General features: G+C 42.8%; 1 protein-coding gene and 1 long non-coding RNA gene across 3 annotated transcripts in view; both read right to left on the bottom strand.

The window, feature by feature from the left end:
- The window catches only part of SLC40A1 (solute carrier family 40 member 1), a 20243-nt gene extending 3589 nt beyond the window's left edge, over positions 1-16654 (bottom strand). Inside the window, exons 1-7 of one of the 2 annotated variants that reach the window (XM_072742551.1) lie at positions 16308-16654; positions 15994-16061; positions 10842-11001; positions 8599-8714; positions 8357-8483; positions 903-1148; positions 1-140 (exon numbers count right to left, since the gene is read on the bottom strand). The exon at positions 1-140 is cut by the window's left edge and continues 517 nt beyond it. In XM_072742551.1, the coding sequence (XP_072598652.1) occupies positions 1-140; positions 903-1148; positions 8357-8483; positions 8599-8714; positions 10842-11001; positions 15994-16061; positions 16308-16350 (900 nt within the window). In that variant the 5' untranslated portion in view covers positions 16351-16654. Of the gene's footprint in view, positions 141-902; positions 1149-8356; positions 8484-8598; positions 8715-10841; positions 11002-15868; positions 16062-16307 lie in introns of both variants that reach the window. The other variant, XM_072742553.1, reaches the window with a different exon arrangement.
- A 20614-nt stretch (positions 16655-37268) lies between these two features.
- Positions 37269-62297, bottom strand: LOC140595968 (uncharacterized). The gene is made up of 2 exons (XR_011997986.1): positions 61947-62297; positions 37269-37431 (listed from the first exon to the last, which is right to left on the bottom strand). It is a non-coding gene; the product is annotated as an uncharacterized lncRNA (long non-coding RNA).
- Positions 62298-70819: the final 8522 nt, after the last annotated feature.

Here is a 70819-nt window from a genome sequence, read left to right as displayed (position 1 = left end):
GACCCAGCCATCTCGGAAGGTGCGGAAGGGCTCGGCCATCTGGGAGGTGCAGCTTGGCTCTTGCTCATGTTCAAGCTCATGGACATTAGGGTCTTTCTCACCCATTAGATGAGTTCCCTCCAAGGGTTTTGGCTCAGTTTCTGTTAATAAAAGACATCATTATATGTGTCAATATAGTATGTATTTGCTTTGACTAATCTAAGAATTTCAGCCATGGAACAATCTCCGAGTAGCATTTATATTAAATAAACAACATACTACCGATACCCGTCTCTCTCATGTGGTCTGTCTCCCTTTCCCCACCGCCCCCGTTAGAAATTATATTCCCGCCTTAAAAAAAAAAAAAAGGAATTATACACCCACCAAAGTCAGTAACAGGAAAACCCGTCAAATAAAAATATAAAAATTGGAAAAACACAGCATCTTCTTTTCTGGGGCCCTGTTAAGATTACATTTACCCAGAAGCCCAACTTCCTCTCTTCTTGGGAAATGCCCACCTGCATGCCCGCACTCCCTTCTACTGTTCTACAAATAGCCATGTAACTCCTCTCTTCACAGACTCTTACGAATTCTCTTATTCTCTCTTTTTCCCCATTGTTCTTTCCATTCCTATGGCTCAATTTTTCCCAGCCATCCCTCAATTAACTTCCCCTCCATGTCTACTACTCACATTAAGGAAAAGGACCAGCGGTTCCACTTCAACCCCCTGAGATTCAAACCAGAATTGTCCTCAGGCCATCCAACCCCAGCGTTGTGACTCATCTACCAAAGCGATATATCTAACCTCATGCAGGCCTTCAGCAGTAATAAACCTGACATAAATTCGACATAGTTTTGGTCTTCACCAACGCCTAAGGTCTAAACATCAGAATAAAAGGAATTGATCATTGTGTTGAGATTACCTTTATGTAAATTCAGCTGTTTCAATTCAGCTTCCTCTACTTTAAGAGCAGCTTTAACAGCTAGAGCAGGTGTTTTCTGGTAAACCTTCCAGAGCAGAAAGTACTCCACACACATGGACACCAAATTCCACCCCGAAATGAAACCACAGCCAATGACTGCAGAGCCAAATGTCATAATCTGGCCAACAGCCATGGGGGCCAAGATGTTGGTTAACTGGTCAATTCTTCGTATTGTAGCATTCATATCTACAGAGGGAGGTAAAAGAGGTAGAAAAGTGTGCAAAACTATCAAAGAGAGACTGCCAACTTACATAATACAAACTCATAATCCAAGAGCTTAGATTCCTAAAATGCAAATTTCCATAAACATTCCATACCATTTTATTTGGAAATAATTTATTGTTTGGAACAAGTCACATTAAATTTGCCTCAAAAATCATGATTCCCTTGAGGTTGCATAAATCAGTCAAACATCAGCTTTTTTTTTTTTTTTTTTAGAAAACATCAGCTTTTTAAATGAAGTGACTCTACATTCATTTTTCAACATTTATTAAATGCCTATTATGAGTTAGGCACCAAATCTGTCACTATAAAGAAAATGAATATCCTGCCCTGTCCTCATGGAATTTACCTTTGCATGGGAAAAAAAGAGTTAATCAACAAACATATATACAGATATATACACACACAGCATGTCGGATGTTAATTCAACATTAGGGCGAACAATAAAGCACAAAAGGGCATAGACAGTGCTCAAGGGAAAAGAGAAATTTCAGTTTTAAATATGGCAGGGTCAGGAAAGGGCTCACTGAAGAAAAGAGCATCACAGCAGAGACATGAAGCAGTAGGAGGAAAAAGAACCTGTCATGTGGATATTGGTGAAATGAGGATTCCAGACCAAGGGGGGTGCAAAAGTCCTGGGGCAGGAGGAGCTGCCTAGAGTGTAAGAGAACAACACGGAGGCTGGCAGGGCTGAAGCAGAGTGAGGAAGAGATGAGATCAGAGAGGGAGGGCGGACTGGCCCAGTCACACAGGGTCTCGTGAACATTGTATGGATGTCGACTTGGACAATGATGAGTCAGCAGCGAGCCTTTGGAAGCTAATGAACAGCGAGGTGGTGCGGTCTGACACACTGTTAATGGTTCATTTTGGCTTCTGAGGTGTAGCATGAGGGTGAGGGATGTGCAGACGAGCAGAGGCAAGACGACAGGTAGAAAACGATGTGGCATAAACCAGGACAGTAATAATGGAGATGGAGAAATACATGCTGGATACACTTCAAAGGTAAAATCAGGAAGTCGTGCAAAGTGATTAGATATTGGGTGTGAGAGAAAGGGAAAAATTAGGGAGGACTGTAAAGTTTGTTGCTTTTTTCCTGAGCAACAGTTAGAAGAATAGAGTCGCCACTTCCTGGGAAAGGAAAGACTTCAAAGGATCTGGTCTGGGGCAAAAGAGTGAGTACTTAGTTTAGAGATGCTGATTTTCATAGGCCTACTGACCATCAAGAGGCCACATCAACTGGGCAGTTAAATACGTCTGGACTTGAGGAAAAGAAGTAGGTGCCAGGTTTGGTAGTCATCAGCTGGTCGAGTTTAGTTTTTGGGTGGTCTTTTTTTTTTTTAAGATTTTATGTGTTTATTTATTTGAGAGAGAGAGAGCATGTGTGAGTGAGGGGAGGAGCAGAGGGAGAGGGACAAGCAGACTCCACTCTGAACACGGAGCCAGACTCAGGGCTTGATCTCATGACCCTGAGATCATGACCTGAACAGAAACCAGGAGTCAGATGCTTCACTGACTGAGCCACCCAGGCACCCCAGCTGGTTGAATTTTAAAGCAGTGAAACTGGATGAGGTCAACCAAGGGACTGACTGTGGAGCCAGAAGGGACAAGATCTGAGGATCCAGTTTTAGGCATGTCAATGCCTAGAGGTCAGGGAAAATGAGGAGGAGCTAGTAAAAGAGGAGAAAAACCAGGAGACTGTGGTATTCTAGAAGCCCTGGGGCAACTGATTCCAAGAGGAGGGGGTAATCAACTGGCAAGTGCCACTTGGTCAAGTTGATAGGTCAAGGAAGATGAGCCCTGACAAGAAGCTCTAGATTGGTCATGTGGAAGGTTGGGGAACTTCAAAAAAGAGTAGTTCTGCTAGGGCAGTAGGGCAAATGCCTGACTGAGGTTGGTTTAAGAGGCTGGTGCCAGCTCCAGGAGATAGAGATGCCACTTATATGCTATTTTAAGTGAGTAGCATGCCCTGGATTCACAACGTGCACGTTGCCTCCTGGCGTCATAGAAAGTAAAGCCCTGACCACGGAGAGGAGTTGAGAAGAGTGAGCCTAGACATTTTTTTTCTTAAGTTTTGCTGAAAAGGAGAACAGAGAAGCGGGGGGCGGAGGTGTAGAGAGAGGTGAAAATGTTGAAAAGCAAAACTACTGCACGTCTACATGCAGCAGAGAATGACAAGAAGGGATGGAGCCTGAGCCTGGCGCACAAGCAGACGAGTTCCTGGAGAGGAGCGGAGCAGGGATGCAAGCAGACCACCCACACGGCACACGGGACTCCTCATTCCTCCTATTTTCTCAGTAAAACACAAAGCAAGGTCATCACTGGAAGCGAGGCTGGGAAAGGAGGTGTGGATGAGCTGTGCAAGGAGAAAGGAGGTGAGACCTCGTCCTCCCACAGACGGTAGGACGATCACCTGGCAGTATGAAGGGCCAACCTGAGCCCCACGTCACCAACGCTAAGTGAGGAGAGTGAGCAAAAATGGTTTCAGCGGGCTCTCATGAAAGAAAAGTGGCAGGAGGAACAGAGACCAAGTGCATAGGCCAGACGCTGGCGGTGGTCCCGTGCGACCGGAAGGCCCAGCCTGGCGCTGCAGCTGGGTGGGGAAGGGAGAGCAGAGGGGTGACAGGCAGGGACAAGGGAGCACCAGCAATGATGTGTGGGTGCTGGCCAGGTGGCAGGTGGCGGGCTGATGGGGGCAGGAGGAGTGAGCTGGGAAGGCAGCGGTGGCCTGGAGAGACGGGTGCCCACTGGAGTGCACAACGGGGTCAGAGTGGAGGACAAGACCAAGGTGCCTTCTTGTTGCCCCTCGGAGTAGAGGGGAGGACTGAGCGGTCCCAGTCCCGCCGGCACCTGGGGGAGGTGGTACGGGACACATGGCCCCCCCCACAGGCCACTGCCGGCTCCTCCTCTCGGTGCTCGCGGCCCCAGCAGCCTCCAGCCAGTTACAGCGGAGGGCACCAGTGGGACAGTGACATGCTGCACCCCTGCCAGGCGGCACCCACCCACCGCAGGCCACCAGGGCCTCCAGCCCCCGGCTTACTGCCCCCCGGCTTCCTGCCCCTCTGGCCTCCTGCCCCCAGCCTCCAGTCCCTGGCCTCCAGCCCCCTGGCCTCCTGTCCCCCGACCTCAGCCCCTGGCCTCAAGCCCCCCGGCCTCCAGCCCCTCTGGCCTCCTGCCCCCAGCCTCAGCCCCCCGGCCTCCAGTCCCCAGCCTCCAGTCCCCGGCCTCCAGTCCCCCGACCTCCTGCCCCCCAGCCTCAGCCCCCCGGACACACACACACGTTGTGGCAGCTGCTAGGTCAGCACCGCCGAAAGGACTTGCTGTTCTGTCGCTGCCCGGGTGCTGGGCGACCTGAAGTTCCGGCCCGGAGGCGGCGACGCCCGGGTATAGGGAGGCAGCCTAGGCAGCTCGATGGTCGTGCGACGGCTTGTGACAAAGGCCGAGCCGTCCTACCCGGAAGAGGGAGGCAAGCATGTCCTCTGCACACGTGAACACATCCTCGTGACAAGCTTCTTGTTGTTGCAATGCAAACACACGCGTGTGCTCACGGCTCTGGTGCAACTGTTCTCAGTACAGTCGCGGCGCAGGACTCACATTAAACAGCTACTTGCTACTATTTTATCTTTAAAAAAAATCTTATCTGGCAGAGAGCGAGCGGGAGCAGGGGCGGGCAGGGGGGAAGCGGCCCCGCGCAACAGGGCCCTGGCCTGGCTCCCTCCCAGGACCCAAGGCTGCTGCGCCCTGAGCCCGCCAGGCCCCGCCACCTGCGACTATGGAGGGTCCCTCGACCTCATCGGCTGCTGACCCGCTGGGCAAGGGGCGCCCGCCGAGCGCATCCGTCTGCCTTAAATACAGGGTGATTTTTAGTGCAGAGAGTTCCAATGACAAACGCAACTCGCATACGCGACCACGCCAACTGGCAGATGTTAGGACGGAGGGTCCAGAACCTCAGAAGCCAGGACCAACCATGGCTGACCAAGAAACAGGGAGGGAAATAAAACAGAGTCACAAGTCTGGGAAAAGGAAGGAGCTTCAAACGGGTTTGACAGGCTACGGGTCATGGCCCAAGACAACGTCTCGATAGAACACTAAAGCAAGGACCCAGGCAAATCAGTTAACAGATTAACAGTATTTATGTAGGAAAACAATTCCTTTTCTGGAACCGTCCAAACTAGATGTTAACAGCTGATAGTCTAGTCTGATGCCACCGAAATTCTAAAATTTTTTCACATTCCAGGGTAACGGTCTCCTGCTCTTTTTTTTTTTTTCTTTTTTTAAACCCTCGGTGATACAACTTCCAATTTTAAGACCTACTCTGAAATCAAGAAACACTGGGGCAAGAGAATGGGAGCGCCGCGCATCCAGCCCACAACCTCTCCTGCTTGTGCACACCGCCCTTGCCCACTGCGGACGTGCGCACACGAGGCCGCACACGTGCAGCAGCCCTGCCTCGTCCCCTGCACGGGTTCCTAAGAGTTTTCACTGGTGACTCAAAACTTAGCCTGCAAAACGCCTACAACATCCACGATCCTGGCTGCAGCAGGTGCCTCTGTGTCCAGAGACTCACGCCTACAGGTACTTGGGGTGGCAGGTGGAGTCCCTGCATCCGTCCTTTCTTTCTCTATCTTTCCTCTCTCCACCTCCTTCACGTCCATCCTGCAACTTTCTTTGCCTTACAGCAGAAGCAGCACCAAAAATCCATGGTTAGATCCTTGCTGACCTTCTTCTGACGTAGAAAAGTTTCTATCCTACTTCGAAGCACAGCCCTTAATTGATTTTTTTTTAACAGATGTGGATGTTAAACCTTGAGGAAAGACGACGCGGAGGTTTTCCTTCACTAGGCTGCTCGCTTGCACTACTGGCTGGAAGCAAAAAGGCACCAAGGACTAACAGCTCATAACGGACCAAAGTCTGACGGGCAGCTCACTTCCTTTCTCAAACTTGAGAAACTCAAGAAGGTTAGCAAATGGACTGGTTGGCCTAGTCTCTCCCACTCTGCAATTATTCCTGGTAATAAGGGACAGCAGAGAAAGGCCCCATTTTTGTTTCTGTTCTGGGACATCAAAAGGCCCACGAAGTTACATGGAATCTTTGGTGTTTTGTTTTTTTTTTTTTAATGTAGATATTTAGAATAAATTAAGGATTCTGGGTAACTTTCACTTTCCTCAGGACTTCCCCCTCCAGACTTCAGAGTCAAAATGAGTTAAGAAATTCAGATTAATAAAAAAAATAAAAATTAAAAATTAAAAAAATTTAAAAAAGAAATTCAGATTAAGAGAAAAGAAAACCACTTTAAAAGCCAACTCCCGCCCCCCAAATATATTCTAGCAGATATGTACGTGATCTACTTCCAAAACATATCTTTTAATACCCTTTGAATTTTAAACCATGGACATGTATTACATACTTAAAATAGTATGGTAAAGAGAAAAAGGAAATAACAGGGAAAAAACAAACAAAATAGGACAAAGCCTTATCTTACAGTTTACTGTGACAAACAGACATGAAATTATTTCCTATCAGTAAGTGATTACAGGAAGGGGAAAAAATCAGTGAGAATCACTGCTTCACCTGTAAAAAGCATGTCCTGGAGCAGCCCTCACACGTGCTAACTCCTCCTACTCAAACGCCTTCCCCTGAGTCACTGTGGTTTCGCCCAGATCGTGACTCTGCTGCAACAAGGTGGTGACTTAAGCAAATTCCTCTTTCTCCCTCTGCACCTTCCATAGATTTCATTTCCTTTCTGTCACCACTTCCTTTCCTTTTTCAGCCACGTGGCCCCAAGTCGCTTGCTCTCCCAGCACCTACTCCTGCCCTCTGTCCTGGGATGAGCCGTTTAAATCGTTGGCAACGGCTTCCTCGTCGGGCAGGACGGCTGGGCAACAGGCCTGTGATAGCCCTTAGCTCAACGGGCTGCTTCGGCCGAGCTGATCAGGGGACAGTGTGCCCTCCTCCTTCAGCCTGTGTCCTTACCAGTCCCTGTGTGTCTGTGTCAGGGGGCGGAGGGAGGGTGGAGGGCAGGAGTTCTTCTGAGCCCGAGTGGTATCGAAGCAGTAGGACATGTTGCCGTGTAAGCTTTCTTCTGTCTTTCCCTGGCCGCTTGTATATGTTTCCGGTGGGCAACTAGATTTTTTTTTCTTTCTTTTTATTTTTTTTTTGTATTATTTTTATTGGAGTTCAATTTGCCAACATATGGATAGTATAACACCCAGTGCTCATCCCGTCAAGTGCCCCTCAGGGGCAACTAAGACTGTAAACTTCTTTTTTATTTATTCATGAGAGATGCACACAGAGAGAGAAGCAGAGACCCAGGCAGAGGGAGAAGCAGGCTCCACGCAGGGAGCCCGACGCAGGACTCGATCCCGGGACCTGGGGTCATGCCCTGAGCCAAAGGCAGATGCTAAACTACTCAGCCACCCGGGCTGCCCAGATTGTAAGCTTCTTAAAAATCATATTCTGGCCTTAATTTCTTTCGTATTTGTAACTGCAATTATGTTACATTGTATGTAATGTAATAAAAGTTCTAGATTGTAACTTTGAAGTTGCAGAAATTAACTACTAGAGTCTCTTTTAGGACTAATGCACTTTCACTCGCTTGGGAGAATAATAAAATCCATAGTATGACTCATATAATCCCATGCCAGATTTTCACTGTTCTAAATCTTAAGTAAACATTTAGAGAATGTTAGCAGAATTTAAAAGAAAGAGCTCAAAAGAAATGTTTTTCCACTTGCCAGGTTTGTATAGAATAAAAGAGAAGTTTACTGTCCTATAAATCAACTTTATAACAGTGAGATAAATCATCGCACTGAGACAATGTGATGATAAGACAAAGACGATGTCTTCAACCTATTGTTCTTCAACAGTCCCAGAACAGGTGCAGGACTGGCTCAGCTGGTTACGGAGCTGACTCTTGATTTTGGTTCAGGTCATGATCTCAGGGTCCTGGGACAGAGCCCCACGTCAGGCTCCACACTTGGAGTGGGGTCAGCTTGAGATTCCCTCTCCCGCTCCTTCTGCTCTTTCCCTCCTCCATCTAATTAATTAATTAATTAATTAATTAATTAAATATTTAAAAAAAAACACCCAGAAGAAAAAGCTCAAGCCTCATTTACTACCTCTGACTTAAAGTGAATCCTAATAACCCATTTAGTTAAAAGGCAACACCCGATTACCTGCTAATTTGCTCCTGTCTCCTCCAGCAACAACAACAATCCAGTCTCTCTGGATCGTGATGGCAGTGGCAGTACTGGCCAAATTTGCGACATCAGCAATAGTGATGATCAGGATATAACAGAAAGTCTGAGGGATTACAGGAAAAAAGTGGAGTTGAAGTGTCAGTTTCACCACACGTACCTACTTCACTGCACGTACAATGTCCTACTTTCTGCCATTAGGAATTCCACTGAGAACTTACAAGGACCCATCCATGGTACATGGTCAGAAGCTCATTTTTATGTAAGAAAACCATCATCAGGATGATTCCACACAGGATGACCGAAACATTCTGTACCACCAGCGAAGTCTGAGCCACTGTACAGAGGGAGAAATAAAGTATTCACTAAATCAAAATACCTCAATGGGCCCATCTTTGTCCACACATTCCTGTTCTACTACTACATTAATGTCTATGCAAATTATTATAAGGAAAAAAAAAACATTCCTGAAGTGAATCCTGAATGAACTATTTCTAGTAGGACCCACCATATTGAACCAGACCAATAAAATTTGCAGGAAGGATGAAGTAGTGGAAGCCATTCATAATGACCACATTTTGATTTAGTTGATTCTCTTCCAAGTTTGCTGTCATAAACAACTACATTACATAGACAAGATCCGTCTTTTAGCTCTTTATTGCTTAAGCTAAAATAAGAATATGTAGGAAGTTATCGATTGGGTTAAGGAAGAGGTCATGGGCTCCATAACCTCCTCTAGGGTGGGCTGAATCAGACAAGATCAGACGGTGTGCAGAAGTAGGGACGACACACAAAGATTCACCAAGAATAAAGAGCAGCAGTGCGTCCCTCTGGGCATTCTAATGTGAAAGGCCACTGCTAGGAAATTCCATGTAGACGAAGTACTGGAGTAAGGCTGGTCAGTAGACCACATAACACACCCCGTCTTACTTGGAATCTCTTCTGTGCCATCACCAGGGGAGGTAATCTGGACAAGACACATAATGTCCCTTATGCCTGTGTCTATAAACTGAGGATGACAAGCCATTCCTGCATTCTTTACTTTATAAGGTCATTATGGTGCTCAAATAAAATACTCATGAAAGTACTTCGGAGAATAGAGTCGTGTATGTAACGTATAATTAGGGCTCTTGTCTTCAAGGGCAGCAAAGCTCATGCTGGGTTGGAAGGTCATAGAAGAGCCTGAAACAACCTGCTTTCTGAAATTAGTGTGGAATAAAATCCCAACATAGAACTCATTCTTTCATTGCACAAGATTTAAATATCAACTGCACGAGGTTCTTGGCTTTCAGGAGCCCATGGACCAGAGGAAGGAAAGATATGCGAACAGGTCATTGTAAGAGGGTCAGTGCGGTGGCAGAGGTACTGACAAAGCCTCCTGGGAGCACAGAGGAAGAAATGATGAACTCGGCCTAGAAACGGGAGAGGTTTTCATGGAAGGTGACATCTGAGTGGATTCCATGGGATGAACCGGAGACCACTATCCTACCACACACTTTCTCATCCAACTCAACATTCTTTCCCAACCTAGATTTCCAGTGTGCAAACACCATGAGTCACGAGGTCTCTGTGTATAATATTCTTCCGTTCCTATAAATAATGATGTAAACACTAGGAATGTTTTTCTCGTAGACTTCATCCTATACGTGTTTTGGTCTATCCATTGTCACGAGAGACAAAGGCCATCTTGACCATTTCACTAATAGCATTGAGTCCTGGAATTTGATGATCCAAATTGCTCTCCATCCAGGGGCAGTTTTCTGCACTGTAGGAGACTGATACCTCAATCTTTCTCCAACATCTAAGACAGACGTGGCCAGGTCTTGGCATTACCAACTATGAAATTCAGGAAAATTCTGCCCTGATTTTACTATTTACATTGCCCTTATACTCTGTATAACTGAATTGTTCAATCACTTTCTCTCTTTCCTACACAAAACAGCACTAATGTGCTAGAATAAATGTCATTTCTTCCTTTTCCCTAAAAAATTTGTAATTCAGCTCTCCATGACCCAGACTCAGATACTCTCCCTTAAATATACAGTTTTTTATTTCCTCGCACATGCCTTTATATGAAACACTGTAACCCAGAGGACAGATGTTAAAACTGCCCCAGCAACATCATACCAACAGATTTCAGTGCAAATCATGGTTAGAAAAAACACCAGAGTTAAGCAAACTTTTAATGTTTAACATTCCTCCCAGAAAAGAACTATGGTGTTAATTATTAACATCTGGAATCCATGAACTGCCAAAGAGCCAAAAAAAAAAAAAATCTATAAGCTTAATATCTTGGCATTCCAATTTTGTGCAGAGGCCCCAGGACCCTCCAGGCAGAAGTGCTGCCATTGAGCATCCCGTCACTCAGGAGTGGCAGGCAGATGCAATGGGTCAGTCACACTGGTTTCTCTTTAGCTCAGGCATGGGTCCCACGAATATAGAGCCTTAGTTTACCTCTACTCACCTTTAAGTCTGGCGTTCTTATCCACCCAATCACCGATGATGGCTCCAAGGACAAGAACAGATCCTGCCACCACCAGCCCATAGACTGCAGTCAGGAGGAGGCTATTTCCATAGAGCTCTACCAGGAACACGGACACGGCAAAGTGCCACATCCGATCTCCCTTGAAGAAGAAAAGAGAAAATGTTTTGATGAAATCATTTTTTACTTTCTAGTCAGTTCTACTCAGGAAGTTGCTTCCTTATCAAAAAGGTACTTTCCAGCTATGCCATGAGATTTTCAAAGTCAACAACTTCGCTATGAATTGAGCATGGGTCAGGTGTTAAAACCATCCATCATGGCCCAACAGAAAATGCTCTGGCCCATTTACTAAGTAAACCCAAAAAACATGATATTAATGAAACACACGTACTGCTTATCACTCTAGAAAAAAAAATGTAGTTGCCACACCAAAGAAGGCTTTTGGAGACAAAATGTGTTCCCTTTCATGTCAGGTTTCTACCCGGGTCTGGAACTGACCCATCCTGAATTGAGAGGCATAAAGTAGTTTTGCTACTGAACCAGAATGAAACTACAGTATAGCCTATAAACACTCATATGCCTTGAATGTCAAGAAAAAGCCAGCTTTCCAATTTGTAAACTGAGAAGAATGAACTATATGATCTGTAGGGTTTCTTTGGCCTCTAACATTCTAAAATCCATGCCCTACACTTGACGGGATGAGCACTGGGTGTTATTCTATATGTTGGCAAATTGAACACCAATAAAAAATAAATTTATTTAAATAAATAAATAAATAAATAAATATAAAATCCATGTCTTTCACAAATTTCAAAGTCAAAAAAGAGCAGGGCTCAGAAAGATGAAATTAATATGGGCAAATTCATTTATATAAATGTCAGAAATAAACCCATAAGCAGGTTTTCATTTGAACATTTTAATACAGATGGGTTTTAAAAGGGGAAAAAAAATCTAATTATTTCTTCAGACTATATAGGAAATTTTGGAATTCATTACTGTAAAATGCAAAAAAAAAAACAAACACTTTTAATGAATCAGGTAAAATAACGTGTAAGAAATTTCTAATGGGTCTTATTCTGAGATTTTTGGCTCCAACTTTGACTTCTGAGTTAACATAAAATAGGACAACAATGTTCTATTATAACCTACCCCTGGAAATCACTACAGGAAACAAAATTTCCAGGCTAAGTTACTTATGAATTTGACTCTATGTGGAAATACTGAGTCTTGGTTCTTTCCAAAGTCTCTTAACAACTGTTTGATAAATTTACTGTATCAGGAGCAAAGTATTATCCTGGTCTATCAAATAATGTAAAAAAATCAATAAAACCAAGGCAATAATCTTATGCATTTAAAATTTAAAATTAATGCACATATACAATAGCAATCATCTACAATAATCTTCCTGTAGACCAGTATTTCTCTGTGGGAGTGCTTTTACCCTCCAGAGATCACTTGGTAATGTCTGAAACTGTTTTGGGTTGTCACAACTCTGGGAGCAGGGAGTGGGGGTACTATTGGCATCTACAACTGCATATGGCAGTCCCCACAACAAATAATTATTCAGCCCAAGATGGCAACAGTACCAAGGTAAAGAAACCTTGACGTAGGAGATTAGGAACACAATTTAGAAATGCAATTCTAAGTTAACGTAACATTAGGGCCTTGGTGGATTGGGTGCATATGATCAAATAAATGTTAAAGCAAACACTGGAAGCCAGTGGAAGCACCATGTGTGAAAGACTGATTCTAACTTGACGGTCTGGAATGTGGCTCTAGAACATTCTGCAATCTCAAACCTCAGCCAAGTGCATGACCCAGATTAGATACCATGAAACCAAAAAGGAGTAGATACGTAGTGAATCCCAACTGTAAATGAGAAAATATAAAATAAGTGGCAAAACCCTAGACTGATTTATCAGTCACGTCGTTCTGGTATGTTAGATTAGTTCCACGAACGTTCAAAACTGAGGATTAACCAGCACCATACCCAAGTATTTCTGACACAGCTTGTGTTTGTTTTGATAAGAGAAAGCTTAAATCAAGCAGGAATTGTGTAAGTTTCAAATACTACTGTATTAAATGATTAAAAGTGTATGACACACAATTGGTTTGCAACCAATAAAAAAACAACTTTATATTAAGGGGAAGATGTCACAAACTGTTTTCTTGATCTTTAACAAGAGAAGCAAATCCAGGCTGAATTAAAATACAATGGCATAAGGAGAGCAAGTGGCTCCCTTAGGAATAAAGAGTAAGTAAAGTACCTCCCCTACTTTAATCTCCATTCCTCTGAAGAGCTCCCAAGGAAAAGACAAAAAACACACACATGCCCTAAACTACAAGTTGCCTCCATGAGCGAATTTCCTCTCAACGTAAAAAATAAAAAAATATTACTTTCTACAGCTTCTTTCTTTGTTTTTTAACTATCTTTTACCCACAAGCTTTTTAGATTCCTCCACAGCAGGCCATCAAAACAAGTGCTACTAAATGAAAATGTTCTTTCTGGTTTATCTTTATATGACACAACACCTCCTTGATGGAGAGGCATCAAATTGCTCTAGTTACCTCAATTCCTAAAGGGTCGGGGCTCTAAGTGGCAACAGAGTCCATGCTTAAGAAGCCCAAGAATCAGGCAAAGTCCAAGTAAATGTTGACCAAGTGTAGTTTCGAGCCCACCCATTCCTTCCTTACATCCATTTCCTGCCCTCCTATGCGCGCTCCCTGTACTTTGATGATTTGTTTACATGCCCGTGTACCCCAGTGGACTGAGGGCTGGGGGCCAACTGAGTATCTGTGAATGAAGGATCCCAGTGCTTAGGCCCGCACTGCTTAGCGAGGGGCCCTATGTACCCAGCACTACTGCAGGCATGACAAACTCAGCGGGACATAAAATCAAGGTCCATACTTTCATGTAGCTTGTACCTAGGAGGCCGAGACCAAGGGCAAGCCTAGAGCAGTGCAGGTGGCATAACTGCTGCGAGGAAATATGACGTAGCGTGCACGGAAGGTGGCATTGAGCGTGACGTAGAGACCTCTCTGAGCAGAGGCCTGAAAGGAATAAGGGCTGGGGCCGTGCGGACATCCAGATTATGAACACACAGCCTGTAGGATAATGACGCAAGAAATAAACTACTGGCCACCCCTCTCCATTGCCTTTTGCTGTTGGTTAGGTTTTTGCGACCAGATACATTTTTTTAAAGCCCAAGCTATGTTATAAGGCCCTTGACAACAAGACCCAGTTCTTGCAGTACTTTGTATCCTGACAGTACGGGGAGAGATGCACTGATCTACTGGCAGACAGACACAAAAGGCATTCAGCCCCAAGCACATAGAACCTTCTAGGCTAACACCTTTATTTTTAGGGTATAGGAAACCATGATTTGGTAGAGTTTGCGGGGGGAATGGATAGATAGGCAGAGGGTGTATGTGTATACACACACATAAGCACATAGATTTTGTTCGAACAAAATCAGTGTCGAACAGGAGACAAAACTTAAAAGGCAGAATGATCTAGTTAGTGAGCATTCCTCTTTTGCAACAAGAAGTAAAACTCCACTCAACCTTATACAGTTGTAGTTGTTGGGTTTTGTTTTGTTTTGTTTTGTTTTGATCCAATGTTCCACAAGAAGTCCCTATGCTCAACTTACGGTAAGGTAGGGGTAAATGTCTGTCACTTTTCTTGTGGGACTTCTAATTACTCTGACAAAAAAATCCTCCTGGAACAACTAGAGTTCCACCCTTTTGGCAAATCTGACCTCCCAACCAAATACCGAAAGGGCATATAAATGTTAAACAACATAATGAGTGTTTGGGAGCGAGGCACCTCATTCTCCTAGGAGAGAGGCCCAGGTCACAAGATGACAGCTTCAGATACTGTCTCCACCACTGGCTACTGGCTTTTAAAATACTTAATACTTACTAAATTAAATGGAGGAGGAAAAAAAATTATTGGTTTAGATATAATTAGGAGTAGTTTCACTAGACTTCTCCTTAGAATCATCAGCTATTGGAAACCAAACACACTCAATTTGTTTACGTGTATTTGCAGAGTCATCCTTGTCTCAGCCTCTGGGGAGATAGGAGCTGGCCTTTCTAAAAAGCCAAAGCCATCTTTGAACTGCTATTTCTTAAAGAGCTGATAACCTAGCTTAATAATTTCCCCAGGGCATGGGTACAGATTTCTTCATACAGTAGTCTGCATTCACGCCTTAAGGATGATCCCGTAGAAGTTCCCAATTTAGAAAGAAAATAACATTCACAAAATTTACCCTAAAAATTCTCCCTCCTTATATATGATTTTTTTTTAATTAAATATCATATATGAGGCACAAAAAGAATTTATCCAGATACTGCTTTTCAGCAACAATTGTTTAAAGATTCTAATCCTTAATTAAACACACACCCAGCATCCTTTTGGGATTATTCTTTTTTGGGGTGTTGATGGAGGAACCCAGGCCCATGAAACATTGGCCTTCTAGGACCACAGAGGAAGTCGGAGGGAGATTATGAATATCATGGCTAATTTTCAGTGGGTGATAGTTTTTAAGATAGCCTGAGATGCCCCACACAGATGTACCAATGGGTGACATTTTTAAAGCAGAGGATTTTTATCACTCGGATATTTGCTCTTGGGTCAATTATATTTAAGTTAATCTGAGTATACTATTTTTAGCGCAAGTCAGTCACTACTATTCTACTCTATTTTCGTAATGTAATATGATGGAGCTTATCATTTTAACAAAAGAAGAAAGTGAGAAATAGCTTAAAATGTAGAAGTAGAAGATACAGGAGACATTCATCCATTCTTAGTAGCAAATTTTACCATTTACTAAGCCTTGAAATGCAAACTACAAATTTACAGGCATTGCAAATATTCCTGTGTTTGTTCATTTTATCTTTGGAGGGTTGTTCATCTATATATAAAGTATGATAATTCAGTAGCACTTACTAACCCCTATGGGAAAATATCTTTGGTGAAAATAATTTTTTCATTAGAACAGGTGTACCTGGATGGTTTCTTCCTTTCGCTCCCTGGCCAACCTGGAGGATGGCTTCATGAAACTGGTCCGAACGAAAGGAAACAAGAAGTTATGCAAAAGTGTGTTGTAAGAGTCACTGTGCAGTCACTTACCCAAGTGGACAGAGAGTGGCCAAGGTAGAGGAGGAATTTGGCGGAGGTCAGGTAGTTTGCTAGGGACCCTGCGAGACAGCGAGAGGGGCGGTGAGTTGGGTGTGCGGGCTGCCACGCTCATTTTTCTTATCAAACACGGTTATTACGACTTCGTTTGTGGGGCGCACATGTGCATTTGTCGCAGGCGCGGGCTCTTCCCTTAGCACCGCCGGTCACTAGGTGCGGACCCCAGAGGGCACGAGGGCGCCCCTTGCACTCTAACTCTTCACTCTGTCCCCCCACGCCCCCGCCCCCGCAGCCCCCGCCCCACTCACCGCAGCATCCTCCCGGGCGGGCCTGCTCCCCGGCCTTGGGCATGACCCCGGGCGACCCCGCAGCGCCGCGGCCGCTGGCTCCGGCGAGCAGGGCGTGCAAGGCGCGCAAGGCAAGGCGTGCAGGCGCGGGCCCCGCCGAGCACTGAGGACCGCGGGGCAGGGGCGGGAGAACCGGGGCCCTCGGGGTCTCCTTTCCTAACTTAGCTAACACTGTAGCTGAAGTCGGAAAGGCAAAGCCTTATGGAGGCGCGGAGGCCGCGCTGCCGCCGCCCGCACCCGACCCCGCGCCGCCGCCCGCCGTCCGCTGCGCCCCGCGCGCTTATACGGGCCGGGGCGGGGCTCCCCGCGGACGCCCGCTCGGGCCGCCCCGCCCCGCCCCGCCCCGGCCCCGCCCCCCGCCCGCAGCCGTCAGTGAGGAGCCGGCCAGGCCCAGGGCCAGGCCCAGGGCCAGACCCAGGGTGGGGGGGAGCGGGGGCCGCGGGGGGCATGGGGGGCGGGGGGCTTTGGGCTGCGGGGGGGGACGTTGGGCCGCAGGGGTGGGGCGGAGCGCGGAGCGCGCAGGGCAGGGGCAGAGTAGGGCGGCGGGGGGGGTCATGGGGCCGCGAGGGGCGCGGGGGTCACTGGGCCGCCAGAGGGGCGGAAGCGGGGCCGCAGGGGAGTGGGGAAGAGCGGGGGCGTGGGCCGAGAGGGCTCTGGGCCGCAGGGGGTCGCTGCTGGGAGGGGGTGGCATAGGGGGTGCCGCCGGGGCCGCGGGGGGCGGACCCGCGGGGGCGTTCGGTGGGGGGAGCGCGGGGGGCCGCGGGGTCCGCTGGGCCGCGGGGGTCGCTGCGGGGTGGGGCGGGGGGCGTTGGGCCGCGGGGACCGCGCGGAGCCGCAGGGGCGGGGTGGGGGGTGGGGGCTGCGGGGCTGCCGGGGCCGCGGAGCACGGCCTCCATAGCGCCCCCGGACGTCCGAGTGCGCTCTCCCGGCCTCCCCCTGCGGCCTCCTCCCGCGGCGCCCCCCGCGGGCCCCCAGGGTCGTCGCCCCCCACCCCAGCCCAGGGTTAGGGTCGGGCATCCCGCCCGCCGGGCGCCTGGAGGCCGCCGCGCTCACCCTCCCTCCAGCCCCGCTGCAGCCCCGCCCCGCGGCCCTTCCCGCTCGTGCCCCGCCGGCCGGGACCCTCCTGGCGCAGGGACGGGGCATCCGCGGCGGGTCCCGGGGGGGGGGGGGGCGGCGAGGGCCAGCAGCGCCCGCCCGCGAGCCGCCTCCGTCGCCAGGCCCGGGGCTGGGGGTGAGGGTATCTGGGCGCCGCATCGGGAGCCTCCCGGGGCCGCGGGCGGGGCGGGCGGCCTGCAGGGCGGAGATAGGGACCCGCCGCCCACCTGCTGCCCCGACGGCCTGGCCCTTCCAGCCTCCTGTGCCCGCTTCCCTCCCGCAGGGCTTTCAAGTCCGTGGTCTTCGCTCCCCGAGAAGTCCGGGGCAGGTGACCCGGGTCGTGGGGGCCCAGTCCTGTGGGGGGTTGGGGGGGTTGGGGGGGTTGGGCGGGCACGTGTGCGGCTACGGGACCGAGGCCCTACGCTGAGCTGACCTTCGCGAGGCCTCCGGGGGCCTTAAAGCACATCCAGGTGCTGCAGAAACAACTGCTTCCAGTTGACCTGGCCTGAGAAGCACTGCGGCGGCGGCAGCTAAGTCTGTGCCTCGAGGTCACGGGGAGGCTGCGTTCTGCCGCCGCAGGGGGTCCCCAGGAGCCCAAACGGGGAGAAGAAAAAGACAAAGACAAAGGAGAGGCCACAGCGAAGTGCGCAGGGGAGAGTCTGGAGAGCAACCGAGCAGATGCAGAACCTGAAGCCACTGGGCGTCGGAGCCTTGGCCGGCGAGTCCCGAGTCCTTACCAACGGAAAGCGACAAGATCCCTTAGTTGAGGCTCATGAAATGAAAAGGAATTGAAAATGAAAATGCAATAAAAGTCCTCAAAATACATGTGCAGGATGCAAGATGCCAGGAATCTCCTGGCCGTGGCATTCGGGGTTAGAGAGCACGGCATAAATCACAAGACCCAACTCTGAGGACTTACTTGGCTAAAAATTAAAAATTCTTTCAAAAATATGCATTATTTCTAGAACTCCAAAAATGCAACTTCTCTATTAATATAATCATAACTAAGAAAGCCATGCAAATTTTAAAGCACTTTACCAAAAATAAAAAGAAACAGGATGCTGTAAGAACCATTTTCTAGTTTTTCTAGTTCGTGTTCAAAGTTCTTAAGTTTGTGAATAGGTTAGCTTTTTTTTCTGTTTTTTTTTTAATTAATTTTTATTGGTGTTCAATTTACCAACATACAGAGAAACACCCAGTGCTCATCCCATCAAGTGTCCGCCTCAGTGCCCGTCACCCATTCCCCTCCACCCCCCGCCCTCCTCCGCTTCCACCACCCCTAGTTCGTTTCCCAGAGTTAGGAGTCTTTATGTTCTGTCTCCCTTCCTGATATTTCCCAACATTTCTTTTCCCTTCCTTTATATTCCCTTTCACTGTTTTTTATATTCCCCAAATGAATGAGAACATACACTGTTTGTCCTTCTCCGATTGACTTACTTCTCTCAGCATAATCCCCTCCAGTTCCATCCACGTTGAAGCAAATGGTGGGTATTTGTCGTTTCTAATTGCTGAGTAATATTCCATTGTATACATAGACCACATCTTTATCCATTCATCTTTCGATGGACACCGAGGCTTTTTATAAATTCCAGCCAGAATACAACGTACAAACCATCTAAAATTGAGAGGTATTTACGGTTGGGGAAAAAGGGGGGTCTTCTTATGTCTAAGCTGCTTTTTCACTTACCGCAGGCGTCCTGTGTGCTCCGCTGTATCTGAGGTGCTCCCCAGGACAGGCAGAGTAAAGAACGGTCAGCAGCGCAACGCTTGGAGGAAACGGGGTTGTCAGCAGCTGTTACAGGAAGAGCTCGGGCCCAGGACGAGCTCCAGCCCAGGATGAGCTCGGGCCCAGGACGAGCTGGGGGCCCTGGGGCCTTGCAGCTTAATTTAGGGGCTACACACAAAGCCCCCATACGCTCAGACACCTTTTTTCAATGTGACAGACATATTTCAAGAACTGTTTGATGTTTCCACGACCTGTAACTGACTGAACCCTTGAGAACTTTAAGTTCAGACACCTGCTTTAAATTACAGACATCTAACTGAAAAATAAATACCTCTCAGGTTTTCATTTGGTTCGCATATTTTAAACAGATTTGATCTTGCAAAGTTTCTCGTGAATATTGACTTTCATCCCCCCACACACACACGCATACACTCTGTTATGTACAATGTCCAGTTGGAAAATTAAATGCAAATTCAGAAGATCCCAAAAGAAATACATTCCTAAGGCAAATCCATAGGGATAGAGAGCATGTTAGTTGTCAGGGGCTGGGGCTGGGAGGAGGGACGAGTGGGTAGCGACTTCTTAGTGTGTATGGGGTTTCCTTTCGGGGTGACGAAAGTGTTCTGGAACAAGAGAACGGTGCTGGTTGCACAACACTGTGAATGTTCTAAAAGTCACTGAAATGTGTACTTTAAAATGGTTAAAATGGTGAAATGTATGTTAGGTGAAGTTTATCTCAAAACGAAACAAAAAACTATTGCTATATGGGAACTTTGCCGTTTTTCAGGAATAGCTTTCATTGGTACCAATGTGGGCCAAATGTCGTCCGCGGAGATCTTGGATTTGGAAAGAGAACAGAGACCTCTTGCCTGTTATGCTCCCTGGAAGCTGGCACGTGGAACTGAGTTCACTCGTTGGTTTTCTCCACGCAAGGCCAGAAAACACATACAAATGTCATTTAATAAATGTTGCAGCCACCCAACTTTGGCCCCAGGGAGCCTCTCCAGCAACCCAACCCAAGCCTTGGGTCCCTAAAGTCAGAGGACACGGCCCCAGCACTGCTGCCCTGGTTCCTGGGCCCTTTCTAGGTCTTGCTCCCCGGGGGGCTGCATAACGGGGGCCTCCCTCGCTGGTGGTCACTTCTGTTTGCAGCCGCAGCCCGCCTGAGAGGCCTGCCCGGGGGCCAGCGGAGAGCGTCTGGGTTACAGACCTCAGGGCCGTGTGCTCGGAGCTCACCCCCTAAGCCAGCCCCACGCTGGTGTGGGAGGCACCTGCTGGGCTCCGGGCCAAGCTGTCCAGCTCCTTGTGTCCCCAGGGGCCAGTTGACCCGCCCAGTGCCCCCGCATCCAGCTCCCTCCTGACCCCAGCCTCTTGTGATGTGGTCATTGTGTCTGCTCTTCTGTTTGTTTCTAGAAACGCCCCTTGCATACTGCTGCTTTGTCCCTCTTATCTCATTAAATGCCTAATTAACATATCAGCTCTGAGCGCAGCATAGTAGGTTGTAATTGTGTCTCACAGACGTAAAATCCTGATCAGATGATAGTCCTCCTCTGCGGTCTCTGAATTTGTGCTCATGCAGACCGAGAGTGGAATGAGGCAGATCCTGATCCAGTGAAGACCGTGTGTCTTGGACAAAGCCTTCCTCGCCGATGCAATTAGAAAATAGTGATTGGAGTGATTATTTCAACATTTAGGGATAGTTCAAAATCCAGTGAAGGCCCCTCCCGAGACCGTCTGTCAGAAAGGTTTTGCTAAGCTGTTGTCTGCATCGAGCCACCTATAGAACAAAGGCACCGTATATTTGGAGCACAATCCAAGTGCCAGATGCCAAAGTGTTTAGCAGATCTTATCTCATTTCATCCTCGCAACACCTCTATGAAGTACTATTGTTATTATTCCTATTGTACATATAAAAAGACTGAGACTCACTACTTGCTAACTGCAAATTCTCTTCAAAAACGTGGATCCTGAAAATGCTAAGTAAACAACTTTTTAAAAATCTGAGTTGCAATAATAGCTTGGAAAGAAATCTTAATAGATATTTCTCATACATATGGGTTTTGTTTCCTTTGAGAGGAATGGCGGGTAAATAGTGTTCTATACTTGATTTTGCATTTGACTGGATTCCATTATTATACCTCTGGAGAATTTTGAGTTATTCATTAAGGCAACGGATAATTCTTGTTTATTTTCTGCCTATCTACTGGATCCAAATATTCATAACCTGAAAAATAGTATCACCAACTAAGGAACCTTGGTTTAGTAACTTTTTTGGTGCTTCTGTGCTTAAATTATTGTTTGAATTGAATGGCTGAGTCCATCTGTTACCTAAATGTGACAATATTTGAAACTTTGCTTCCTGAAGAACACTGCATTTGTGTGTGAGATTGATTTTCAATGCATATACAGTTGCCGAAAATATATAAAATATGATACTCGAATTGATTGGCAAAACTGTTTTCAAGGTGGCCCATCTCAAAGAATATCCTTGATATTTGAGGTTTCATCTGATTTTGGAAGTCCAGCTCAGGCTGGCGTCAGATTGTTTTCTTAGGTCTACCTCCCCCTCCCTCTGTACTGGCCGCGAGTGTGTCCTCGTCCATCGCTGCCCCTTCCTCCTGATAGACAGCCCTAACCAGTTACTGGGCCGCAGCAAGCTCAGCATCGCATTTCTTGTGGTCACAAGGTGTGTACGATCCGTGTCATCTGCTTTATGTTCCCGTCAGCATTAAGATGGTTCCGTCCTTTGAAAAAAAATAATAATGCATTCCTCGGAAGTCACATTAGAAAACATGAATGTTTTGACTAATTTAAAACTGCAAATGAACAACACATAGACTACAATTACCAGTTTACGAGGATGTAGGGTATCATTAAATGAGTTTAGTTGTTTCTCTTTAGTACCAATTACTTCAGACATGTCTAATTTGTTTTTCTTTCTATATGCAATTGATTGCCCTTTAAGGTAAAGTTAGGCTGATGCAAAATAATGACTGTGTGTCAGCTCTTCATAGGGTGGGCCTTCTAAGCTAATGTTGAACACTGATGATAAAATGGTTTAGAAAAGCATATTTGTGTCACAAGAGTCTCTTCTGTATACTAAAAGAGTCTCATTTTTTAAGTAGTTGACCAGCTCAAACAGCATTGTGATCATAGAAAGTAAAGTGTACTCATCTACCTGTTGTGAGCTTATCTTGAGCCGGTGATTCGGATATTTAGGAAAAAAATCCCTCACCAAAATTTCCAGAATTACATTAAATTGATATGTATCTTTATTTGAAGGTGCTATCTGGCCCCAGGGAAAATCTGGCATATTTTCTCTTTCAAACTATTGATATTTTTGTTTAAGTAAAAGTATATGGCAACTCTACCGATTTCCCCTGTTCACATATTTCACATATTTCAGATATTGCTCAGGTCATCAATGCCATTTGTTCCAAACTGCTTTGTAAACCATAACAGTATATGAAGCCTCCATGGTACAAATATCCCAGAAGTGCCCTAACTGTGCCTTTTAGTCAAATAAACTAGATATTATCTTCATATAGAAAAAGAGCAAAATAGGGGACCTGAGGGATTTCTGGCTGCGGCAGGCGACAACTGGTGGGTGGTGGAGGCTGCAGAAGATGGTCGGGCGGCCCAGGAGCAGCTAAGCTTGGGGGAGGCTGGGAGGCAGCAGCAGAACGACAAAGTGCGGCCTCAACCCACAGCCCACCGGTTTCTGAGACATTCCTACTGGCTGGATCTGTGGCTCTTCATCCTCTTCAACGTGGTGTTGTGCATCTTCGTGTATCTTTTACCATAAATGGTTTGCCTGATGTCTAGATTAAGAAGTTGGTTCCTGGAGTGGATTCTGAGAATGACTACAAACCTCTTGAACAAAGGAGACAGGATTGTGCAACAGAATCTCAAACTGAGGGACTTTTCTTTCATTTTACATACTCTTATTATTCCTTTTGGGGACTATATTAAATGGGTAATGATCTCACCCATTCATAGCTAAGTTCTTAAAACTAGACTCTTTGATTCATGTTTAAAAACTTTTCAAAATCTGATGGCTTTAGAGGGGCTGAATTTCTATGTAAAGGTTTAGTGTATTCATTAAGAAATATAGTAATGTTTTGCCTTTAACATTTTAAGGATTAGCCAGATTAGTATAATACAAAAATGTAAAATATTAAAGTGAAATATTTAAAAATAAATTACTCAAAAGCAAGGGAAGGATTTTGAGAAAAAGGAGTTAAGAGCTATACAGAAAATAGAGGCCCACAATGTCCTAGCTATAAGTACCAGTTTTTTAGATTAAGTGGGCCTCTGTGATGGCTGCCAGATTGTTAACAATCTCAGAGAAAGTATATAAATATAATAGCCAATATGGGAAATCTAGTGTGCATGTCCTCTTACCTTTGTTTTCTTTTCAGTTCTTGAACTCCCCTAAAATAAGACTATGTCTGAAACCTATTTATTGTGGTTGCATTAAGAATGCCTGTGGCCAAAATGTGTTTTTTTATATAATGGTTATACCTTAAATACTTCAGCAGAGTCATTTCAACAAATATTTGAGCACTTACTCTAGGCCAGGTACAGTACTGAGCAAAAAAGACAAAAATCCTTGCCTTTATGGAGCTTATATTCTTTCTCTAAATGTTAGTAAGAATTTACATTCTAGGAGTGATCAATTAGTGTTTAATCAGAAAGTTCACACTCCCAAAGCAGCTACTAAAAGCTGTCAGAAGCTATTTCTATTACATAACAGATACTCCTTTAAGTAACAGATGTTAGAAATGGGCTCTTTTTGAAATTGGTGACATTTGATACATGTGAATTGCCTAAATATTTTGAAGATATTCCCCTCCCTTAGAAACAGGGCATAGATCCGGTAAACTTTACATCCTTTCCCTCTTGGAATGACATTTACAGTGAAATGTGATTTTGGTGGATTTTAATTGCCTGTTGCCCACTACAAGGTAACACTTATGCCTATAGGGTATCGTTGCATCTGTCTGGAGTGAACCTTTTATGCAAAAATTGAAGCACCTAAAGAAACACAAAACTGAAATTTCATTGAGTATACCAAACAGTGCAAACTTTTTCTGCTGATTGCTAATAATTTTGTCCAATACATGTTTATTGTCTAAAAAAAAAAGAAAAAGAGTAAAATAACTTCCAGTTGTTTCAATATTTCCAGTTAAAATTACTTCCAATTCTCTGCCAAACATGTCTGTAAAAAGACAGTTAAGCTTACACAACTAAACCTAAAAGTCCATCCGGATATATGAACTGTTGGCTCAACCAAGAGAGGAGTATATAAGCATTTCTGAGGTGTTTATAAGGCTTACTGGTAAAAAATGTCCGACTGATATATATCCAGATTAACTCTGGATAAAATATTGTGTAAATATTATTCAAAGTATTCCTATATAACTACTGCCCCTCCAAGGGAAAGGAAATATATCTATTGGAATCCTTTTATTTTTATAATTAAAAATCAGAGGGAGATCCTTCTGATCAGAGGGAGATCCTCTCTGATCTTCTGATATTAAGCCTAGAATCTTTGAACTTAAATTTTATGCTGGCTCTGCTATTAAGAAGTTGTTAGTCTCTTACTGTAACAAGAGACAAAGAGGGACACTATATGCTCATAGAGGGGACAATCCAAACATGAAGATATAAAGATTATAAATGTTTATGCACCTAACATGGGGATACCCATATATACAAAAGAGCTAGTAATAAACATTGAAAAATAATAGATAGAAATACAATAATAGTAAGGGACTTTAATACCCTCCTTATATCAATGGAAAGACTATCCAAACAGAAAACCAACAAGAAAACAATGGCTTTGAATGACATACTAAACCAGATGGATTTACCAGATATATTCAGAACATTCCAACCTAAAACAGCATAATACACATTCTTTTAAAGTGCATACGTAACATTCTCCAGAATAGATCACATATTAGGTCACAAAACAAGTCTCAACAAATTCAAAAAGATAGAAATCATATCATGCATCTTTTCTGACCGTAACATGAAACTAGAAATCAACCACAAGAAAAAATTTGGAAAGAGCAAAAATATATGAGCTTAAATAACATGCTACTACACAATGAACGGATCAACCAAGAAATCAAGGAAGAAATTAAAAAATGCATGTTAACAAATGAAAATGAAAACACACTGGTACAAAATCTCTGGGATTCAGCAAAAGCACTTCTAAAAGGGAAGTCTGTAGCAATACAGGCATATCTCAAGAAGCAAGAAAAATCTCTAATAAAAACCTAAACTTACACCTAATTGAGCTAGAAAAAAACAAGAACAAACAAAACCCAAAGCCAGCAGCCGGAATGATATAATAAACATATATTGGAGCAGAAATAAATGGTATAGAAACTAAAAAAATAATAGATCGATGGAACCAGGAGCTGGTTCTTTGCAAAAAAATCAACAAAATTGATAACTCTTTAGGCAGACTTATGAAACAAAAGAGAGAGAGGGTTCAAATAAAATCAGAAATGAAAGAGGAGATATAACAAGCAACACCATAGAAATACATAGGATTGTCAGAGAATTTTATGAAAAATAATATGCCAACAAATTGAACAAACTAGAAGAAATGGACAAATTCCTATAAACACATAAACCACCAAAACTAAAGCAAGAAGAAATATAAAATTTGAACATTGTTCACCAGCAATGAAATTGAACCAGAATAAAAAAATCCCAGCAAATAAAATTCAAGGACCAGATGGCTTCACAGGTGTATTCTATCACTTAAAGAAGAGTTAACACCTATTTTTCTCAAATTTTTCAAAAAAACTAGAAAAGGAAGGAAAACTTCCAAATCATTCTATGAGGCCAACATTACCCTGATAACAAAACGAGACAAAGATACCACAAAAGAAAGAGAAGCGCAGGCCAATATCTCTGATCATCATAAAAGCAAAAATCCTCAACAAAATACTAACAAACTGAATCCAACAACACATTTTTAAAAAAATCATTCACCACGATAAAGTGGGTTTTAGTCTCCGGATGCAAGAGTGGTTCAGTATTCACAAATCAATCAATGTGATACATTATATAAATAAGAGAAAGGATAAAAACCATGTGATCATTTCAATAGATGCAGAAAAAGGACAACATCTATTCATGATAAAAACCCTCAAAAAGTATGTTTACAGGGAACATACATCAACATAATAAAGGCCTTATATGAAAAACCTACAGCCAACATCATCATACTCAGTGGTGACAAACTGACAACTTTTCACAGGAACAAAAAAGGATGTCCACTCTTACTGCTTTTATTCAACATAGTACTGGGAGTCTTAGCCATGGAAAATAGACAACAAAAGGAATAAAAGGCATCCAAATTGGTAAGGAAGAAGGAAAACTTTCACTCTTTGAAGGTGACATGATACTCTATACAGAAAACCCTAAAAACTCCACCAAAAAACTATTAGAATTCATACATAAGTTCCATAAAATCATAGGATACAAAATCAATGTATAGAAATCTGTTGCCTTTCTATACACTAATAATGAAGTAGCAGAAAGAGAAATTAAGAAAACCATACCATTTACAATAGCACCAAAAATCATAAAATATCTAGGAGTAGGATTAACCAGGGAAGTCAAAGACCTATACTCTGAAAATAACACAACACTGATGAAGGACATTGACGACAACACAAAGAAATGGAAAGGCATTCCATGCTCATGGACTGGAAGAACAAATATTGTTAAAATGCCTATACTTCCCAAAGCAATCTGCAGATTTAATGCAATCCCTAGCAAACTACCAACAGCATTTTTCACAGAACTAGAACAAACAATCCTAAAATTTGTATGGAACCACAAAAGACCCCAAATAGCCAAAGCAATCTTGAAAAAGAACAACAAAACTGGAGGTATCACAACTCTGGACTTTAAGTTATATTACAAAAACTTTAGTAATCAAAACAGTGTGAGACATTATATGTCTAATTAATCTTCCAGAAAGGAGGCAAGAATCTGCAATGGGGAAAAAAAACCCAGTCTCTTCAACAAGTATTGCTGGGAAACTGATAGCTACATTCAAAAGAATAAAACTGGGCCACTTTCTTTGACCATGCACAAAAGTAAACTCAAGATGGATTACGGACCTGATATGAGACCTGAAACCATAAAAATCCTGGAAGAGAGCACAGGCAGTAATTTCTTTGACATTGGCCATAGCAACGTTTTTCTAGTTATGTCTTCTGGGGCAAGGTAAACAAGACAAAAAATAAACTATTGGGACTACATCAAAATAAAAAGCTGCTGCACAGCAGAGGAAACAACCAACAAAACTAAAAGCTGACCTACTGAATGGGAGAAGGTATTTGTGATATCTGCTATAGAGTCAGTATCCGAAATACATAAAGAACCTTACAACTCAATGCCTGAAAACAAAGGAACAAAGGAAAAAAAGAAAGAGACAAACCAAAAACCAGAGTCTTAACTGTGGCAACACACTGGTGGTTACGGGCGGGAGGCGGGGGTGGTGGTGGAGGAGATAAGTGGGGACGATGGAGAGTGCACTTACCCCAAGAGTGCTGAGTAATGCACGGAACTACTGAACCCTATATTGCAGACCTGAACGTCGTGTAATACTGTACGTTAACTCCGTTGGAATTATTATTATTTTTTATAGACTTATTTTTTATTGGTGCTCAATTTGCCAACATATAGAATAACACTCAGTGTTCATCCCATCAAGTGCCCCCGTCAGTGTACGTTGGAATTAAACTTAAAAAAGGAGGTTGGTCTCCTGGACTTTTCTGGATGGCGAGCTCATGGCAGGGATCTCGAGCACCTCGTCCTTCTGGGACCACATTCAAAGACAAAAGCTAGTGGTGCAGGTCCAAGAGCTCCTCCTAGTCTCTAATCGGAGAGGAACATGCTTGCCAGGAGACCCCTTACACTTTTCCCTTATTCTTCAGTGGTCAGAACTGGGTCACATGCTCATTCTTAGGCCAAAAACTGGAACCATTTTCCCTGAGATCATGACATTTCCAATGAACATCTAAATTAGGAGTGTCTTAGTGAAGAAGGAATAGGGCGAGAGCGGCTTGGCGATCCCTGACCCTACTGTGTTATTAGAACCACCTGGCGGCTTGCGGGGCTCCTTGGTAGCCTCAGCCGTGGCCATGCACAACCCGGGGACTCTTAGGCCCCACTGCTAAGGTTGGTTACAGAACTGAGGAAATGTTGAATGAAACTCATGTATAATCCAAGGAAAAGAATCAATAATCCTTCTAAATTTTTGTCAGTACCTGTGATTTTTGTATTTCTGAAGAACTGTATTTGAATGGCCTTTTGCCTTCATAGAGGGAATAAAATCTATTCAGACAAATAGAAACAGATTGTGACCTGCACTGTTCTTTTTTGGAAAACATGTCTTTTATTGTGAGTATAAAGATATTTTGAGTTTGTGTTTGCTCTACTACTCAGCATCCACAAGAACAAAAATCAGGAATCAAAAAGTGAAAAAATTCAAAGTGATTTTGAGTGTCATAGAAGCCATAGATACTACATCTAGTATGTATATCATAGAAGCTTTCAAAAAAGTGGAAACTGGCCTTCTGAAATTTAATTTAAACTACTTGTTTATGAAAAAGAGATTGGTCTCAAAAGCTGCTTTCAGTTTAAATGAGGAAGTCCAGGGTTTCAGGAAGCAGGACTTGATGCGGTAGCTTCGCCTTCACAGGGTGCTACTGCTCTGCAAGATTCTCCAGATTATGGTTAGTGAGAATAGTGTTGCACAGTTTTCGGATATACTCTTTTCGGTGCTAGGTGCCAAACATCAACAAGCGCAAAAATTGTCCATATCATAGTAAGATGTCTCAGAGTAAGATGTCGCCTCAAAAAAAAAAAAAAAAAGCATCCATTTCCAGTAATTTTCAAATGATTGTTAAAGATTATAATTCAGATTAAAGAAGGAAAACATAAGTTGTTCATTTCTCATTATAACTCGAGCCTCCAAATGTATCTGTATTTATATTTTATAGGAGACAGACATATCAGGGTAAATCCGGCTATCGAACCAAAACACTCCTCCTATCTCTACCTTTAAAAAAAAGTAGACAATATGTTAAAATTAGAAGTCACTTACTTTTAAATGTTGTATCCTGTGAAAGGCAACTGCCAGTAATATCTTCAGTTATTCATGGATAGGTTTTCCACACTTTTCACAGTACGTGCCAGGCAAAAAACAACTTTTTTTTTAATCACTCTAATAAATAATAAGCATTTATTTAGATATGAAAGCAAAGTTTTTAAGGTATAAGATTTTCTTAGTAAGATTGGAACGATTCCACAGACTGCAGGATGGGTGGCACCCTTACAGTTTCCTACTAAGATTATATAAAATCCCAAGATTTCCAAATTTGACTCTTTTCTTTTTTCTGCTTACTCTTTTTTGGGTTTTTTGCTTTGTTTTAGAACTTATTTTCCACATTATAATTTACTGGGGGTTAGATACTTGTCAGGATGTAAGAGAATAGCATTTCTGAATTGGTGCTTTCGAAGTGAAACCTCTCTCAATCAACTTGTCAACTGAGTAATAAAATCCCTGGCTGGCAGTGGGTTGTTGGCCAGTGGGTTCATTTGTTTATTTTCATTTGGTAATTTTTTCTGTATATTTTAAGTAAGACACACGCCCAAGGGTCAGGTCCCATTGCTCATGAGCATGTAAAAATGGGATTTGAGGACTGTAATTATCAGTGGACTGAATTATGTCCGCTCAAAACTCAGAAGTTGACTCCTAAACCCAGTTCCACCGAATGTGATCTTTCTCCCCCAGGGTCCTTGCAGGTGTGATTAACCTGGAACGAGGTAAGCCCTTACTCCCCCGAGACCGGGAACGGTGAATTTGGGCACAGACACACACCCAAGAAGCATGCCATGTGAAGATAATGAAAGGGCCTGTAGGTAAGGAAGACCAAAGACTGCCGACAAAGCACCAGAGGATAGAGGCCCAAGAGACTCCCTCACGGCCTCTGCAAAGAACCAGGAACTGCGACTTTGGATGTCCAGCCCCCAGAGCTGGGGACAGTAAACTAGCTATTGTTCTAAGCCACCTACTTTGGGCCTCGATTACAGCAGCCCTGGGAGACTAATAATTGGTTACAATCAAGTTTCTTTCATCAGAAAGAAATAGCATTTGACTTCTCCCAAGCATTGGCTTTTTTTTAATTATTATTATTTTTTTCAGGATCAAACACAATCCAAGCGGTTGTGACTCTGCTGAAGCAAACCACTCATCTCATTGCTACCACTCTCCTTACAGGCAATACTTTAGAACAAAGATTCTTCGGAGACTGATTAAATTTTGGTTACCAGTTATGTCTACTTAATATCAATGTCACATGGGGCACAAACAGCAGGTTGTGACATTGATAAAAGAGCGGAGGTAAGGGAAAAGTTAGAACATTCAATGACTAAAACACATTTCCCCAGTACAGCTGGAGAGCCAAACCTTTTCACGTGCAAAAATGACATTAAAGACTGTATCTGGGCAGCCTGGGTGGCTCAGCGGTTAGCGCCTGCCTTTGGCTCAGGGCGTGACCCCAGGGACCGACCCGGGATCAAGTCCCACGTCGGGCTCCCTGCATGGAGCCTGCTGCTCCCTCTGCCTATCTCTCTGCCTCTCTCTGTGTGTATGTCTCTCATGCATAAATAAATAAAATCTTTTAAAAAAAAGACTATATCTGACATGAAAAAGCATGATTCAACTTCAGTAATCAAAAAAAAAAAGTGGTTGAACAGTAATTATGTTATGAATTTTTCTCTCCATCTTCATAAAGCCAAGAAGGGCGAATTGCACACTTTTATCTCTGCCCCTTGGGTTAAAGATATGGATAAAATAGCACAATGTGCAGTCATTTGGCCGGTGGCTAGAGGCCCCAAGTGGTGTTCTTCTGCAGTCTAGACTCCAAGCCAAGAAAGGTCTGGGGCTGCCTCAGGGTATGTGAAGGCCCTCCAGCAAGGCTCAACCTGCCGAGGGAAGAAGTGGTCTCTACTGAGGAGCGAGGAACCACGGGAGGAAGGAGAGGGAGACAAGGACAGAGGCCGAGAGAACGCTGTCAGCACCATCCAAGGAAAACAGAACCACCTGACAGGGAGCTCAAGCCACACTTACTGGAAAAATTCTTTAAAGCCATCTAACTTACTTTCTTCCATTTAATTTTCACCAAGTAATCTGGTATTTACTCATTTAACTTCACAGACCGCACGGTGCTGGACAGAGGGAGTACCGGGGAGTGTTCTTGTCCCTAGAAAGGAATGTGCCTCTCTGCTAATTGAAATAGCGGTATAAAGCAGATCCCTTGAGTTTAGCAAATATAGGCAGTTATAGCAATAAAAAAAATAGCTAACACCTACAGAGCACTTGCTGTGTGCCTGACATTCTTCAAGCACTTTGTATCTACCAATTCATTTAATTCTTACAGTAAACTCCGCAAAGGAGGGATAATTATGATGCCCATTTTTATAGACAGAGAAATTAAGGGTTAGACCTTGGGGGAAGCATTTGACTCAGTTTCTGGACCTAAGAGTTAAGAAACTAAAACCTTGACCAGCAGTAATTCCCTAATGGACCCTACCTTCTCACACCTGGCTTAAAATAGCCTCAACAATCGTTTACACTCAAGGTAGTACCGCACCATGTCAGCGACTCCGTTGAGACAGTATGAAATAGCTTGTGTACTCGGGGTGCACAGGGTATGTGCAATTTTGTGTCGACACTATTACATTGCTGGTTTAGAAGTAGTATTGTAAACAGATATGCCAGTTTTGTAAGGGGAAATTTCTTTTTTTTTTTTTTAAGATTTTTATTTATCTGAGAGAGAGGGAGAGTAAGAAAGAGAGAGATACGGCAAAAATGATCAGGGTGAGGGCAAAATGAGAAGCAGACACCCTGCTGAACAGGGAGCCAGAAGCGGGCCTCGACTCCAGGACTCTGGGATCATGAGCAAAGACAGACGTTTAACTGACCGAGCCACCCAGGTGCCACCTGAGGGTGAATTTCTTTTGCAAATACTCGATACTCAGACTGCAAGTGATGAAACCCTACCCCCAGCGTGTAGTAAGAGCCTTCACGCATTCCTCAGAACCCCTGTAATTCCCAAAAATGTATGAGTCAAACTTCAGTTTGAGGGGCCTGCTTTTCTTTAATAATTCTCCAGGTCTTTAGATGAACTGAAATAAGCACCAATAAAGCATAAGCACAGAACAAATCCCTATGGTTTACCCTTTACCTGTGACCAACAAAACTTATTTAAACTTTGTTATCCTATTCAGAATAAGATTTTTTTTGTGACGTTACGACTATGGAATTGGGCCCCAACTATTCTGTTATATTATCAATGTTAAAGAAATAAACATAACTTGAACAAATTAGAAAGCAAGCAATAAAAGAAGAGGTAAACTGAGGAAAACATGAACTGGGGTTTACCAATCTCTGTATGAAGTCTAGTTCCCTCCCACCCCCATTACCCTTAAGATGACTAGAGAAGTTGGAGAGGAGAAGAGGAGAAGTGGTGCTTATGCGGGGGGAGTATGAGAGAGGCGCTGCCTTCCACGGGTTCTCAGCAGAGCTGGGACGGGTGCATCTTTGCTGCCTCTCCACACCCGCGTACCCAGCGCCTCCTGTGTGGCAGGCACTCTCCAAGAAGCAGAAATACCTAAGTGTACAGCCAGACAAGATCCCTACCCAGGGAGGCTTACATACACTCTGACAGTCTCGGGGTTGGGCGTACTAACCCTTTATACCACAGGAGAAGTGTAGCTATGGAAGGCAGGATAAAGAATTGACACCTACTGAACACACACTTTATACAGGGCTCTGGACTCTCCCTCAGACCCCATTGCACCCCACTGACTTGTGAGCCTAACAAACAAGACTTGAAGAGCTGCTGAAAAATCCTGCTCCTCCCTGCTTTGGATCCTAAATAGACAAGACTACATTATGGACTATAATCAGTAGTCTATAAAAATAGAAATCATTGAAATACTTCAAATCTTCAAATTGGGACAATCTGGACACATAAAAGATCTTCAATAAATGTTTTTAGAATGAATGCATGGCTAATAATTTTTAAAACTGTCAAAAATCAGCTTCATTATTTAATAACTTGTCGTAGGACATGAAGTTCTTTGACACTATAAAAGTGTTTGTCTTGCCCTCTTAAGAGGAACAATATCTGAAAATTACGTAAATAAAGAAAATGCTTAGAGAATTTAAGATAGGATGAAGAGCTTTTTTAGGCAAGTACTCCAGGTTCTTCTATCCATGAGAATTCTCTACAACCAAGCAAACAACCTGAAGTCACAAGAGGTCATTCACCTAAGCAGCCCCATATTATCACAACATAGATTCCACGGATGGTTGGCTGACTCTTATCTTCAAAATGAATGATGTGGAGAACCCAAAAAATAAACAATGGGAATTGTTCTCCTTTCTGAACTCATAGGATATACACTTTGCGGAGCAGGAGTAAAGAGGAAGAATTTAGTTTGCTCAGTGAAAACAAGAGAAATGGCCCAGTGGATTTGCATTCTAAATGGATTAAGTGTGCCATTCATTGATTGGCTAATTTCACTGGAGGAAATTCAATATGGAGAAAAAGAAATATAATATAATCCTCTGTCAAATATGAAGAGTCCTTGGGCAGCCCGGGTGGCTCAGTGGTTTAGCACCACCTTCGGCCCAGGGCGTGACCCCAGGATCCCGGGATACCAGGATCGAGTCCCACGTCGGGCTCCCTGTGTGGAGCCTGCTCCTCCCTCTGCCTGTGTCTCTGCCTCTCTCTCTCTCTCTCTCTCTCTCTGTCTCTCATGAATAAATAAATAAAATCTTTAAAAAAATATGAAAAGTCCTCAAATATAATATAAATTTTTTGGCTACTTAAGGAATATGAATACATGTTAACTATTCCTATTATTGTGGGCTGCATAAGATCTTCATGATATTAATGATATTATCTTCCTGCTTACCTGCTTCCTCAGGAGTCCACTGATAGCCTAGCAAAAACTGAGGGGAAAATATTTTATTACCACTATTTAGAGTAAAAATTTTAATTAACCTTCCTAACAAACATGGAAAGGAAAAATCAATAGCAAGTCATCTTGGGTGGGAATAGAGGAAATCATCTCTACTCAAGCTGATGTTTCTTTAAACCAAGTGAAGATGCTGGTCAGTCCCCAAAATAAGATAGGGAGCAAGGAGATAAGCAAAACCTAAGACATGGAAAATGGAATTTGAGAGTGTGAGCTTCGTGGTAAAGCTTTTATCAGAATTATTGTAAATTTCTAGCACAACACACCCACATTAAAATATACGTGCAAAACTCATTCCAGAGACACATGTAACCACTCAATCATCTCTTAATTATCTCCATTAAAAGAAACAGTGGTAAAAATATTCCCAAATATTCGTGGTGTTTTTTGGACATGTACTTTCAGGTGTACACATAATGACTTGTTATTTGTATATATTGAGAAATGATCATCACAATAAGTCTAGCTAACATCAATCATCATACATGGTCACAGAATTTATCTTTCTTGTGATGAGAACCGTTAACATCTACTTTCTTAGCAACTTTCAAATATGCAATACGGTATTATTAACTACAGTCACCATGCTCTACTTTACATCCCCATGACTTACTTACTTTATAACTGGAAGTTTGTACATTTTGACTCCCTTCACCCATTTTTCCCACTGCCCACCCCCCCACCTCTGGCAACCACCAGTCTGTTCCAAATACTTTTTAACTGGGCTATGAATATACTATAGTATCAACATATAATATGAGAAGTTGATGAACCATAAGAATTACTACCTTGGGATCGTTGTTGGTAGCCATTACATTCTTTCAAGAAGTTTATGCCCAGTGTTGATGGAAACTGAAGAGTCATAATGCATCTCCAGGAATAAATTAGAGCCTGAAGGACTAAGAAAGTTGGGAAGCATCCATGTATAAGTTCTTCTTATCTAACATTTAGGAATCTGTGTCTGGTACACAAGGAACTTAAAGATGATCACTGGATTACCTATCACACAGAAAAGGGGAGAAGAGTTTTCTAAGAACCTTTGATTTTCAAAGTCAGAAATAAACATAAAATAAATTTATGAGAGGAAGACAACCTGGGGAGCATACCAGGTGGCAAGAACCAACTGGCTTAGAACCAGTTGGCCCAAGAGTAGAGGGACATTTACTGTTTCGATGAAAAGAAGAAAATAATTTTAATACAACAGTGGTAGTACATTTGATTTTTCAATAATTTAATATTTGAAAACTTCTAAAAGGGATATTTCTACACATTCACATCAAAAAAAGTCATGGTTCTATCCCACATATCCATGTACATTTGTGTTTTTAGTGTACGATACACAAATAGCCTAAGCAACTCTACTTCTAGAACATATTTCTTGTATTTATTTTATGACAAATTCCCAGGCTGGAGGTGGGGTAAAACCCAAGAGGCTACTGCCCCTTCCAGAATAACCATGTGGGCAGCTGCAGCATGAGAAGGTGAGCTACGAGCTTCTTGTAGACAGAACCAGGTACTATTCATCTGTAGACCTGGCACATATTACAGTGCTTGGTACATAGTCACTATTGGATAAATGTTAATTATTAAGTGTGCACCTCATAGGTTTATAACCAAGTAGGTAGCTACCTGGACTGGGAATAAGTCATAGATTAAAATTCAAATTATGTTGGTGACTTGTCCTGTGAACTTTTATGAGTCACTTCCCGTCTATTTGGTCATCTAGGAAGGAGGCTGCCTGTTGGAATATTTAATGTATCTAATGTGCATTGAACTCCTCCATATAAAAGTACCAAATAATTACTATTACAATTAACTAAAGAGCTCATCCTTTTTATTTCCCAAAGTACCTTTCATCCAAATACTTGAAAGCACTTCCCATGATGGCAAATTACTCCTAATGCTTTTCTAGAACCTTAAAACATTTTAAGAACTAAAAACATATCTATAGCTTTCATGTGTAATGATTATTTTTACCCAGTCCCAGGTGGCTTCTGTATTATTACTGTAATAACAGTTTCTAAAGCCTTTCTTTGGTCTCTTAACTTTTTTAGAATTCATGAAGTATTTACACTGAAAGGGCTACTACGTAAAAAGGAATACTGTAGTAGGCCCTTAGACACCCTATTAAGTCCAAGGTCAATCTGACTGTAACCCGGTCACTGTAGCCAGACTCAGATAAATCTGAAGAAATCTTTTGCGATTCTCCAGATATGCACAATCTCTGGATCATCACCAGCTCTGGAGACATAAGTCACCTCTGGGATTTAAGTAGCACAGAATCACCAGGAAACATCCACATTCCATGAAAGGAGCCTGAGTCCTCGGGAATCACTGACATTCAAGAATTTCTTAGTCTAGTGCCTAAGAAGGCAGGGTGGCTCAAGGCACCTCAAGGACTCCTTCCATTTCTGTTGCTTAAACCCAGGCGAGGCTTGGCTACTGGTATCTCAGGCATTTGAAGGGCCTCCTTCTAAGGACCATTTGCACGCTGAGGTCCAGTTCTGGTGCAAACCTACCTATCTGCACTGACAAAAAGAGGGAAAAAATGCCAGGAGAAAACAAAGAAGGCAGGAGCCAAACATAGTTTTAAGAAATGGTTGTGTCCAACAAGGCCCTTTATATAGAAGTCTATTAGTATTGTTTTCCAGGATCTGTATTTAACATAAAACAATAATAATTTTGAAACCAAAACACTTTTATTTAAGGCATCAAACATGAAGAGTTCAGTAGGAAAAGGAAAAGTTGGAAGGGACTTTTGTCGGAAAGCTGAAAAAGCTAAAAGCAGATCTTCATTTCATAACAGTTGTAAAAAAAAACCCCAGAAAATTCTATGATTGAGAAAAATAAAAATCAACCTCTTTCTCTCTCTTTCCCACTCTGATCTTATACATCAGAATTAACAAATTCCCCCCAAAGTACAAATGATTTCCAAATACAGACCTTTTGTAATTTTTATTTACAAATGAAATACATGTTTTCTTATGTTGCTCATTATTGATTAAAACGCATTTTGCTGAATCAAAATATTTTTATTTTGTTACACAGGCATTCATTCATGAAATAAACAAAGAGGATGCTTCATCCCCTCTCATGATTGCTTCTTTTTTCCCAGCTTGCCGAAGGAAGGACATGTCAAGGATGAAACTTAGCAAGAGCAGGTAGAGCCGCCATCTAGGAGTCAAAAGGGCAAGACCAAGAGAATCACCAGGATGCTGGGCCTGCTATCAAGGCGCTGCTGGCAGATACCTATCAGCCACCACCACCCCCCCCCCCCACATACTGTGTCATGTGAAAAGAAGAAAACCTCATCTTTCTAGTCCATTGTCAGATTCTCTGTCGCTTAAAGTTGAAAAGCCTTTGTAACTGACAAAGAATTAATAAAAGTATTTTTGGGGCACACAAACAATGGACGCTCAAAGAGGGAAGTGATACGAAGCAGAAAGAATTAGGAAAGGCCTTGAGGAAGACTTGACATTGGTGATGGTCATGAAAGGCTGCGATATAGGACGAGAGTACATTTTAGGTAAAAATTATGCTGTGAGAAAAACATAAAAAGTATTGTTTTTATTAAGCCATCTGGTCACGAAATCATTTTGCTTACAGTTTCACTTAAGGCTAATATTTGATTCATATATATATATATATATATATATATAATGCTACCAAATATGAATATGTTTCCAATAATACCTATGATACCATAATAATCGATTTTGCCATTTTGGGGAAGATTCCCCCCAAAAGTATAAATAATGAAGCATTTTGCAACTTTAAACTCCATTCAAAATTGTATTTTCAATGCTGTTTTGCAGAACTTATATTTATTATAGTTTATGTTTATTTTTTCTTTATTTTTTTTGAACTGGAAACAAAAACATCCTAATCCCTTTTAATCATGATATATTATTATTTACTAATAAATAAAACTATTGGTAGGCAATGATTCATTGCAACCTTCATAAACCTTATTATTATACATATTCCAAAAATAAATATAATAATGAGCTCCTTGCCTCTGCATATATATATATATATATATATATACAGGCAAGAGGCATCATAATTACAGGATTGTGCGTCTTAAGGTCAAAGCAGGAGGTCAGAGCTCTGATCCTAACCAGTCCAGGATGAAGCTGCTGATTAAAAAACAAAACTAAATAACCATAAAAACAAAACAAAACAAAATTTAAAAAACCTATTTCAATGCAGGGGAATGTATTTCGACCAATTGTTTATTAGATTTAACTATTTTTGCTCAGCATGGACCAGTTCATTAAAAGATGCTAATGAAAGCCAGATATTACTGTAAAAAACGAGAACTCTAGAAATTTAAGGGTGAGGATGATTAATTTGGTTATTTATTTAGAGTGCAAGAATATGAGATAATTGGTGTTAGAAAGATTTATTTTTATTCTCTGACACAACATCTAAATAGATAATATTGGAATTTCCCCAATTGTACATTGTCAGATTTCTGAAAGCATGCTTAATTCTGCAGTAATAATAACTATGGATGCTTTGTGCCAATGCATTAAGACCAAGAAATCTGTTATGTGTCTCAGTTTTCCCAAGCAAATTAGTCTTAAGTTATTTCAGGCTTAAATGTTACAATGAATTATATAAATAAAATAAACTGATGCATAAAGGCCTCTATGTATTTTTAATGTTCAAAGGAGAGATGACATATTAAACATTTTAACATAAATTCCCTGTGCAGAGTAGTTACAAAATGATATGTGAAATTATTATTATTTTTTAAATTTAGATGAGGTATGATTTATTGATTTTTTAAATTTATTTTTTATTGGTGTTCAATTTGCCAACATATAGAATAACACCCAGTGCTCATCCCATCAAGTGCCCCCCCTCAGTGCCCGTCACCAAGCCACCCCCACCCCCCACCCACCTCCCCTTCCACCACCCCCTAGTTCGTTTCCCAGAGTTAGGAGTCTCTCATGTTCTGTCTCACTTTCTGATATTTCCCACTCATTTGTGAAATTATTTTTAAAAAATAAAATTCTCTCTCTAAAAGGGCACTTGATGAAAAGATGTTCAATTTTACTATGTTAGCTAATGGGAATCTAAAACAAATTAAATGAGAACATAGTTATGCATTTGATTTTGCCATTTTTTAAAAAGATTTTATTTTATTTATCTTTCTTTCTTTCTTTCTTTCTTTTCTTCCTTTCTTTCTTTTTTAAACAGACTTTTTTTTTAAAAGCAATTTTAGGTTCACAGCAAAACTGAGCAGAAGATACAAAGATTCACCATTCACCATATGCCCCGGCCCCCACACATGTGTAGTCTCCTCCATTATCACTATCCCGCTCCAGAGTGGGACATGTGTTACAGCTGAAGAACCTACATTAATATATCATTATCATCCAAAGTCCACAGTTTATATTAAGGCTCATTCTTGATACTGTATAAAATATATGATTGTCATTTTAACTGTCATAAGTGTACAAGTTATTCCCCATTATAGAGGGAAATCTTTATAAATACATATTTAGAATTAATTCCTAAAGTCAAGTTAATCCTAATCAAGTTCCTCCAACTCTTGGTAGATTCACAAAACTTCATATGGGTATTGCCAGTAATCTGTTTTCCAATGCCTCAACTTTTTTGACAGCTGGCCAACTTAGTATTTGTTTGGGATTTTGTTTTGATTTCGGTTAATTTTGTTTATATTTGTTTCTAAGCAATGGAATAAAAATACTCAAATTGAAATAATATTTTACAAACTTGTTTGTTTAATTGAACTGACAAATTCAATCATGACCGTGTTATCAAATCCAATATAAAGTACTCAGACTGAAAATTAAATTAAATTAATGGAAATTCAGAAAATGGAACTACCTATATGCATTGCCTCTATAAGGCAAAGTATGCATATCCCGAGTAATTACTCTCATCAGACAAGGTGGCAGTACCATAGCACATGCTTGAGTTACCAAAACTATAGTATTCTTTTGAAAGCTTTGAATACATGGAACTTTACAGAATAATATTTATGTTACTAAACAATGTGTAAGAAGGTGTGGCTCGTGAGTGGTACGCCATAATTGTTATTTAGGTTTCTGGGCTTGTTCAGACATCTACCATCGTTTATAAGGATCAGGAGAGAAGCTAGGCTAAGATTATGGCTGCCTGCTGCCTGGCTAGGGAGACGTCAACTGGACTGATTTGGTCTTCGGGACTCCTCTACCCTCTGCTTGACCTTCCCTAAGTATATCTCTCCCTCCATATGCCCTCCAAGTACACCTCATATAACCTGCCCCTCTACCAACCAGCCTCCTATCCCTCAGCTACACCTGCTCCAGAAAATGATGGGATAGACTCACTTCCATGTATAAAGAGCTGACAACACTTCATTTTTTATCATTCCTGAGTTATTTAAATTTTAAACAACAAATAAAGAATAAAGTAGTTAATTTTCTAATGTCAGGATCTTGGGAACTTGTAAATATAGTATTTTTGCAAGATGACAGGGAGTGCGGGCGGATCTTCACAGCAAAAGGGATAGGGAAACTTAGTAATCTCAAATTATTTTCAGAATTGCTATAAATATTCATTTACACCTAAGCCAGGTGAAATATTCCCATATAAAATATGACTGCTAGGATTTGTTTATATCAAGCAGCAGAACAGCAGTCCAGTTTACAGCTTGATAACTTAAGCCATAATTATTTACAAGATTCATTGCATCCAGAGTCAGCTCCACATTACTGTAATCTATAGAAAAAAATGTGGTTGTCCACAGCATATTGATGTTGGTCTGTCGCCTTTCACACTAACCCTATTGCCTATTTCACTCCTTCAGCCTGACACAGATTATCTCTTGGCTTATGCACAAAAGAAAAGAATTCCATTGTCTCATCCCAGTATTAAATGAATGAAAATAGTAATTTATGGTAATTTGTAGGAACATGACGCCAAAAAAAGGGCAGCAGAGTAGGAGGATGATTGCCATGAGAGTATTACAGTTCCCAATAGGACAGGGTGATTTGCTAAATCCTTCCAGTACTCCATGAACTGCGTGAAGAACAACCTCCAAAGTAACATGAGCTAAAATTCCAGTTCCTGTCTCTGGGACAATGGACACAGAAGTGATGTAAGATGTAGCCTCCAGGGTGGACCATGTAGGGCGGACCATGGCTGTGCTTTTAGTGAGAGATGATCTTATCTCAGGGCTACTCAAGGCCCATGTTTTCAATCCAGAGCACTACAGGATACTGGAATTTTAGGTTGTATTGTTTTCACATGGCTTGCTTGCTTTCTTTTTCTTTCTTTCTTTCTTCTTTCTCTTTTTCTTTCCTTCTCCCATTTTTTCTTTCTTCCTTCCTTTCTTTCTTGAAAATATTTTCTATTTTCTTGCTTTTTATCACCTCAACCCAGTGGCTCTCCAGTGACCATTACTGTGACTGTGTTTCTCAGGAGAAGGAGGCCCCGTAAACAGGGAGGGACAAGGGTTTCCTAAAGATCCAAAAGACTTATAGGAGAGAGGAGAGTTGCTATGACGGGGCAGGAAATTTTGTTTGGTTTTGGTTTTTAAAATATTTATTTATTTACTTATTTTGAGAGAGAGAACACAGTGAGAAGGGCAGAGAGAGAGGGAGAGAGAGGACCTCAAGCAGACTCCCTGCTGAGTGCGGAGACTGATCTCACAATCCTGAGATCACAACCTGAGCCTAAACCCAGAGCCAGACACTACACCGACTGTGCCACCCGGGCACTCTGACCGGGCAGGAAGTTTCAAAATTAGCTATATTTAGGGGACTCTAAAGAGTTCTCTCTAACCCCAAGCCAGTTCATTTTCATGATGCAGGTCATCACAGGTTAAAGGTTAGGAATTCATATGAATCACACATGGGACAGATTTCCCTGATAAGGTAAAGAAAGATATTTTTTCTAACTCGAGAGAGAGAGCTTCTAACTCACACCTTCATGGATCAAAAGAAGAAAAATTCTAAATCTTAATAAGCTAGAATAAAGTGCTTTACATAGACCGACAGAAAAAATAAGCAAACAACAACAACAAAATAAATAAAAACAAAAAAACTTGATACATGTAATGCCTGGAAAGCAGCATCATGTAGCAAGAAGAGCTCCAGATGGGGAAGACGGATGCAGGTTCTAATTGCTAGTGACCCATGTGGCCTCGGACAAGTCACTTGACTTTCTGTGGCCTTGTTTCTGCATCTGTAAAATAAGTGGGCTGTGTTTGAGGATCATGGCTTTCTTACTGTTTTTTTTTTAATAAATTTATTTTTATTGTTTTTTTAAATATAAATTGCTTTCTTATAATACTTTGTGGCACTAAGACTAGAACAGATGAATTAAATATCCCATGTGTGTTAAATTTCTATTGCTATATTACAAATCATCACAAATTTAGTAGCTTAAAGCAACACACATTTATCTCATAGTTTCCATGGGTCAGGAGTTCGGCAAGCCTCTGCAAAGCTACAATCAAGGTGTCGACCAGCATTTTGTTCTTATCTTGAAACTTGGTTGGTGATCCACTTCCAGCGAGATTGTTAGTAGCATTAAGTTCCTGTGTTTGTAGGACTGAGGGCCCTGGCCCCTTGCCAGCTCTCACTATCGGCTCCTAGGAGCCACCCCACAGTTCCTTGCCACATGGCCTTCTCTGTGGGTCATCTGATAACATAGAAACTTGATTTTTCAAAGCTAAAAGTGAGAAAGAAAGAGCCTGGTAGCAAGATGGAGTCTTATATAGTATAACCACCGATGTAACATCCCAATTATCTTTGCCATATTCTATGGGTTAGAAGTTAGTCACAGGTCCCACCCAAGCTCAAAGACAGGGGATGACACAAGGGCATGAACGCCAGGAGGCAGTGGGTTATGGGACCACCTTAAAGTCTGTCTGCCACATTTTCAAGTTTTTTCCTACACATAGTCCTTCAGCAGACGTTGTCAGCTAACCTTTAAGATATACTCCAAATCTGCCACTTTGCATCATCTCCATTTCCACCCAGACCTCCCTAGTTTGCCACTATTTTCCTCATTTATCCTATTGCAATAATCGGGCAGCCTGGGTGGCTCAGCAGTTTAGTGCCGCCTTCAGCCCAGGGCGTGATCCTGGAGGCCTGGGATCGAGTGCCATGTCAGGCTCCCTGCATGGAGCCTGCTTCTCCCTCTGCCTGTGTCTCTGCCTCTCTCTCTCTCAAATAAATAAATAAAATCTTCTAAAAAATATATAAAAATCCTATTGCAATAATCTCTTAACTTATCCCCCTCTGTCTTCTCTTGCTCTATTAGCTTACCACCTTACCCACATGACCTGGCTCCTGACCTCGTCTGTGATCTCATTTTCTACTCTTCTTCCCCTTTTATCTCCCCGCTTCTGCTACCACCAAGCCCATTCCTACCTCAGGACCTTTACACATGTTCTTTATTCTGACAGAAATGTTCTTCCCTCAGATCTTTACCTGTTGGTTTTGTCTCCTCATCCATTCCCTGCTCAAATACCACCTCTCCAGAGACCTTCTCTAACTACTGTAACTCATTTAGTTAGTCTCTGCCCTATTCCAGGCATTCTCTGTCTTTGTTACCCTGCTTATTTTTTGCATAACTTACTAATAAATGAAATGTGTGTTTTATTCTAGTGTCCTCCACTAGAACGTAATGTTATGAGGATAAATCACTGTATATCCAATAGTGCCCAATGTCATAAATATAAAATGAAGAAAAAATGCAAAAACGAAACCTAAAATTTTTAATTGAGAAGGTTGGCTATCTGATAATTTTACCATATTATCCTTAATTCTTACAATTGCCATGATGGATGATAGCTTTATCAATAATTGCCACCTATTCATGCTTAGCTTTTTAAAGACCACTCTTATTTGATCAACTCAATAGCAATTGTTTCCACTGAGGAAGCCTCTGCTCTGAGTCTAAATATCTGGTGAGTGCTTGGGGTACAGGTATTTTAAGTGATGGATTTAAAAGAACTCATGCGCTTTCCATCAAGATATGCAGAAGGCAATGATTTAGGAATTAGGAGGAAACACCTCTTCTTTATTAGAAACTCCTAAAATTAGCCATTTCCATCTTTGATAATGCACTGGTGGTAGCATAATATGATGAAAAAAAAAAAAAACATTGCTCCGGAAGCTAGGAGACCTAAACTCTAGACTTAATTCTTTCCAAAGACAGCAATTTAAAGCATCATTTATTGCTTTCGGCCTCATTTTCCTCATCTACAAAATGACAGAGTTCAGCTGGATGATTTCCAATGTCCTCTATAATATTAAAATTTTTGAAATCTATGGGTTCCATCAATCTATAAAATTCTAGAAAAGGGTAACTGTTGTTTTATTTTATTCAGAGTAACTGTTGAGTTGTGCTATTCATCAAAAGTCTGTCCAACTAATCACAGCATTTATAGAAAAAAAAAAGGAAATGGCCAACAACAACAGTAACAGCAAGGATGGTTTATCCTATTCCTCTGAAATTATGCTCACTGTCTTCCCGTTAACAGTCCTATTATAGTGCTGACGTTTGTCTTTCAGACTAATCATATATGTTATCACCTGCATAATAAACACCCGGGCCAAAGGAAGAGTAGTTGTTTCAGTTATCTATATCATATCTTATTCTGCAGATACCTGGTTTGGAATTCTGGCAGCATCAAGAAAACTCTCTTTTATACATTCCACAGGAATAATTTATTAAGACAGAGAACAGACTTACCAATCTAAGTCAACAAATTTGGGTAATGTAGCATGGCTGTTTAGAAAGCTTCAAGAATCTGCTAGTTTTCTAGTAGTAACATGTCACTTGCATACAGAGCACTTCAAAGTGATTCCATATGCCATGTTATTATTGCCCTTATTTATTAAATTGTACCATTTGAGATCATTTGTAGTCCATATTAAAACATTGCATGATATTTTAGTTAAAGCAATCATAACAGAAAGTTAGTTATTTAATAGTAAATTAATCATTTTTTTATTTTTATGGGTTCTCTGGTATCCATGTGAATTAAAGAAATGCTCTCCTGAGATATGTTTGCCTATGCTTAAATCACTTGAGGTTAGAACAATCCCAAAAACAACCAAGGGTAGGTTACTCAAATATAAAACATTAAATTTGGCCTCATACTTGAGGATAGCACTGTGGTTTGACATAAGTAATAGACATTATAAAAACACACAGGAAGGAAAGAGGCTGGGAAGATGGTAGAGTAGGACAATGCTTAGCTCACCTCATCCCTGGATGCAACCAGGAAACATTCACACTGGCATAAATAACCCAGAGGACAACCCAAAGACTGACAGAACAAAACTCCACAACTAAAAGTAGAGAAGTCCTCAGGGTTTAGCACCTGCCTTCGGCCCAGGACGTGATCCTGGGGCCCCAGGATGGAGTCCCACATCAGGCTCCCTGCATGGAGCCTGCTTCTTCCTCTGCCTGTGTCCCTGCCTCTCTGGGTGTGTGTGTCTCTCATGAATAAATACATAAAACCTTAAAAAAAAGAAAGAGAGAGAGAGAGAGAGAAGAGGCCACATCTAAAACAGTAGGAAGGACAGAGACATGGTAGGGAGCTCTGGGTCATCCATGGTTGGGCAGGGGCGAGGTGCATTAAGAAGGGTGAGAAACAGGTTCTTACACCAGGGAACCTGCAAGGGGAAGACAAATCTCCATAACATTTGGATTTGAAAGTGAGAAGGGCCAAATTTCATGAGTTCTTACAACCAACAGGACTTAAAGCTTGGAATTTTATTTATTTATTTATCTATTTAGCACATGTGCAAGCAGGGAGGGGGCAGCAGAAGGAGAAGAAGAGAGAATCTCAAGCAGGCTCCATGTTCAGCACAGAGCTCATCATAGGGCTCAATCTCATGACCCTAAGATCATGACCTGAGCCAAAAGCAAGAGTCAACACTCAACTAACTGAGCCACTCAGGTACCCCAAAGCCTTAAATTTAAAAATCAGTGGACTCAGTTCTGGGAGAGCCTAAAGGGTGTTAGGAAGCTGAATCCCTGCCCTTAAAGAGATAGCCAACAGCCCCTGGAGATCCAGCCCAGAAGCAGCAGTTTGAAAACTGCCTGGGATGAATGGGAAGGAAAGTTATTTACTCATCTTAGAGCCTGTCCCAGAGAGGATAGGATCCTAAGGAGACCCTTCTATGAACAAAGGAGCTGGTAGGCACCATTTCTATTCCCCACCCCTCAGCATAAACATATAGCCACCTGGGGGAACCAGTTCAGCACCAATACTCACCAGCTAACTTACTTACACCAAGCCCCACGTCCCCATGTTTGGCAGACCTGCGCTTCCCAATCATGCCTCAGTCCCAGTGCTGCAGGTTCCTTCCCTCCAAAAGACCAGCATTAAACCTCACCAACACAGAATCTTCCAACCTGCATGCTTTGCAGGGCCCTGGTCTCTGTAGCAGCTGTGTGCCCTTTGTGGAAGAGACTCAGCACGCACAGCTTGTGGGCACTGTGCCCCCATGTGCACTTTGTGGAACACCCCTGGCTGGCCCAGGTCTCTGCAGCAACTGCACATCACCTATGGTAGAGGACTAGCACCACTTTGTTAAAAGTGAGCACCCTGCCCACTACTTTCATGAGCACGAGACATTGCTGACTTTCCTAACATATAAAAACAGACTCAGAATGTTAAAAAAAAAAAAAAAAGAGGAGACAGAGGAATATGTCCCAAATAAAAGAACAGGACGAAACCAAGCAAGAAACCTAAGCAAAACAAAAATATGTAATATGTCAAATAGAGAATTTAAAGTAATGATTATAAAGAACTCCTTGGGCTTAAGATAACAGTGGGGAACATCAGTGAGATCCTTAACAGAGAGATTAAAAAAAAAAAGAACCAATCAGAAATGAAGAACACTATTAATGAAATTAAAAATACACAATGGAATAAATAGCAGGCTAGAGGAAGCAGAACAAGTTAATGACATGCAAGACAGAATAATGTAATCAAGAAGAAAAAAATGAAAGAAAAATATTCAAAATGAGAATAGACTTAGGGAAATCAATGACTCCATCAAATATAATACCATTTTCATTACAGGGATCCCAGAAGAATAGGATAAGAAGGAGATAGCTATTATTTCTTCAAACTTCTCTAATCTGGGGTAAGAAACAAATATACAAATCCAGGAGGCACAGAGATCCCCCATCAAAATCAACCCAAGGAGGTCCACAACAAGACACATAGTGATTAAAATGGCAAAGGCAGTGATAAAGAAAAAAATTTTTAAAGCAACAAGACAAAAGAAAAACAATTACATACAAAGAAAGCCCTATAAGGCTATCGGTGGATTTTTCAGCACAAACTTTGCAGGCCAGAAAGGAATGGCATGATATATTCAAAATGCTAAAAGGATTTAAAAAAAATCTGCAGCCAAGAATACTCTATTCAGCAAGGCTATCATTTAGAACAGAAGGAGAGATAAAGAATTTGTCAAACAAAAACTAGGGGATCCCTGGGTGGCTCAGCGGTTTAGCACCTGCCCTAGGCTCAGGGTATGATCCTGGAGTCCCGGGATCAAGTCTCGCATCAGGCTCCTTGCATGGAGCCTGCTTCTCTCTCTGTCTGTGTCTCTGCTTCTCTCCCTGTTTCTGTGCCTCTCATGAATAAATAAATAAAATCTTAAAAAAAAAAAAAAACTAAAGGAGTTCATGACCACTAAATTAGCCCTACAAGAAATGTTAAAGGGAATTCTTTGAATTCCCATAAAGACTATAAGCAAAAGTAGGAAAAGTAGGAAACACAAAATAAAAATAAGTATATCATAAAAATGAGTCCAGGGATTCACAAAATAAAAGGATGTAAAATATGACACCATACACTTAAAATATGGTGGGGGGGGGGTAGTAAAAAATGGGTTCAAACTTAAATAACCTATAACTTACTTAAGTAACCTATAACTTAATACAGGCTGTTATACATAGGAGAGGTTATATACAAACCAAATGATAACCACATATCGAAAACCAGTAAGAGATATGCAAAGAATAAAGAGAAAGAAATCCAAGTATATCACTAAAGAAAGCAAGCAAACCATGAAAGAGAGCAAGAGAAGAAAGGATCAAAGGAAAACTACAAAAAACCAAAAAACAAGAAACAAAATGACTGTAAAAACATACATATCAGTAATTACTTTGAATGTAAACAAATTAAATGCTACAATCAAAAGACATTGGGTGATGGAGTGGACAAAAAAGCCAAGATCCACCTACACGCTACCTACAAGAGACTCATCTTAGATTTAAAGACACCTGCAGATTGAAAGTGAGGAGATGGAGAAACATTTATCATGGAAATGGATGTCAAAAGAAAGCCAGGGTAGCAATACTTATATTAGAAAAAACAGACTTTAAAACAAAGACTGTAAAAAGAGACAAAGAACGACAGTATATAATCATAGAGGGCATAATCCGACAGAAGACATAATAATTATAAATACTTATGCACCCAACATGGGAGCACCAGATACATAAAGTGGTTAATAATAAATATAAAGGAACTAATCAACAGGTTATAAGCAGTAATCAAAACTACTAATAAACAAAAATAGCCCCCTATAATAGTAGGGGACTTTAACACCCCACTTAATAGACAGATTATCCAACAGAAAACCAACAAGCAAACAGTGGCTTTGAATGACACACTGGACCAGTTGGATTTAACAGATATATTTAGAACATTCCAACCTAAACCAGCAGAAAACACACATTCTATTCAGGTACACGTGAAACATTCTCCAGAGTCGATCACATATTAGGTCACAAAACAAGTCTCAGCAAATTCAAAAAATTGAAGTCATGCCAGGCATCTTTTCTGATCATGATGCTATGAAATAACCACAAGAAAAAATCTGGAAAGAGCAGAAATTCATGAAGGACAAATAATATGCTATTACACAACAAATGGGTCAACCAAGAAATCAAAGAAGAAATTTTAAAAATGCATGGAGACAAACGAAAATGATAATACAACAGTTCAAAATCTTTGGGATGTAGTAAAGGCTGTTCTAAGAGGGAAGTTTATAGTAATACAGGCCTACATCAAGAAGCAAGAAAATATCTCAAATAAACAACATAATTTTACACTCAAAGGAGCTAGAAAACAGGAACTAATAAAACTCAAACCTGCAGAAATAAATGATATAGAAACTAAAAGTGCAATAGAACAGATCAATGAAACCAGGAGCTGGTAATCAACAAATTGACTCATGAAACAAAAAAGAGGAATCAAATAAACAAAATCAGAAATGAAAGATGAAATATAACAATCAATGCCACAGAGATACAAAAGATTGTCTGAGAATAATTATATGCCAACAAACTGGACAGTCTAGAAGAAATGGATGAATTCCTAGGAACATATAACCTACCAAAACTGAAACAGGAAGAAATAGAAAATTTCAACAGGTCAATTACCAGCGATGAAATAGAATTGGTAATCAAAAACTACCAACAAACAAAAAATCCAGGATCAGATAGCTTCACAGATGAATTCCACCAAATATTTAAAGAAAAGTTAATGCCTATTCTCAAAGTTTTCCAAAAAATAAGAGAGGAAGGAAAACCTTCAAATTCATTTTATTAGTCCAATATTACCCTCATACCAAAACCAGACAAAGATAGTGAATAAAGAGAACCACAGGCCAGTATCTCTGATGAACGGAGATGCAAAGATCCTCAGCAAAATACCAGCAAGCTGAATCCAACAATGTACTAAAAAAGTTATTCACCATAATAAAGTCAGATTTACTCCTAGGATGCAAGGGTGGTTCAGGATTCACAAATCAATCAATGTGATACATTATATCAATAAGAGAAAGGATAAAAACCATAAGATCATTTCAATAGATGCAGAAAAAGCATTTGAAAGGACAACATCCATTCATGATTTTTTAAAAAGTAGGTTTACAGGGAGCATACAGCAACATAATGAAGGCCATATATGAACCCACCGCTGACATCATACTCAATGGTGAAAAACTGAGAGCTTTTCTCCTAAAGTCAGGAAAAGACAGAGATGTCCATTCTCACCACTTTTATTCAACATAGTACTGGAAGTTGTAGCCACAGCAATCAGACAACAAAAACGTATAAAACGCATCCAAATTGGTAAGGAAGAAGGAATACTTCCACTATTTGTAGATGGCATGATACTCTATATAGAAAACCCTAAAGACTACTCAAAAAAAAAAAAAACCCCATCAGAACTGATACATGAATTCCATAAAGTCACAGGATATAAAATCAATGCACAGAAATCAATTGCATTTCTATATACTATTAATGAAACAGTAGAAAGAGAAGTTAAGAAAACAATACCATTTACACTTGCACCAAAAATCATAAAATAGAATAAACTTAACCAAGGAGTTAAGTCCTATAGTTTGAAAACTATAAAACATTGATGAAAGAAACTGAAGAGGACACAAAGAAATGGAAAAACATTCCATGCTCATAGGAGAACAAATACTGTTAAAATGTGTGTACTACCCAAAGCAATCTACATGTTTAATGTAGTCACTATCAAAATACCAAAATATTTTTCACAGAGCTAGAACAATTCTAAAATTTGTATGGAACCACAAAAGACCCCAAATAGCCAAAGCAATCTTGAAAAAGAAAAACAAAACTGGAGGCATCACAATTCTGAACTCCAAGGTACATTAGTGATGTAGTGATGATGTGATGCGATGTGATGAAGACAATTATGCTGTTGGCACAAAAACAGAAACATAGATCAATGAAACAGAATAGAAATGACCCAGAAATTGACCCACAACTTTATGGTCAATTAATCTTCCAGAAAGGAGCCAAGAATATGCAATGGGGAAAAGACAGTCTCTTCAACAAATGGTGTTGGGAAAACTGGAGAACAACATGCAAAAGAATGAAACTGGGCTACTTTTTTTCATCATACACCAAAATAAATTTAAAATGTATTAAGGACCACATGTGATACTTGAAACTATAAAAATCCTAGAGGAGAGCACAGGCAATAATTTCTCTGACATCGGCTATAGCAACATCTTTCCAGATATGTCTCTTGAAGGGACACCTGGGTGGCTCAGCGGTTGAGTATCTACCTTCGGCTCAGGGCATGATCCCAGGATCTTGGACCGAGTACCACATCAGGCTCCCTGCGTGGAGCCTACTTCTCCCTCTGCCTGTGTCTCTGCCTCTCTCTCCCTCTCCCTCCCCCTCTCTCTCGCTGTGTCTCTCATGAATAAATAAAAATCTTTGAAAAAATTAGATATGTCTCTTGAAGCAAGAGAAGCAAAAATAAATAAACTATTAAGACTTCATCACAATAAAAAGCTTCTGCACAGCAAAGGAAACAATCAACAAAACTAAAAGCTGACCTATTGAATGGGAGAAGATATTTACAAACGACCTCTCTGATAAAGGCTTAATATCCAAAATATACAAAGAACTTACACAACTGTTACTAAATGGGCAGAAGACATGAATAGACATTCTCCAAAGAAGACATCTGGATGGCCAGCAGACACATGAAAAGATGCTCCATGTTGCTCGTCATCAGGAAAATACAAATCAAAACCACCATAAGGTATCCCCTCACACTTTTCAGAATGTTTAAAATCAAAAACACATGACACAAGAGGTGTTCACAAGGATGTGGAGAAAGGGGAATCATCTTGCACTATTGGTAGGAATGCACACTGGTGTAGACACTCTGGATGACAGTGTGCAGGGTCCTCAAAACTTAAAAATAGAGCTATCCTATGACCGGGCAATTGCCCTACTGGGTATTTGCCCAAAGAATACAAAGGATACATGCACCCCAAGGTTTATAGCAGCATTATCTACAGTAGCCACACTGTAGAAACAGCCTGAGTGTCCACCAACTGATGAATGGATAAAGGAAATACAGTGTGTATATATATATATATATATATATATATATATATATATATATATACACACACATATATATATACACAATGGGATATTATTCAGCCATAAAAAAAAAAAAGAGTGAGGGGATCCCTGCGTGGCTCAGTGGTTTAGCGCCTGCCTTTGGCCAGGGGCATGAGCCTGGAGTCCTGGGATCAAGTCCCGCGTCGGGCTCCTGGCATGGAGCCTGCTTCTCCCTCCTCCTGTGTCTCTGCCTCTCTCTCTCTCTCTCTCTCTATCATAAATAAATAAATAAATAAATAAATAAATAAATAAATAAATAAATCTTTTTTTAAAAAAAAGAATGAAATCAGTCAGGTAATCGTCCAACTCTTGACCTCAGCTCAGTTCTGAATCTCAGGGTCAGGAGTTCAAGCCGCATGCTGGGCTCCAAGCTGGGTATTTAGCCCACTTAAAAAAGAAAGAAAAAAAAGAAAAAAGAAGCCTTGCCATTTGCAATGACGTGGATAGAACTAGAGAGTAGAATGCTGAGCAGAATTAGTCTGTCAGAGGAAGACAAATACCATACGATTTCACTCCTATGTGGAATTTAAGAGACAAAGAAATATGGGGGAGCGGAAAAAAAGCCAAACAAAAAAACAGACTCTTATCTATAGAGAACAAAACTGATGGTTACCAGAGGCGAGGTGGGGGGTGGGGGTAATGGGGGAAACAGGTAATGGGATTGCAGAGGGCGCCTGTCCTGCGAGCTGTGAATAACGTCTAGACCTGGTGAGTCGCTGGATCGTACACCTCAGTCTAATATGATGCCGTACGACAACATCCTGCAACTGAAGTAAAAGACTTAGTTAAAAACACACACACACACACACACACACAGACAGGAAATAACAAAGATTGGCAAAATCTGGCAGACCATGCAAATACAATGCTTATTGGAAAAATACAACAAATATGCTTTATTTTGTTTGTTTCTTGCTTTTATTTAAATGCTTAGTTAACAGATAGTGTAATAGTGGCTTCTGGAGTAGAATTGAATGATCCATCACTTACATACAACAACCAGTACTGAACCCAAGGACCCTCCTTAACCCCCATCGCCCATGTGGCCCGTCCCTCACTCACTTCTCGCCCAGGAAGCCTCTGTTCTCTCTACTTAATAGTCTTTTATGGTTTAAAAAAGCCCAGAAAACAATTCTAAGATTATAAACAGAAAGGCAACAATTTTTATATTTCTCAGCCTCCAAATATCTCATTATTATTTCCTCGGGGTTGCTAATTCATTCAAAATGGCTGACTTCCTGGGCCTTTGGCCTCATTCTGGAAGCCTGAATCTGTGCACAGAGCCCGCTGTGAGGATGCCGGTTGGGGACCAGAAGGCCACGTCCCCCACAGCCGCTGCGCCCGCGGTCCCATGGGGAGGCATCCGGAGACCAAGGTCTGGGCCGAGGAGGTCTCAAAGGAAAGGAGAGCAAGGAGAATTACAGACATAACAGGTTCCCGAGTAATTCAGACAAAAGAGAAATAAAGAGGGAGAAGGGGAAAGATGTTGGGGGAGGGAGTCAGAGCCATCTGACGGGGCCTTGTGCAGCGGTGACAGGGACCTGCACAGAGGCTTGTCTTCGTCATGTCGGGCAGGTAGACACCAGCTTCTATCTCCCTTCCTCCTTGTCCTCTGTGGCCAAACGTCGGTACCAGGAAATGTGAGACCCACGTTCCCTTCCAGAGCATTGTTCACGCATGGAATGGCCGCAGGACGCTCCAACAGGCTGAGTCACTGCCTCATCGAATTAAAATGTGCCGACCCCTCCAAAGGGCACCAAGCACACTTCTTATGGGGACACTACTGAAGCTGGGGGCGGGCTTGGGCCCCCGTGAGGCTGTGGCTAATGTAAGACTCCGGAAATCCACCCATCGTGTGCTCCAAGGTGTCTTGTTAATAGTGCTTTTAATATTACTTTGAAAGCTCTCGAATTTGCTATTTTTAAGATTTTATTTATTCACTCATGAGACACACAGACAGAGAGAGAGAGAGAGAGAGGCAGAGATGCAGGCAGCGGGAGCAGCAGGCTGCGTGCAGGGGGCCGACTGGGCCTCGATCCCAGGTCTCCGGGGTCATGACCTCAGCTGAAGGCGGTGCTAAACCGCTGGGCCCCCCCAGAGATCCCCCAAACCTGCTATGTTAAATCCTAATCATTTTCTGCCTTCTAAGCTGAAGGCCCAGAACTTGGAGCTGGACCTGTTCCCAAAGCCTTCTGCTTACACAGGCACAGGGCAACGGGAAGAAACGTCACCCTTTTCTCTGGGTCTAAGGTCCAAGCATGGGTGCTGGGGGCGGACAGGCCCCGCTCTGAGGAACTAGGGCCAAAAACTTTCACCAACCTGGGCTCCCGTTTGGCCAGTGAACTGCAGGTCGTGCCAGGTTTCCGAGGGGAGAGGAGCAGGAGTGACCCTTCTCCAGAGCCCCCGAGGGGACCGGGGCCTGGCCGGGGCCGGGGCAGGGCCTGGAGCTGGGGGGCTGCTCGCACGTGGGCAGCACTCCTCCTCGTGGCATCTGTGATCCGCATACACGTTTTGCTGGGCCTGGTTAATCTTTACGGTTAACTTCTCCTTTGAGACCTGAGCCTTCTTTGTGGCGATTTTCTATTTTCTGTGGTTATAGTGTAATTAGGAGAAAAACACTTCATCCCCAGAGGTTGGAATGGGGGTCTGGTTTGGGGGTTTTGTTGGTTTTTTTTTTTTTTTTTTTTTGCTTATCTCTGCTCTCCTTCCATCCCAGTGTCTGTGGACGTGAAGTGGCTTCAGAGCCTGGTTGGCCCTACTACTTCCCCCCTAAAGCGCCATCCTTTCCCTGCTCACTGCAGAGGTAGTAACGAGACTGTGGCAGCAAAAGGCCAGAGTGGGAGGCCTTCCTGCGGGGGGAACCCCTGCATGCGTGGACATGAGAGGTTCCCCTGTGGCCGGGGGCAGTGCCTGGTAGAGACGGACTCGGGCAGTCGAGGGGGCTGGGAGCTTGGGCCTAGTAACCTGCATGTGACTTTAGCTAAGTCACAGGCTGGGGAGACCTGGGACGTACAGCCCTGTGTCTATCTAAGCTCCTTGAGGGCAGAGGTCTCTGTGCCTCAGTTCCTCTGTCTACGAATATGGGTAAAAGTTGGATCTGAGGATTACATTCATGTATAATTTAGTTTCTGCTTACATCATACATAAACTATAATATATAGTTATATATTATTATTTTATTATATATTACATTTATATAAAATTTATATTTTCTACAATACATCTTTCTATAAAGTAAAATCAAACACATATAAATACACACATATATAAATCATTGAGTATCTGGCCATAGCAAGACACCAAGAAATAAGAAATAGGGTATAATTTTGTATATTTACCCCCCACCCCCACCCCAGGGATAGCAGGAAAAAGGGGAGGGAGAGATAAGAAAGAGAGGAAGGAAGAGGAGGGACAGATGGACTGAAGAAGAAAGGACTAAGGAGTGAACAAAGGCAAACACTCCCCTGATATGCCTGGAGAACAATGGTGATTCCTAAATATGCAGGAAACGTTCTTGGAAAAATAGTACAGACGGCACACGCATCAGTGAAACAACCCCATGTGGCACACTCTGTGTCTGCCCCCACACGGGCTGTTGACACTCACACAGGTGACATGAGTGGGAGAGGCAGCCCCAGAAGCCCCAGGGCAGCACTACCACCCTGGGCCTCGTGTCTGGCGCTTGGAGCCCCCGGAACGGGGCAGGGAGGGAGCTAGAGGCAGAGGAGAAGGAGGAGACTCTGCAGCTGGTGCCAGTGGACAAAGGCTCATGCAAACAGCAAGGCAAAAGCCAGACCACCCCTTCTCCTGCCCCCCGACAGTCTGCAGATTTGCTCCTTGGAGAGCTGATACCCTGATTCTACCTACAGCATTGATGCTGAGAGAGGCTGCGGGGCAGGGGCCCTCCCTGGGCCCGTTCCCCTCAATCTCATGTCATATAGGCGATTAGAAGGCTGCCTTCCAATCTTTCTCCTCACTCTACTGCCCTGGCCACATCCCTCCTCTCGAAAACCTAGATTACCTAAATCCTATTAAACTAGAACCACAGGCGTTTCCCTCTTGTCGCCATACGTAAAACCACGCGATGTACAAGCAAGAACGAGACAATCCGGTTCTCTACACTTTTAGTCAAAAGCGGATACGGATCGACGGCTCCCAGTGAAAGGTCCCCTTTGTGTTCAGGCTGAGTGGGAGACTCATCTCTCTGCATTGTCACTCTGGAAGAAACTCAGCTCTCCTCCGAGTAGAGCCAAAATGGGAAAAAGAGAAAGTTAGTATCGGAGAAAGACTGGCATTGTGAGGTGCTCCTGCACAGCACCCCTCCCGCGGGGGCTTGGCTCCTCAGTCCACCCTGGTTGGAGTCTTGACTCTGCTGTTCACTAACTGATTCAACCCAGACAAAAACCACAACTTCAGTACTCAGATTCCTCACCTAGAAAATAAGAAGACAAAACTCCATTTTTATTTTTTTAGACATTGAATCATTTCATCAAAAAAATTAAAATAAAAAAATAAAATCTTATGTGTGGGACGCTGGGACGGCGCAGTCGGTTGAGTGTCTGCCTTTGACTCAGGTCATGATCCCAAAGCTCTGGGGCCGAGCCCCCCATCTGACTCCCAGCTCATCAGGGAGCCCATTAGCTCCTCTCCCCCCCACCCCCCACCATTCATGGGTGTGCGCACGCGCGCACGCTCTCTCTCTCTCCCAAACAAAGAAGAACTTAGGTGTGAAACCCAATAGGGTAAAGAGACACAAGAATAATTGTGTACATGTAGGGGTGCTGCAGTGAAGGGGGATAGAGCCTCATCCACTGGTCCCCTCCGCCATCTCCTTGATGGTCCCTGAACCATCACAGAGTTTGTGGATAATTGTGATCTCTCAGCTCTTCCTCCAAGAAGTCTCTAATATTTTACATATATCTGCACCTCCCTTGGTTATGCACATAGTATGCTGCAACACAGACAACTCTAGAGCATCCAAACTACGTTCTTCTTGGCCCTGGGCTCCTATAGGGCACCTCAGGACTCTCCGGGGTACAAAAACCCAAAAGGGAAGCCAGCCATTGGAGTCTGTAACCTTCCCACCCTTCACCATTTCACTCACTGTGTCTGTGCTTTAACCTGTTTTATCCTTTTTGGGGCCATGTAAAATTTCTTTTGAGAAAAAGATTCTATTGCTTTAAAAGTTCAAAATCCACTATTTTGGCACAGTGGTTCCTGAGCGCTTCTCACCTTAAAGCACAAGAAAGAAGTCTTTGACGTGTATCTCACAGCCCCACGGGCGTGTCCAGAGGTGTAGGCAGCATCTCTACCCCCTTTCCTCCCACCCAAGAACACAGAAAAGTTTGTGAGAGGTAACAGCCGTGTTGCCATAGGGATTGTCTTGAATATACGCATTTGTTCTTCTTCTGTGGCTGACACAATTGCTGTCCCTGTCACAGTAAGCAAGAAATAAATAGGAGGCGTTAATAATACCTTAAATAGCTACCTCCTTCTTTACATAATGATTCTATCCAGAAGCAGCAACTTTATCAACCATAGAAAATGAAGTTTTAGGGGCACCTGGGTGGACATTCAAGAGTGTCCAACTCTTGATTTCAGCTCAGGGCCCGATCTCAGGGTCCTGGGATCAAGCCTAGCATCAGGCTCTGCGCTCAGGGGAAAGTCTGCTTGAGGTTCTTTTCCTCTCTCTACCTCTTCCCCTCCTCTAGCTCTATAAGTGAATAAACAAACAAATAAATAAATAAATAAAATTAATAATATATTAATTTCATTAAATAAAAATAATAAACTCTTAAAATCTTTTTAGAATAGTTAAAAACTGACAAAATATATAAAAATATGAAGTTTTGTAGCTTAAAAGAACTAAAATGCATCATCACATAACTAAGGAATATTTGCCTTCTAGCTACATGATTTGTGATTCATCTTCAAGGCTGCTTGTCAGGTCAGCAGGTCTAAGGGGTCTGATGTGAGGTCATTTTTTTCCCAATTCTTTCTAATTGATGGAGTTTAAAAGAGATGAGAATCACTAACACTCAGAGGAAGAAGAGGGGACAATATGCAGGATTTAAGGGGATGACTTGATGTTTCTTTGTGTTTAAAGTGTGTGTGTGTATAAATACATACGTAAAATATTAACTGATGCTTTAGTAATTTCCTACGAACAGTAATAATAGAGATTTTTCCAATAGAATTGCTCATAGAATCACTTAAACACATAAATGAGCAAAACCAATGTTACTAAATTTGAGACCATGAAGCCTTTCCTTTTCCTCCCTCGAGAGGGCGGGGTACCCAACACCTTGACCCAGAGAGCACCTGTTGCCTTCGAACACTGCACAGCTTGGAGCCAGAGGTGAGTATCTGTATTTGGAGTATAAGGTGAAATCTGACCCACTTGGAGTATAAGGTGAGACCTAGGGGGCTCCCTTGATTCTCCTTCATAACTTTAACATGAAAAGTTCCCTCAGATTTGTCTAGAAGGTAACTTGGGTTATGACTGAGCTGTTTTATTTCAAATTCCTTCTCATAATTTCAAACCCTTGTATGCTCTCAATTCTGGGGAAAGCACCATCCACATACCCGCCCCCCAAAAGAAAACAGAACCTAACCTGACTTTAATGGGGTTTTTTTGAGTGTAGTTGACACACAATACTACTTTGGTTTCAGGTGTGCAACTTGGTGCCCCGACTTCCCTGAACATTGTGCTATGCTCGCCGCAACTATAGCTGCCATCTGTCACCATTCGCCGTTGTCACGTCGTCAACAATGTTCCCTGTGCCGTGACTTTCGTTCCTGAGACTTAGTCCACAACCGGAAATCTATATCCCCCAGTCCCTTTCACTCATTTCACCCGTCTTCCCCCCACTTCCCTCTGGCAAGCATCAGTTTGTTCTTTACATTTACAACGACCTCCCCTTTTTCCTGAGGGATGGATAGCACGATCCCGTGGAAATCTAACTTCAACTTATGACAAATGTATTAGAAATCAAATAATTTATTTTACATCAAATATGGTTCTCTGCTACTGAAATATATAATTATTTTAGTGACATACATACTGCCCTTCCTTGCCCCACCTCAAAACAACTTTTGAGGAATTCACAGAAATAAGAATATATCCTAAAGTGAGAAGTCAGTATGACTGATGGTGTTGCTATGTGCCAAACTTTCCATGTAAAATTAGGGAAAAAGTTACACTGGCTCTACTTGACTTTTATTAATTTCATTATTAAATTTACATAAATACAAAAAGATAATTTAAGGCATGTGATTTTTTTTTTCTACCAAAGAGGTGGGTTTAGAAAAAACTAAAATTTAAGTTCAGGATAAAATCTGATTTACAGCTATACATATGTAACGTATACAAGTTTGGAGGTAAGTGCACTTTTGAGAAATCGTTGGAACCAAACCCAAGTTCTTCTGCCTCGTGCACAAGGACAGTTGCTGAGGCACGAGTGTGCAGCAAGCGGGGGTGCTTACCGGCGAGGCGGCAGGACAGGGGCAAGCCCGACAGAGGGAAGTAAGGGATCTTTAAAGGCAACTGAAAAAGCTCTGGGTAAAAGGTTGCAGTTGTGCTTATTAGTCCCGTGAACACTTAGTTTCAGCATCACAACCTGTGCCATGAAGATACTCCCTCCAAAGCTTACTGCCTGGCTTCGTGACTTATGATGCTAAACCCTCAACGGAGGCTCTACCCTCTCAGCAAAATGGTCATAAGACAGCCCTGTTCCCTCTTGCTCGGCCCTACAGGACATCCCCGTCTTGCTGATCTTTTCTAACTGGAGCTGTGTACCTCTGGCCAGCACTCCCCACTTCCCACACCTCCACTGACATCCCCCACCCTGTGTCTGCTTCTAAGACTTTGGCTAGTCTAGATGTCTCGTGTAAGTGGAGTCATTTTATTTATTTTTTATTTTTTTAAAGATTTACTTATTCTTGAGAAACAGAGAGAACGAGAGGCAGAGGGAGAGCCGGCTCCCCGGGGAGCTGATGCGGGACTTGACCTCAGGACCTTGGGACCACGACCTAGGGCGAGGCAGGTGCCCCTAGTGGGCTCATGTGTACCTCCGTGTCCTGCAGCCCCACCTCATGAGTCGGGTTCAGATTCGCTAAAATCACAGTACATGGGTGAGGGGGGCTGAAACCTCCAGCTAACCGGCATTAGCGGAATGGACAGCGGGATTCTTACGGCCGGTGTTTAGCTCAGGGATGTGGGGGTTCCGGCTTTAACGGTGTGGGGGGGGATAGTGCGGCGGCCTTGCACAGAGAGAATGATCTGGGTGGAGCCTGGGGGGTTAGGGCGGAAGGGACCGAAGGCCAGAGGCTGCAGGAGGGGAGACTGAGGGCCAGAGGCTGCAGGAGGGGAGACTGAGGGCCAGAGGCTGCGGGAGGGGAGACTGAGGGCCAGAGGCTGCGGGAGGGGAGACTGAAGGCCAGAGGCTCCGGGAGGGGAGACTGAGGGCCAGAGGCTGCAGGAGGGGAGACTGAGGGCCAGAGGCTGCGGGAGGGGAGACTGAGGGCCAGAGAGAGGCTGCAGGAGGGGAAAGCACGGTGAACACAGGGCCCCCCAGGCTTGCTGGGTCCGTCAGCCGGGACCCGGGGGCCAATGGGGGAGCCCGGAGAGGGAGCCCGCAGTCCAGATGCTGGACAGATGTCGCTCCCAAGCCCCTGGGTCCTTGGGGGCTGGGGCGCGGGGAGCAGAGGCGGTGCGCAGCCGGGGCCGCGGAGAGGACGGACCCGCACGGCTGCAGTGACCCCAGGCCTGAGAGGCAGTCACATAGGCACGGGTGATGAGACAGGTGAGGCTCAGGGACTCCCCAAAGTACCCAGACGGGAAATGGGTCTCCTGCAGGCCAGCAAACAGGGGTGTGTGTGAGGTTTCTTTGGGTACTGATGGGGGGATGCTCGGCACCCCGGGCAGCCCCGGATCGTGTAGGGCCTTCTCCCCGCGGCCACCCCACTGCTCCCAGGGAGCCTGGAGTTACCGGACGACTAAGTGCAGCTGCCTGAAAGCCTGACGTAGGGCAACGAGGTGTTCAAACCATTGCAACTTCTTTCCTTAAAGAACTGAAGCTAAAGCTCTGTAATTGGACCCTTGTTGCAGGCTTTGTGCCTGTGAATATCCTGAGGGAATAGGAAAGGAGCTCAGAAGGAGAGGAGAACATTTTTAAAAATATAGTTTATTTATTTATTCATGAGAGACCCAGAGAGAGAGGCAAAGAAACAGGCAGAGGGAGAAGCAGGCCCCATGCAGGGAGCCCAACGTGGGACTCGAACCCAGGACCCCGGGGTCACGCCCTGGGCTGAAGGCAGACATTCAATCGCTGAGCCACTAAGGTGCCCCAGAAGAGAACATTTTTATTCAGGACCCACTAAGTCTCAAGGGCTCTATAAATATTGTCCTCATTTAAACCACAGTAACTTCCTGAAGGAGCCACGATAAATCCTATTTTATGAATCAAGAAATTAGGCCTCAAGGTCGAATCGCTCGCCCAAGGTCACGGTGTTTTTCATGCTTGAGTGAAAAAGAACACATCTTCTCTTTACAAGCATTACCAAGAGTATGTCAAGCTCTGGGTTTAATACACGCTGATCTCAGATCTAAGCTACGAAAGCGCCTCTCGTTATAAATGAGCACTGCGGAAAGCAGCTCTTACGTATATAAGGGCACACGATAATTTTAAATACCATCATTACACCGAAAACACACTCACCTCAAAATACTGGGACCTGAGAATAAGTGCCTTCAGACCTAGGTGCCCACGGATTCTGGAGAAACGTGGTCCTGTCATGCTCATCGTTTCAAGGGCCAAGCAGAGGGCCGAGCAGCGCGCTGGGTCATCTTATAGGGAAAGTCTGTTGGAACTCGGGTGTGAAAATCCGGAATCCTGATTTCTAATTCGCACACAAAACTCCACGGCGCCCGTAGCTGTGCCATTGCAAAGCTCCGTCCCAATCGGTGAGCCTCGAAGATCAAAGTCATGGCATGTTCCGCTTCCAGGCCGGGATCCCTGGGTCTGCTGCCCCAGGGCCAGGCCACCCTGCTCCCAGGAGCACGCTCTACTGGTTGGAACAGGCTTGGGCCTCCCCCTCAGTCCTACCTGCTCCAGGCCTAGTTTAAACAAACTGGTTGTAACTGGCTCTCTACACCTCTTACCCTCCAAATGGAATTTCATATACAAACTGCAGCTTTTGACTCACATGATACAGACTTAAGTCTAAAAATAAACACGTCCTTTCAAGCAGGAATTTCCTTCATCTCAGAAGCGGCACCAACCACTTTGACAAGGCGGCGACGTGGCAGCCCTCCAGGCCCAGGGGGTGGGGTGGGGGGGGGTGTCGCTGCACGCCGGAGTGGATGCCGCAGGTGACAGCAGAAGACCTGCAAGGGCAGCTGCGACATGGATCGTGTACGTCATGCACCGGGTTGCAATCGACGCATTCTTCTTGGACTTTATCTTGAATTCTTTTGTAGACGTTCATTAATAATCGTTTTAAGATCTAGGATACCCAGAGTTTAAATCCCACTAAACTTCACAAAAGGAGAATCAATCATTCCTGATTGGGAACCCAACCCTTTTCCTAACCAGGATTTCATTTGCTCCCTTTGTAGATAGACAATATGATTAATTTAAGTGGATTACAGAGAAACTAGGCGAATTGGCTTAGAGAATTAACATTTTTAAATGAGCACTTGTGGCCTGTCCACGACTATACGAGATGCTTCACTTGCTGATCTCATTGAATTCTCAGCAATCCCATGAGGTAGTTATTATGCCATGCAATCCTAAAACTACATTTTCACCCAATCAAATGCTGCAGGGCAGTGGGACCCAGAATCTCTGTTAGGGGGCCTCAGAACCCACAGCGTAGGGGAGTTACGGGCTTTCCTAAACTGTACACAGGAAGCACACTGCTCTTAGGTTGGATATTTAATTGTTGCAGCTTGGCCAAAAATGATGTGGAGGGCCTCAGCGGGCCTCTCTCAATCCTGCAGACCGACTTCTTGTAGTGCTGCCGCTCCGTGACAGCGCTGGAGCTTGGCCCGTGGGAGTAAGAACTCACCACGGACCCTAGATGACTCCAGGAATGAGTGCATGGTAAAAATCCATGCGATGGCTTTTTTTTTTAAAGATTTTATTTATTTGACACCTCACTCTGGGAAATGAACAAGGGGTAGTGGAAGGGGAAGTGGGCAGAGGGATGGGGTGACTGGGTGATGGGCACTGAGGGGGGCACTTGGTGGGATGAGCACTGGGTGATATGCGATATGTTGGCAAACTGAACTCCAATAAAAAATTTTTTAAAAAAGATTTTATTTATTTATCCATGAGAGACACAGAGAGAGAGAGAGAGAGGCAGAGACACAGGCAGAAGAAGCACAGGACTCGATCCTGGGACCCCGGGGTCACGCTCTGGGACCAAGGCAGATGTTCAACCACTAAGTGCCCCAGGAGCCCTGCATGTGATAACTTAAAAAAAAAAAAAAAAAACAGGACGTAAGGGAAAGTCTAAATTGCATTTTTCCAATAAGAAAGAGCTAGTCCTGAAACTAGGGACCATGAGATTTTTCCAGCAAAACGGGAACTGTGTTCCCTAGCCCCCCCCCCAAGAGCGTGTTTTCTTTCCCAGCACCACTGAGGGGCTGGCCGTCTGACTTAGGAGGCCTTTTCCAGCCAAAATGTCTAAACAAAGCAGCTCAAATACATGGTGTCAGCAAAAACTGAAGTTGAGGCTGTCCATGTTTTTTCTGCCCTTGGTGAGAGCTGAGCCAGCTGTTCCCGGGCCTGCAGCGGCAGGGCCCAGCAGGGCCTGGACAGGGTGGTGTCGGGGCATAGGGCCTGGGAGGCCAGGCCGGCTTTAGGCCGCACCGATCTGCAGCTGGACGCCAGGGGCTCCCCTGGACAATTGATACTGGAGCCCGGTGGGAGCCAGGGGTCCTCCGGTCTGTTCTGGGGAGGGGGGCGGCCACCCTCGAGGCCTGCAGCCTGAGTAGAGCCCAGCACAGCCCCTCGCCTAGAGCCTGCTGCTTCCTTCCCTCCTTCCTTCCTTTTTCCCCCCGATAAGTGGAGGCCTTGGGCTTTCCAGGCGACCTGTCCGCACCGTTTAGTTCCCACAAAAGGCTCCTTAACCCCGAGCACTGGCTGTAGTCAGGCCTGGGCCGCTCCTGGCCTGGGCCGGGCCTCCCTCCCTCCCTCCCCACGCCAGCTCCACTTCCCGTCATTCTTCTCCAACGACCTTTCGCCCTTTTGCAAGCGTCCCCCCAAAATATCAAGATTGCCGCCATCTCAATCCCAAAATATCCATGACCTAGAACGGAACATCCAGGATTTCTTATGAAACGGGAAATGGCACGATTGACGGCCAACGTTTCTACATGATGTTTTGCTTTCCAGGGACCAGGAGTGCCCTTGAAAGAACGACCGGCAAAGACTGTGAGGTTTTAGGGGGGAATCCAAACTATAATTTTAATAAGACTCCATTACATGAACCGACCGACAAATACCAAGTCCACTGCTCCCACCTGAACAAGAAATTGGATTTAGGCTCCACTGTCTCCTCACCACGGAACTACATGTGATCAAGTCCCCTGCATAGCCCCAAAAGGGCCCCCCTTTGACTCACAATGTGCCAGAAACATTAATAATATTGTGTAGCCTGAGCTCCCCAGGGTTCTTAAGCACAGACCCCCCTTTCAACCCAGTGTTAGCCTTGAGGAAAATGGGCTTAGGAGCACACAGACCGCACAAAGGCCCTAGAAGCTGGCCATGTTCATTCCACATTGCTGTAGTAAGCAAATCATGTCCCTTCCCCCCAACAGGAGGGGGGAAGCAAGGCTGGGCCCCACGCCCCCCGGAAATAGCAACAGAAACTTCCAAAAAATATATGAAGTCTTCAGAAAAGTTAAAGTGTGACCCATGCAAGTAAGAACTGAATATGCATCAAAGATTTTATTCAACCTATTAATGAACAAAAAAACTAGGAAAAGGGTAAAACTGGTAAACAGAGCACCTTGCGGAAGAATGTTAGACGCGGGCTCCTAGGTTAGACTTTCAGCTGCAGAGGGCCGCACTGGAAAGCAAAGCAGCCAGCCCGCTGGGCTCCTGTCACACCCAACACAGCTGGGTCTTGACTGCCAACAAACCCAGGAACTACCACGTCACCACCTGGGGTGAGCCACGAGTCCAGGGTAAGCACCTGAGCCTCAGATCGGTGACCACAAAGGCCTGAGGGGGGCTGCTGAGCACTGCCCAGCAGCAGGGAGCGAGGGCTGGGGGCAAGGGGAGCAAGGGGCGCAAGGGGGGCCTCCGAGGGAGGACCCCGCAGGTGGAGGAGGTGTCTGCCCAGTGGCAGGGGCAGCCCTCCTCTGTGCCAGGAGGCCCCTAGCAGGTCTCTTTGAAGAAAAACCATAAGGAACTTCTGCAGCGGTGCCAAGGCCTGGTGTGCTTCACAAACACAGAAGACACCAAAAGGCATGCGTGGGTTGCACATTAGAATAACTGCATTTATCACGATGTTTTGGTTGGTTCAATATCCTCGTTGTGAGTCTCATGCCACACAAAGGTTACTGCCTATTAATTTAATATTTAGGCTTCTGTTCCTTTCCGGAGATAGAAAGCATTTTCTTTCTCAACTCTTTAGGTTTTGAAATTCCCCCCAAAAATCAGTTTTCTGTCTCTTAAGTCCTATAATTCAAGGGCAAAGCAGCAGGACTCCAACAATGTCTGCTTAAAAAGTACCATGATAACTTTATTATCCTAAAGCAGAATGTCTTCACTGTTAGGAAGTCACATAAGAAGAACATAAAAATGGAATGGATTTTTATTTTCCAGGATTATTTTCTTCTGCGATGACTTGACATGGAATGGATAAGATGGCCTCCACAATCCCTTTATAGTATTATAAATAAAAATTCTACAATACAACATTCTACAATACCTGGATTTCCCAAATCCTCATAGAACATATTTCAGTGATGGGTCATTGGAAGTTCTACATCTCCATCATATTTTAAACTTCCTGTCATCAATACATGTTTAAAATATAAAATATCCATTAGAACACATTACACCCTGCCAACTAAATTATAGGCACCTTCAAGATTTTGATTGGAAAAACTGGTAAATTATTGTGTTGGTTCCCCCAAAATTGAAAAACGCTCTGTGAGAATATTTTTTAAAGCTGTATTTCCCGTTTGTGAATAGTTGATGTTTTGGAATATAAAAAAGAAAAGACAGAGAATAGAACCTTTGCTATGAATTCCTACATCACAGGTAAAGCAATGGTTCTAATCTCGCTGGCAGGTTTAGAGGCCTATGGGATTCATTAAGGTGTTTCTTCAGCAACTTTGAGAGTCTCTCAATTATTTTTTATTATGTCTATACCTCATTCCTTCCTGGTCATTATCTGCAACTATCACAAAATGATGAGGCTCTTTGTTGTTCTGTTTGTGTTGCCAAAATGTATTAAATAATTAATTTCTAACCCTTTGGGTCACTGTTTTTGGAAAAAAACTTTATGCTCCTCTTTTAAAGCTAAGTTCTGTTTCGGTGTGTTTTCAAAACATGCCTTTGGAAAGTCCTTTCAAAATTAAAAGCAGATGGTGAGAAAGCTCTTTGCCAGTTACTGAGCTATAAACTGCTGGCAGTCCAAGTGCGGTCAGGGAAAAACAACATTTTATGTTAAAAGCTGACTTCCAGGAAAATTATTCCAATCTGTTTGGAAAAGGACTGTCAGAATTTGTGCTGTTGGGCACATGGGGTGAAGTCGTGATCTATCTCTTTTCTTGCTTAAGCAAAGGGGTGCAGAGCCGGGAACTGGAGAAAATGTATTTTTGGATCTCTAGAAAATTCCTAATCCATTCATCCAGTGAATGCTATTTCCATCTTCTAACACACTGTTCCAGAATCTGGTGATAATTAGTGAACTAGATCCACAAGTTTCCAGCCCTGAAGACTTTACAGCCTTGTAGCTGAGACAGACAAAAAAGTAAGCAAATAAATAAAAAATATAATTACAGATTATGATAAGTAACACGAAGGAGATAAAAAAAAAGTTCATGATACGTAGTAGTGGGGGAAAGAACCGCCTTCGATAAGTTTGTCAGGAAAATCCTCTCTGAATAACTGTATTGATTAGCATTTCCTATAAATAACAATGGCAATGACAACAAAACGGGCTTTAAAAAGAGAATTTATTGACTTGTTTGGGAATAAGCTAAATTCTGCAGTTTAGTCTAACAGCTCAGAATCATTCCAGAAAACTTTCTTCAGCCCACCTCCCAGCTCTGCTTTCTGCTTTGAGGAAGTCATCCACAGTCGCTACTCCGTAAGCCTCATTACCCCCCACACACACATACGCTCCCACTCATGAACATAACTACCATCCAACAATCTAGAGAAACACAGAGGTCTCTTCCAAAAGCTCTCAATGAATAGAAAGGAACTTTTCTTTATAGGAAAACCCAATAAATGTCTTCTTACATCTCCTTAGCTCGAACTGGGTTATAGGCCCACTGCCGACCTAATCATTCTGGCCGCGGCAATGGAATATGCTTATTGTCTCAAGCCAGTTAGGACCTCGCCTGGGGTCCATCCCACCTAATCCACAAGCTTAAAAGTGGGGTAAGAATGGAACTCTAGAAGGAAATTGGATCCCTTTTTTTGCCAAAAGAAGGATGGATAGAGGTTGGGTACAAAATGACACATGCCTCTGTAAGGAGATGGCATTTAACCTGAAAGCTGAAGAAGCCAGCCATGTGCTAAGCCAGCGAGGCAGGGTTCCACGCACTGGAAATTGCAATGAAAAGGCCCAAGGCAGAAAGGAGCTTGGCATGTTCAAGGGACAGAGAAGTGTAGGCATTTATAAAATAAATCATTACTAAGCTCTGATAATTTAATCAATGGCTCTTTTCTAACTACCGAAGATAATTGAGTGGGAGCAGGTCAATTCTAAGGTAACCTGTGTACCTTTGATCTGCTTTTCCATATTCAGATTATTTTCCTTAATATAATAAATAGCTTTACATGAGCTCTTTCAATAATATAACACCATAATATAGCATAAAATGTCACACATGACATAAATAATTCTATACAAGTTTCATATTTGATAGTTATTCAGGAAAAGTTGGGGAGAATGTCTGAGTGAGAAAATTTTCCTTGAGTTAGTTGCTGAAGATTTGCTTGAATTATGGGGTTAGTAGCAGCAAATACAATTGCTCTTCTAAAATGTGTAGTAAACTGAGAATAAACAGTGTGCTAGGTTTTACTTTAAATGCTAAAAGTTAGGCTGAAATTGAGTATTTTCAATGAACATTTAGTTGATTTCTGAAATCGCCTTATTTGAAAATCTGGTGTAGCTCAATGGAAAGAGAATAATTTTGAAATCAAATGAGGCCTCCATTTCAGCTCAGCCAGTTGTAGTTGTTTGATTCTAAGCAAGTTGGCAAAGCTGTCAGAGCCACAGTTTGATCATCATTTTACTATTAGTAAAATAGTGTGCCAATCCCCACCCCCAGAGGTGTGTTGAGGCTTAATGACATAATGTATGTGACAGTATCCAATAAAATATGCTCAACGGAGCATGTTCAGTAAATGTGACAGTTTCTTCTTCCTTTCTTTGGGAACTTTAACTTGAAATAATGGTCAATGAGTGGATGAAAGAAAAAAAATTCTTGTACTTTGGAAGAAACTGAGTTTCTCAGAATTATTCGCCACCTCAAAGCTCTGAGAGCGATTAGTAGGAGTGAAATGGTGGAAGAAGGAAGGTTAACACTCTCAGTTAACTGTTGAAAATACATCACTTCCAGATCTTCGTTAACTAGCCCTCCTTCCCACCCCCATCAGCCGTTTTGAGAACCAGCCTTCACTGGAAGTCTCTCGAAAGGCAGGAGGACAGAAAGGAAAATGGAGAAAGGAAGAGGGGAAGAAGAGACATCACTCTCTTCCCATCAACCTAGAAAATTGCCTTCCCACTGTTTTTATTTTTAATTTTTTTTAATTTTTTAAAATTTATTTTATTTTTTAAAATATTTTATTTATTTTTTAAATACTAAATTTATTTTTTATTGGTGTTCAATTTGCCAACATACAGAATAACACCCAGTGCTCATCCCATCAAGTGCCCCCCTCAGTGCTCACCACCCAGTCACCCCCACCCCCCACCCACCTCCCCTTCCACTACCCCTAGTTTGTTTCCCAGAGTTAGGAGTCTTCATGTTCTGTCTCCCTTCCTGATAATTCCTACCCATTTCTTCTCCCTTCCCCTCCATTCCCTTTCACTATTATTTATATTCCCCAAATGAATCCCACTGTTTTTAGTCAACCCAGTATCCATTCCCACTCAGGCTTCTCGAAGAGAGGGTATGGCTCTATCTTTTTCCTTCTAATTTTTAAAAATTTTATTTAAAATGCGTCTCCCCCTACACTCCCACCGAACACATAAGCATTTGAAGTAGAAAGTTAAAGGTCTAATTAATCTCACCTCCCAGAAAAATCTATTATGCCTCATGGCAAAACTTTTTGATTTTTTTACTTTGAATATCATAAAAAGGTAGATGATAGGTAGCTAGATAAAATAAATATACAGTTATAAGGAGATCAAACTGTTTTCCACTTAGCAAAGATCCTTATATATCAATATTCACTCATTCATGATTTGACAAAAATGTATGAGCTCCTACTACACACCACGTGTTGTTCTAGGTACATGGAATAAACATTTAGATCCCTAAATCTTCATATCCAATAAAACACATTATTTAAATTCAAACTGATGACTTCATTTTGCCTTATGTAAATTTTGTTTTGTTGACTTCAGGGACCTTAAGTCAATTCTTAGTTGACATGAGCCAATACAGGTCAGAAGAGGAAGGCTTCCTCTAAGACCCAAGCATCAATCAGGAATCCAACAGAACCGCAGACATTACATCCTCAGAAACAGTTTTATCATCTTGTGTATCGCCCATCCAAGAGCAAATTGATCCTGTTTTATTAGCACTTTTCCCTAACCGGAGGGTTACAGGGGTACATAGGGCAGATCTATTGCAATGCTCTTAGCTCATAGACCTCACTTGTCATAGGATTTCCTGGTCCACCTTTGATTTTTAGAGACAATAAAGGAAGCATAGTGTAAAAAGTCAAAACACTTGATTGCAAAACTTCAGAGCTAGAAGAAATACTTAAAAAATCAGGTAGTCCCAGTCTTTCTATGAGAACACCTACAAATGACAATAGGGATCCTGATAATTTGCATATTCATTTAAATAGATAATTTAGCTCATATTAAATTATTAAGTCATATTTCCTCATTAGTCTTTATGCTCGGGATTATAGAGCAAGACGATTGAGCCTAACCCTATCCCCCTCTCGTGGAAGCTATTTGGTGATGGAGTTAGGACGTAAGCCCAGATAGTCCAAGGCTAGAGACAAAGCTCTTAACTACTTTTACCTCCTCTTGCCACTCAAAACTGGTTTCCTGAGTCCTGATACACAGGATGTTGCCAAGAAAACCAGATGTCACCTATGCGTGCAGTGGCTTGTACTACAAAAGAGGAGCTTCAAGTTTAGTGAGCCTGACTTTTTTA

Source organism: Vulpes vulpes, chromosome 16, assembly GCF_048418805.1.
Source record: "Vulpes vulpes isolate BD-2025 chromosome 16, VulVul3, whole genome shotgun sequence".
Taxonomy (NCBI): Eukaryota; Metazoa; Chordata; class Mammalia; order Carnivora; family Canidae; genus Vulpes; species Vulpes vulpes.
This window is presented reverse-complemented; position numbering and strand designations above follow the sequence as displayed.